The sequence below is a fragment of the Brassica napus genome, chromosome A3, assembly GCF_020379485.1.
Source record: "Brassica napus cultivar Da-Ae chromosome A3, Da-Ae, whole genome shotgun sequence".
Classification (NCBI taxonomy): Eukaryota; Viridiplantae; Streptophyta; class Magnoliopsida; order Brassicales; family Brassicaceae; genus Brassica; species Brassica napus.
The window spans coordinates 31,903,240-31,969,957 of record NC_063436.1 but is presented as its reverse complement, the minus strand read 5'-3'; the positions used below and the strand labels follow the sequence as shown (position 1 = coordinate 31,969,957).

The 66,718-nt window shown below is 31.9% G+C and overlaps 7 protein-coding genes and 3 long non-coding RNA genes across 18 annotated transcripts; 7 read left to right on the top strand and 3 right to left on the bottom strand.

The window, feature by feature from the left end:
- The first annotated feature begins 3,954 nt into the window (after positions 1 to 3,954).
- LOC106432672 (LOB domain-containing protein 39-like) lies at positions 3,955 to 5,418 on the top strand. Its single transcript, XM_013873518.3, has 2 exons — positions 3,955 to 4,534; positions 4,712 to 5,418. Exons 1-2 carry the CDS (start codon positions 4,351 to 4,353, stop codon positions 5,224 to 5,226), a joined length of 699 nt encoding a protein of 232 aa, XP_013728972.1. The 5' UTR covers positions 3,955 to 4,350; the 3' UTR covers positions 5,227 to 5,418.
- Positions 5,419 to 12,701: 7,283 nt separating this feature from the next.
- Positions 12,702 to 14,789, top strand: LOC106432673. 2 transcript variants are annotated; one of them, XR_001286450.3, is made up of 7 exons: positions 12,707 to 12,949; positions 13,024 to 13,201; positions 13,430 to 13,595; positions 13,671 to 13,797; positions 13,863 to 13,977; positions 14,067 to 14,254; positions 14,333 to 14,789. It is a non-coding gene; the product is annotated as an uncharacterized LOC106432673 (long non-coding RNA). The 2 variants fall into 2 exon arrangements; XR_002664078.2 differs by having other exon boundaries at positions 12,702 to 12,949; positions 13,024 to 13,595.
- Positions 14,790 to 19,547: 4,758 nt separating this feature from the next.
- Positions 19,548 to 21,837, top strand: LOC106432670. 7 transcript variants are annotated; one of them, XR_001286442.3, is made up of 5 exons: positions 19,559 to 20,352; positions 20,437 to 20,598; positions 20,754 to 20,804; positions 21,062 to 21,223; positions 21,314 to 21,837. It is a non-coding gene; the product is annotated as an uncharacterized LOC106432670 (long non-coding RNA). The 7 variants fall into 7 exon arrangements; XR_007328187.1 differs by having other exon boundaries at positions 19,548 to 20,352; positions 20,437 to 21,223; positions 21,314 to 21,577; positions 21,659 to 21,837; XR_007328185.1 differs by having other exon boundaries at positions 19,552 to 20,352; positions 20,754 to 21,223.
- Positions 21,838 to 22,030: 193 nt separating this feature from the next.
- On the bottom strand, positions 22,031 to 30,171 carry LOC106432668. The gene is made up of 4 exons (XR_001286437.3): positions 28,013 to 30,171; positions 27,486 to 27,535; positions 24,809 to 24,871; positions 22,031 to 24,646 (listed from the first exon to the last, which is right to left on the bottom strand). It is a non-coding gene; the product is annotated as an uncharacterized LOC106432668 (long non-coding RNA).
- A 6,776-nt stretch (positions 30,172 to 36,947) lies between these two features.
- LOC106432696 (peroxidase 50) lies at positions 36,948 to 38,937 on the bottom strand. Of its 2 annotated transcripts, none has more exons than XM_013873532.3 (4): positions 38,501 to 38,937; positions 38,219 to 38,419; positions 37,962 to 38,127; positions 36,948 to 37,551 (listed from the first exon to the last, which is right to left on the bottom strand). In XM_013873532.3, exons 1-4 carry the CDS (start codon positions 38,705 to 38,707, stop codon positions 37,145 to 37,147), a joined length of 981 nt encoding a protein of 326 aa, XP_013728986.1. In that variant the 5' UTR covers positions 38,708 to 38,937; the 3' UTR covers positions 36,948 to 37,144. The 2 variants fall into 2 exon arrangements, with proteins under 2 accessions (XP_013728986.1, XP_013728988.1); XM_013873534.3 differs by having other exon boundaries at positions 38,231 to 38,419; positions 38,501 to 38,917.
- A 14,708-nt stretch (positions 38,938 to 53,645) lies between these two features.
- On the bottom strand, positions 53,646 to 55,497 carry LOC106447986. The gene is made up of 6 exons (XM_013889926.1): positions 55,360 to 55,497; positions 55,032 to 55,272; positions 54,825 to 54,921; positions 53,936 to 54,060; positions 53,763 to 53,850; positions 53,646 to 53,667 (listed from the first exon to the last, which is right to left on the bottom strand). The coding sequence occupies exons 1-6, from the start codon at positions 55,495 to 55,497 to the stop codon at positions 53,646 to 53,648; spliced, it is 711 nt and encodes a 236-aa protein (XP_013745380.1).
- Positions 55,498 to 58,067: 2,570 nt separating this feature from the next.
- On the top strand, positions 58,068 to 59,553 carry LOC106432694 (probable esterase KAI2). Its single transcript, XM_022717119.2, has 2 exons — positions 58,068 to 58,644; positions 58,826 to 59,553. Exons 1-2 carry the CDS (start codon positions 58,271 to 58,273, stop codon positions 59,268 to 59,270), a joined length of 819 nt encoding a protein of 272 aa, XP_022572840.1. The 5' UTR covers positions 58,068 to 58,270; the 3' UTR covers positions 59,271 to 59,553.
- Positions 59,554 to 59,899: 346 nt separating this feature from the next.
- On the top strand, positions 59,900 to 61,667 carry LOC106432664. Its single transcript, XM_048777129.1, has 6 exons — positions 59,900 to 59,923; positions 60,236 to 60,501; positions 60,808 to 60,967; positions 61,044 to 61,124; positions 61,276 to 61,377; positions 61,470 to 61,667. The coding sequence occupies exons 1-6, from the start codon at positions 59,900 to 59,902 to the stop codon at positions 61,632 to 61,634; spliced, it is 798 nt and encodes a 265-aa protein (XP_048633086.1). The 3' UTR covers positions 61,635 to 61,667.
- Positions 61,668 to 62,001: 334 nt separating this feature from the next.
- Positions 62,002 to 63,001, top strand: LOC125592335 (suppressor of RPS4-RLD 1-like). Its single transcript, XM_048767282.1, has 2 exons — positions 62,002 to 62,333; positions 62,544 to 63,001. The coding sequence occupies exons 1-2, from the start codon at positions 62,242 to 62,244 to the stop codon at positions 62,830 to 62,832; spliced, it is 381 nt and encodes a 126-aa protein (XP_048623239.1). The 5' UTR covers positions 62,002 to 62,241; the 3' UTR covers positions 62,833 to 63,001.
- Positions 63,002 to 64,495: 1,494 nt separating this feature from the next.
- LOC106432657 (lysine-rich arabinogalactan protein 18) lies at positions 64,496 to 65,669 on the top strand. The gene is made up of 2 exons (XM_013873504.3): positions 64,496 to 65,117; positions 65,358 to 65,669. The coding sequence occupies exons 1-2, from the start codon at positions 64,596 to 64,598 to the stop codon at positions 65,442 to 65,444; spliced, it is 609 nt and encodes a 202-aa protein (XP_013728958.1). The 5' UTR covers positions 64,496 to 64,595; the 3' UTR covers positions 65,445 to 65,669.
- Positions 65,670 to 66,718: the final 1,049 nt, after the last annotated feature.

Here is a 66,718-nt window from a genome sequence, read left to right as displayed (position 1 = left end):
AAACTAATTAGTGTCATCGTGTACATATCTGTTGCACTATACATATGGTTCTTATTGATAATCATGGTGGACCTTAGTTTTTATCAAACTTTTGTGCCTAACGTTTAGTTTGTGTTTTACCATAAATCTAATGATGTAATATACGATTATTATCAATTTCAATAATAAGAATCAAGAATATACATGTGAAATGAGTTTTATGTTATTCAACATACATTCGAAGACAAGTCTGAACTCAATGATGCATGTACACTTTGAGGCAAATGTGAGGCAAAATGTACACATGTACACTATGAGGCAAATGTACACATGGACATCCTACTGAACGTTGTTGTAGAAAATTTAGAAATGAGTTTTGTTTAGATGGTTAAGAAACCGTTAACTATAGTTGGTCCAAGAATTCACTAATGTCATGATCCCTGTGAATGCAACAATTATTTTTGAAACGAGTCATCTCAAACTTTGAACTTCTCATGCAATTAAAAGTTTTTAAAAAGAAGAAGCAAAATGACATTTTGTTGGAACATCACAAAAACAGAAAATTGACCATGGAGTGTCCACTTGTATTTGTTTCTGAATCGAACAACAATGTAAACTGAAAATGTAATATATTAAAGTTACGTGTACACATGTACAATGGTTTTGATGTACACATTGATCAGTAACACTTGGCGGGTTGTGTACACTGTACATGAGCTCGTCTATAGACTTGGTTGATTCTCAATATTTCCCATCAAGAGGCCATAGGAAGATAGGAATCTTCTCTTCTACATGTTCATGTGGAGTTAACTAAATGGAAATAACAAAGGGAACAATGTCAATCTTTGTTCATACGCACGTCAACAACTTCTCTACCCATCCACGAAAACAAAACAAAAAATATCTATAATACACATATTTTTACAGACCAATTTGAAAAATCTCAAGAGTATCCAAACTTCTAACTTCCTCTCCACCTTAGCGACAATAACAAAATCTCGTCTTTATAAGGCTTACAAAATTTTTTAAAGTTGGATGAATAACGTTTGGTTCAAAATTAGAACAATGATTGGTTCAAAGTTTTAAAATTGACTATATGGAATACGTTGAGATTGCTAAGACTTTGTGAAATTTTCGTAGAGAAGAATCAGACTTTCAAGGAAACTTACAATGGGAAAAAGATGGTTCTTACCATATCAACTGCGGCAGCGTCAGAAGGATGGAGAGTGGTGGAGGAATATGGTGATAATCTGAGAAGCCGACGAAGGTGGGGGTTGGATCTGAAACAGAAAGCTATGTTATTGATGATTGATGTGGAGTAGATTCATTGCTGACCCAAAACAAATAAGAAATCACTCACTTTGCTTAGAGAGATCAATAGAAAGAGAGGATTTTGAATCTTATTCTAGGGTATAACGACTGACCCACTTCGCTGAGAATAGCGGTGGAGACGCCAGTGAAGAAAGGAGATGATGAAGAATGCCCATTACAATTTTCAGAAGAAATACGACGACAAAAAAAAGGAGATGATGAATGTGGCTGATTAATCTGAATCGTTAAAAGTTAAAGTACCAAAAGCAAATCCAGTGGCCAGGAAATGAAACAGAGATAAATCTTGTCAAAAGTATTAGATTTAATCTGAACCATTGAGTGGGAAGAGAGATGTGTGATGGAGGTTAATTCCCGCTAATATAATAGTTTGGTTACTCAGCTGGTTAGTTATGAAGTGACTAATCTATTTAGAAAGAAAGAAAGCAGTTAGAAGAAAGTGTCTTGGTAGAAGAAAGTGACTTATTGTGTTATAATAAACTTAAAACTGCCTTTGAGTGTAATTCTTTCTATATATAACCACACCACTTAAGCTGTTCTCTCTTCAGTTCTTTCTTTCTTTTGTCCTCTTGTGATTTACTTATTAGTTTCATTTTTTTTCTTTTGTATCAATAATGCTCTCCGAATAATTAAACCCTAAAAATATGTACTTACCACATAAAACATTTGAATCATCATATCAATTAACACACGATAACTTATAGTGAACAAATTCATTTTCTGAACTAACATCTAGTGAAAATACACCATAATTTCCCAAATCCAGGTGCACCTCATCGTCTCCTGACGAAGACATTTGCCTATTTCTTCAGTCAAGGAAAAAGGTTTATGTCTATTTCTTCTTTCTTTTAATCAAGTACAGGTTTGGCTCTTTTCTTTATAGTACTAAATGAATTAAAAAAGAAGAGAAGCACATCTTGAAGTGAGTATTTGATAAAATATTTTAAGAAAAGCGGGAAAAGTGCCAATTTCGACCATAACTATTTCAGTCGTGCCAAATACGACCCGAACAATTGATCAGTGCCAAATACGACCTCAACTCAATTATAATTCAAAAAAACTACCCGAACTTCTTAAAACGTGCCTAAATCTACATTGACTCTAACAGAAGTTAGTCAACCGTTAACAAGATAAAACGACGTCGTTTTGATATACGAGGAAAAGTGCCAATTTCGACCCCAACACTCTAAGTCGTGCCAAATAAGACCCGAACAAATGGTCAGTGCCAAAAATGACCTCAACTCAATTATAATTTAAGAAAAATTATCCAATTTTTCTAAAACGTGTCTAAATCTACATTAACTCTAACAGAAGTTAATCAACCTTTAACAAAGATAAGACGACGTTGTTTTGATATATGTATTTTTTTTTTAAAATATGTTCATTTCGGGACTCAAATCCGTGCTGGGATATCCTTTTAAAAGGGCACACTAACAACTAGACTAAAATAATTTTTTGAAATATTATTACAAATTGAAATTCTCCATTATATAAAATAATATTCTTCTTCATCTTATCCAATTTAAAACTTTGGTAATTGCTTTATATATTTTAGTTATTGTTTAATTTGTCTAATATTTTGTACAACATATCTTAGTGAAAGAAAGGTAAAAGGCCTCTTAACAGTTTTGAACAAAATATCAAAATATATAATATCAACTTTGGAAACTAAAAAAATTCCCACTTAATTTTAAAAATTAAAAATAATTTATATAAGAAAATTGTATAAATAAATTCAAAGTTTTAAGCATATTTAAGATCGTATAATAATAAATATTTTATTATTTATATTTTAGTAAGATATAATTTTATTAAAGATATGATAAATAAGAAAAACATGTTAATGTATTTATATAAATCAGAAAAAATTGTCACCAAAATTTTAAATTGGATAAGATGAAGAATAATAGTAGTTTATATAATTTCAAATTTGTAATAGTATTTAAAAAAATTACTTTTATCTAGTTGTTAGTGTGCCCATTTAAAAGGGTATCACAACATGGTTTGAGTTCCGGAATAAACATATTTTTTAAAAAAAAATAGATATATATATATATATGTATATATAAACGACGTCTTCTTATCTTGTTAACGGTTGACTAACTTCTGTTAGAGTCAATGTAGATTTATGCACCTTTTAAGAAGTTCAGGTAGTTTTTCTTAAATTATACTTAAGTTGAGGCCGGTTTTGGCACTGCCTATTTGTTCGGGTCCTATTTGGCACGACTGAGAGTGTTGGGGTCGAAATTGGCACTTTTCCTCGTATATCAAAACGACGTCGTTTTATCTTGTTAACGATTGACTAACTTTTGTTAGAGTCAATGTAGATTTAAGCACGTTTTAAGAAGTTCGGGTAGTTTTTTCGAATTATAATTGAGTTGAGATCGTATTTGGCACTGCTCAATTGTTCGGGTCGTATTTGGCACGACTGAAATAGTTGGGGTCGAAATTGGCACTTTTCCCTAAGAAAAGCAGAGAAAGTAACACGAGTCTGAGTCAGCGACAAGTGTTCGCGGAGAAACGGAAACGCTCTCTCTTCCCCAACGCCAATACCTTTGGAATCCTGACCCTCTCAAATGCTGTCCTTTCTTCTTATTTCGTTCCCACCTACTTTTTTAAAGTTATCTGTAAGAAAAATATTTAGATTATTTCATAACTGAGTTCTAAGTTATACAATTCCACTGGTTATTTGGATCATATCACCTGTTCTTGATCCACGTAAATACTTGAAGTTTTCAAAATTTTATTAAGTATACTCACTTTTTTTAGTGTCTTCTCTCTTTGCCATATACACAAAGGTTTACATTAAAATAGTGGGAAATAAAGGTTAAAGGAACAAAAAAGAAAACAAGTTGACACACTGTCTTTTAATTATTCACTGGCCTCTATAAATCCAGCCTAGCCTCTCTCCCCACTTCTTAAAACTCGTTTCTTCTTCTTCTATCAAATCAGATCAAACCCTATTTTCTTGCTCTCAAAATTTTGGATATATCTTCTCTTAAGTTCTGAAATTGTCTTTTTTTTTTTCTTGGGCCAAAAAAAATGAGTTGCAATGGATGTAGAGTTCTTCGAAAAGGTTGCAGCGAAACATGCATCCTTCGTCCTTGCTTCCAATGGATCGAATCCGCCGAGTCACAAGGCCACGCCACCTTGTTCGTCGCTAAATTCTTTGGCCGTGCCGGTCTCATGACTTTCATCTCCGCCGTACCTGAACTAAACCGCCCTGGTACTACTCTATATCTATATGTATTTTTTTCCCACGCACACTAACAAATTTAAATTTAGAATACAAACGTTCAACATCATTATTACAAACTGATTAGGGTGCAAGATCTTGTATTAGGTTTCAAGGGTTCGGTTCTTTAAACTTGAGATTGAGTTTTTGGTTTGTTTGTTTGGTCAGCTTTGTTTCAGTCCTTGTTGTTTGAAGCGTGTGGGAGGACGGTTAATCCGGTTAACGGAGCGGCTGGTCTGTTAGGGTCTGGAAACTGGCACGTGTGCCAAGCGGCGGTTGAAACTGTTCTTCGTGGTGGTACTTTAAGACCGATCTCAGATCTCCTCCCATCGCCCTCGTTGATCTCCTCCAATGACTCTACCGTGATCTGTACCGATATTGGCCGTTTCTCGACCTCAAGAACCAAGCTATCGACGTCGGATATGAAAGAACCTCCGGTTAACCGGAGACGGTCGAAGACCGAACGGTCTGAATCGGTTATAGATGTCCAGTTGAACCACAGGTTAGATCTAACCATTCCAGTTGTACCGGTTCCTTTACTTCCTCCAACGCCGTTTCGTAAGGTGGTCAACGGTGAACGTCCGGGAAGTCCATCGGAGGAGTCTGTAACGACGTCCTGCAGTGAAAATGGAATCATCGGCTATAACAAAAGAGAGAGAAAGTTGTTAAACCTTTTTGTTTAATTTAAAACCGACGACGCAAACTCTTCGCACTTAGTTTTTGAGGGTTCCTTTTAGGGTTTTATCGGTTGATTAATGATTTTCTATACCGAGAGAAATATGATAACTTTTTGGTGATACAGATGAGATGATAAATAATCTGCGGTTTGCTACTTTGTTTTTACACAGAAATATGATGATCCAACCTTATAAGTATGTTTTAGCCTTTTAGGTTTTTATTTTTACCAGCTAATTTGACAACATTTTGATATAATTAACAGGGGTATATTTTTGATGTTTTCTCCTTTTTATTTTAAAGTAGAACAACATTATATGAGAGAACAATAAGGAAACACGAGTTAATAAGACACAAATAACGATTTTTCTATGACACAATAACGATTTTTCTAAAAAAATAAAATATAAAAAAATAACTATTTTTCTACTATAGATTATAAATAGTGTATTAATTAAAGATTAATCTCAACTAATACATCATGCATAAATAAAGAAATTGAATTAATTTACATGCAACTACCTCCAAGGCTCCAACTTGCATTTCCAAAGTTTTGTGTACTCATTTATCATAGCATGAGGAGATGCTATTTCAAACCAGATAACCAATAAAATACTTCAAACAAAATATTTTTATTCTTATACATTATATCCCGTCCAACTTGGAAGTTTTTTAACAAAAAAAAAACTTGGAAGCTTTTTACCTTAAATTTTCACTATATGAGCCAGCTCATATGAAATATATATAAAGATTCTATACGACTAAAATCCTATGAAGAATGGACACTTGATTTGTAGAAGAAGCAAATCGGTATACGTGGTTTCCAGGGAATTCAAATTTCCAGGTGATACTACTTATTAGCAGGGGCGGATCTAGCAGTAAATTAAGATGGGGGCACATGACATTTTCACATTACATCTCACTTTCTAGATGGGGGCACTTTCATATTTCATACATATTACTAAAGGAAAAGTGAAATTTAGATGGGGGCACGTGACCCCGTTACGTTGGCCATGCGTCCGCCAATGCTAGTACAATGCTAGTTGCGAATAGTAAAAATATCAATAGATAGTTATCAGAGTTATTATTAAGTAAATGGTACAGCGAAAATTAGGTCTTCCCGGATAAGACGGCTTTTGGATATGCAAGGAGTCACTTCTCAGAAATAGATTAAAAAAAAGCTCTGTTTTTTTTTTCCCATCAAATTTTGATTTAATAAAAGGAAACGGGTCAAGCCCAACGGCCGAAGCCCAAGTACAAAAGTCCACTCTACTAATGGGCAACCAAAAATAAACAAAAGCCGAAGTCCAAATTAGCTACACCGGCCCAAAGCACAAACCCTCGAACCCAACACCGACAGGCTTTGGTACGCGTGCGTCGACGAGGCTGAAGCGAGAGACATGTGGAGATCCTGACCGTCAGTGCGCTACGCGTCGCTCTGCCTCGATCCAACCGTCTCCACCTCACCAAACCGCCGTACCCAACCGCTGAAACTCTCGTTTCGCCGGAGCTCTTAATCCCTTCAAGCTTCCACCGAAACCAAATCTCTTCTTCACCTTTCTGAAACTTTGTCGGAGAGCATCATCCTACTGTAGAGAGCTCATCCGACGGCGAAGCTACATAACCCTAGATATCACAAGTCGAGAACCTCTTCCGCTCCATGACCAGAGCCCATACTCGAGCAAACAATCAACCTCGAGAACCTGAAGCCAGCGACGTAAGGCTGACGGAGCCTTCACCTCCCGGGAACTTGAGCTGACGACGGCGAAGTGACTAAAACCGGCGGCGGCAGAGCTAACTTAGCCTCCAACTCCCGGAACCGAAGACACAAACATCTTCACCTCTCCGCTCCTTCCAAACCTCCGCGTTTTCACTCCAGTTACAGTAACACCACATTAGGTGGTTGGCCAGAGCTCAGGCAAGGTGGATGCCGTAAGAATCGAGGGTGAGACACAATCGGGAACTTTTCGCTGAAGGATGACGGTCTCCGGCGACAGCACGCACGCTCACGCGCCGGCCTTTCGCTGGAGATCTACTTTCTCTCTCTTTCTCTCTACTTTATCTCTAAAGTTGTGTTTTTGACATCCCGCTCTGTTTTTCTTTTTGCTCTGGTAAAAAGAATAGGCTATTTATTTCTTTACTGAAAATGATATATATGGCTTCGAATGTACCATATATCTATACGTTTTTATAACTGTTAAAACCGCACCGCAGTTGAACCGCTTGTCCCGCACCGTTCAATCCGCAGTTACCATTCAGAGCCTATATCTATCTATATGTTGTGAAATATTAGCTCATGATATAAATGATTATGTGTATACTTGTATTTATAGAGAAAGTAGAATCTATAATATAATGAGCCAGTTGAGTCTTTCCTCAGGTGACACATCAGCATTTTGGTAGGTCTTATTTTTAAAAGTGTATCATTGATGTATATGTAGATGACCTGAACATAATTGGAACTCAAAAGAAGGTTGATAATGCTCGAAGTCATATGAAAGAAGAGTTTGAAATGAAAGATCTCGGCAAGACAAAATTTTATCTTGGGCTCCAGATAGAGCATCTCCGAGAAAGAATAATTGTGCATCAATCAAATCATACGAAAAGGTTATTGAAACGCTTTCGTATAAATAAAGCAACTCTTTTGAGTACCCCAATGGTAAATAAATCTCTCGATGTTGAAAGAGATGTTTAAAAGATTCTGATACATCTCATTTCCTATTTATGGAAATTAGAATGGCGTCGAGAACATGTCAGTTCTCTCCAAGGTACGTATTGATTCAGAATTGGTGTATCCTAGAAACCCCAAGTTTGGTATGGTTTTGTAGATACATGCTATTTATAAAGTCAAATGTAAACCGGATATGCTTTTACAATTGGTAAAACCGCGATTACATAGAGTTTCGAGAAACAATCATGGGTTTCGACTTCTTCGAAGCATGTCGAGAATGTGTGTGGCTTAAGTCAACTAGTCAACACATACAATAAACAAACGAATAGCTAACCAGAAACGGCGACGAAAGTTTTTGAAGATAATTCGACGTGGGTCGCTCAACTCAAAGAAAGCCATAACTAGAGTGAAGTACATCCCTCCAAGATTTTTCTCATACATACGAGAACTCAAGAAAAATTAAGAAGTGGACATTGAGTATGTACGGTCATGCGACAATCCGGCTGACTTGTTCGCAAAATCTCTTCCGACTACAACATTCCAAAAACACGTTTATGGTATCGGAATGCGGTATTTGCGTGACAAGCCATATGACAATTTCTTTATAGAAACGCATGGACATATCACATTATTCATATATCCCTTTTTCAAGATATATTCACTTAAACAATTGTACCACGTGCGTCTGGATTGCTTTAATCCGTAAAGTGATCGCAGTAACTTGACCGAACAAATCTTCTTGGATTTTTCTTCCAATGCCCCTGGCATTTTCAATCACTCATGGAGTTTCATATATATATATATATCGTTATTCAACGATCCATATAAATATGCAGTCACAACGTCCATGAGATGCACCTCAAGATTTTTAGACGCCGTTAGGCTCATCAAAATTCTAAACATAATTGCATCCATTACCGGGGAATACGTTTTCTCAAAATCAATTCCCGGTCTCTGAGAAAATCTTTGGGCAACTACTCAGGTTTTATATCGTGTTACTTTTCTCACGAATACCCACTTATACTTAACAAGATTTATATTCTCAGGCGTTATGACTATAGGTCCAAAGATATTCCTTTTATTTAGGGAGAATAATTCAATTTGAATGGCCTTATGCCACTCTTTCCAATCATGTCTTTTTAACATTCCAAAATGGACCTTGGATCGGGATCATCACTTTTATGATCGATCTCTTTGGACAGAAAAGGAGAATTTTCTATCAACATCTTTTATCTTATAACTTTTCATCAAGGGTGTAGTTGATGGAAATCTCATACTTTTCTGTTTCCTTTTCGTCATCTGGATCATCTTTTTTTTTTTTTTTTTTCAGGGAGTATATCATGTCGCATCTGGATCATCTTTATTTGGTTCATCTTGACCTTTTTCATATATGCCTTCTTTCAGACACTTTTCAGTATCAAGTTCTTCTGGAACCTTTCCACTTATGCATTATTTCAGACATCTTATAATATCAGGTTCTTCTGGAACCTTACCATTTATGCCTTCTTTCAGACATCTTTCAGTATCAGGTTCTCTTTGAACCTTTCCACTTATGTCTTCTTTCAGATATTTTTCAGTATCAGGTTCTTCAGGAACCTTGCAACTTTTCTCAGCTAATTTCTTTTGGGGATTTTATCTCGAGAACCCGCTAGTCTCCCCTCTTTAACTGAACCCTAGGTTCATTTATTTTGTTACCATCACTTTGTTCTTTAGGAACATCAACTCTTGATCGAAGATTTCAGCGAGTATATCATGTCGTATCTGTGAACACATCTGGTATCTGGTTTGCAAATGCACAATTTTCTGAATTTCCAGCTCTCTTTGATCCGTAGGGGGATCAAGGTGTAACAACTACTATGTACACCATGTAATCTATTTAGGAATTTTTCAAATTCCTCCCCCTAATGCTGAAAATTCATCCTCATTAAAATGGTAATCGGCAAATCGTGCCGTAAACATATCACCAGTTACCAGTTCAAGATACCTTATACACGGTTTGTTCTAACTCTTCCAGAGTTTGATACATTCCCGAGAGCATCTTTAACTCTTCAGGGACTATTAAATATCAAGATGCAACTCAAGTCATTTTTGTCCTGCCACACATTTCAATATATTGCATCTATTTTAAATTTTCTCCAGTGACCTCGGAACAAGCCGTTTTTCATACCTCAAGGTCATCTTTCATTTCATTCTTTGGAGAACTATACCTTGGACTTTTGGTCCAAAAATCTCTCGTTTTTCTAACGAGCTTTATACCGAATTAATGGCCAATCAATTCACTCTACCGTCATACATAGAGGTAGATTCGTAATCCTTATTTATATAGCGCTTTTTTATTTTATCGTCGACAATCTATTTTCTCTTTGGTTCCATATTTTTATTCGTACTGATATGGTTAATCGAGATCTCTTTATCATCATCAATGATTTACCGAGGTACATGACTGTAATATTAACCATATCAACGGTCTCATCATGAAATTCATCCTCTATTCATATATTTGCTCTTTTTCGAGGATTTTTTGGAACCAAAATGGTCTATCACGTCTCAAGCGTGCCATAGACTCGTATATCATCCTTTTAGGACACATTTATATATCATCCTTTTAGGACACTTCTTATTGGAGCCTTTTCAGCTGGAAGATGAGATTTTATTATTTCATGCAAAATGTCTAGCAGACATTTTGTAAATAGATTATCCTACTTTTCATTGTAATCCATTTCACATATCTCATTCCATCAGCTTATCATATGTTTCTAGCAAACTTGCGAGCATATTTCTAATTATCCATATACTTATCCCTCTGGATTGTATATTTCTTTATTACATGCACAACTGCATGTTTATACCCGATCATGGGGATCATCTTACTTGAATTTAATTTATCAAGTTCTTTTTCAAGTGTGAACATAATTTTTCAATGTTCCACTCATTAGGATTCTTTAATTCTCCCCTCGAGATGATGACACTCGCAAGTTGCGATGGTTCTCAATGAAACTCCATTAACTGTGATGGTTGCGATGGTTCTCAATGGTGATGGTTTCGTTTTAAGATTAACCGTAGATGACGAAGTCAGATTGAATAAGACGATAAAACGCAGGTTGTGAGGAGAATACGTTGTTCAACTTTCTATGGGGGTATGCGAAGCCCAAAAAAAGGTAAATATAAAGGTCCATAATCAATATACATATAATATGAATATAAGCCCATCAGATTTTTCAGATAAACGAAGTGATGCGTTTTATACCGACAGACACGTGTCACGCCCACAATAAACGACTTTCCATGATGGATCCGACGTAGACGCATAGGAGTGAAGCAAACATCTTTATATATATATAGATACTAGTGGCATTCCGGCGCTACGCGCCGGGTTCATATATTTTATTTTTACATAAATTTACAATTTATTTTATGATCTTAGTAAATAGAATATATTCAAAATATAAAAATGAAACTATGTTGAAAGAGAATCATATTTTTTTTCGATCCATTTGATAGTGATTATCGACTATAGGGTATTAATTTATTTTAAAGTTGTTTAATTCAAAGTGGAATATCATAAGTGATTGTAACTAATTGATGCAATAAAAGTAGAATAAAAAACAGATGGTCGTAACAAAGTTAATTTAATTGAAATTTAAACATAAAATAAAGTTGATGTTTTATTTAGAGTACATATTTATATTGTTAAGTACCATGAACAGCATTTGAAATTTTATTTTATTTAAGTACCAAATAATACCTATGGGCGGGTGAGCAAATAATATAAAAATTATTTAAAGTTTAACAAACTTTTGAAATTTTAATTTATTTTAATTTAAAATAGTATTAATTTTTACTATTTGTTGTTTTCAAAAAAAAATTACTATCTATTTTATTATCCCATTTAGAGATTATATATTTGTTCGACCATTAATGCCTTTCATGAAAATGAATTTGCTTTAATTTTTTTTAATGTTTTTATATAATCTGACTATGATAATAAGAATAATATTTTGAAAAAAAAAACAATTGTAGTCGATTGTATTAGCTTATATTTTTTTATATGTTTGTTTTACCTTTATTTTATACATTTTTATTTAAACTGTTAGGGGGTGTTAGTGGGGATGAGATTTATAATGAGTCTAAATCTAGTGTTATTGGTTTATAGATTCTTATATTCTCATTAAAATCTATTGTTATTGGTTTGATGATTCTATAATTCTATACAAAATCATTTGTTATTCAAAAAGTTTAGATTTTAATGATTCTACAAATCTATTAAAGTAAGTGTTATTAGGAGTTGAATTCTTATCATTTTAACTCACAAATTAAGATTTTGAGAATACTACATGTTTACCTTGAATTCTTAGAATCATTACATTACTTTATTTTCATAGATTTTCACAATATACAAAATTCTCTACATCTCTTTCCAAATTTAACAAATCTCTCAACTTTTAAAATCAACAAACTCTATAAAAATCTAAGTCCCACTAACACCCCCTTAGTTTATATGATGTAACTGATTCATCAAAACTATACTAAAAGGAGCATATTAAACCCTCTAAAAGTGTCTACGTCGGACTGGAAATTCAGCCAGTAGGATTGTAGCATTCCTCCACGTCATTTAATAGTTACTTTGGTTTGGGCTTTTGTGATTTTCGGTCTGTAGTTTGGGCTTTTGTTATTTTCTGTCGGTAGGCTATAGCCCATATTTTGCAATTGATTTTGTTCTTCACCACGAACTGCTCTCTTCCACTTATCGTAACTTTTGGGATTTTATTTTTTATTAATGTCGAGATTCTTCTGATCCGTTAGGCTCTCTTTGTTATCCCCTGTCTTCCACTTTGTAACATACAGCTTCTCCACCATAAAGAAAGATAAATATCTTATTCAATTCAGAAACAACACTCAGACACTGCTCTTTTGTACTTCCCAAACTTTCTATATATTTTCCCAAAAACAAAACAAAGGGATGGCACGAATAATCTCAATCTTTTAAGAACTACTGAAGAAGTACATAGAAGCCAAAAAAGAATTCAAAGGAAACAGAGAAGCCAACGAAAACTCCAAAGGTCTTTTCCACTTTTAATTTGGTTTATAGTTTTTACTGTTACAGTAAACTCCAATCGGCCTCTTCCCCTTGCAGATTTTCCGATTGACACTGACGCCCAAGCTCCGACGTAGCCAAACCTCCCCAGCGACGACTATCTGTTCCGCCCACAGATGGGCCAATCATCTTAGACTTCAGTTTAACCACCGAGCCTGTACCGCCACTTTGTTTTCTTCGCCACCATCTGTTCCCATTGACATCAGTTTTTATCATGGTTTTGCTCAGTCCTTAACCAACATATATTCTCAGTTGTTTATCACTATGTAATCTGATTGTCCGAAATCTAAGAGGACCAGAATAGCATTTGAAGCTAGGGTCTCTAAACCACCCCAATTTGGTTAAAGAAGCTCTGAAGCTTTTGGCTAGAGCTTTGACTCGCTTCGAGATAGTTTTCCGAATTTGACTCTACCTCTCTTGGTTTGGTTTTGATTCTTTTTGGCAGGAGGAAGGATTGAGTCCCCTTGCACCAGATTTACGTGCTAAAATGGATGAGACCTTTGAAGCTTATGTCTTGGAGCTTCTTAGTTTTCTGTTCGGTTATGATCCCGCAAACTTATGTATCTCACCCTTGCAGAGCTCAACCAATGCTGTTGATATCTGATCCTCAGGTCAAATTCTCAACTATCTCAAGTTACCCTGTTAATTGTGTATTCTAATTGTTACGGTGCTCTTACTGATTACAGATAATTGAGTTTATATGTAAGGCAAAAGTAACTGGTATCCATGCATATAAAGGTTGGTGTTACATTGGTTGCTCTAGCGAGAGATTTCTTCTTTCACATTCATCGTATGTGATAAATCTGTCCTAAGGTAACAATCCTTAAGCTGGCTCTGCAATACTACAATACTTTCATGTGTCTATTCCTTGCCTATAGGTCTCATGTGGAGCTATGTGTATCAGACGAGCTGGATGAGGCTGTCTTTGTCGCTTTTGATATGGAGATGGAAAAGTTGGCAAACATTCAAGCTGCTGAAGCTGCACAAATTTTGGTTAAGATTTCCTATATTCTACCATATGCATCAAACAAATGCTCCAACTTATGTGTAGCTTTATTGAAAATATGTTTCTGTATATGCAGGGTGTAGGTGTGAATGCTCATGTGGACAACGAACTACCCCACTTTGTAGCCTGATATTATAGGCAAAACCTACACTTTTCCAGCTCAAGCTATGGGAGTTTAATTTCACTTCCAAACACCAAACCTTCACCGTTTCCCGTATAATTTCTTAGGAACAGCGTGCACCACTCCCAGAATTTGTCATACAAGTTGGTACCCTTATACTGATTTAACATATACAGCTTCATAAACTATATTTTCATGTTTAGTACTGCGATATAACCCAGGTTCTTATAAGGATTTGCCTGTAGAGAAACCAGTAGCACCATAGCGCTCAACTGGTGAGCAAAACACTGTTGTAGAGATATCACGTTGTGCGACAGCAAAAGTCCGAGAGACTACAAGTGACGACCCTCAACTATCCTCATCTGCTGTACCAGCAAGCGTTCGTCATGCAGAAGTACAAGTCGAAGCTTGATCCAAATGAGAGTGGAAAAAGAAGGCACACAAGACATAGCTCCACGTGACAAGGAAAGTCCACCTCTGTTTGCTTCAAATAATCTTATAGGGTCACTTTGAATTTTACATTATTAAACTAAATGTAGTGGTGGATCTTTGAGTTATTATTGCAAATTTATTTCCTCAAATGGCTTTCTCTTTGTTTTAAGACGTAGAGTCTAATAATGTAAAATAACGGTGGATCAAAATATTATTTTAGATATAAACCAGCTATATTATTCCTTATAAACAAACTATATTATTAAGTTTCCTTCAAGAATCTAACTCTTGCGATCAAGTACATAGAGGTATACTATCAAGCTTATACTAATAACTGCCAGCATCGTCACTCTGAGACAATGGAATGCTGTAGGAAATACAAATAAGATAGGGTTTAATATGAATGTTTAATATTTAAAAACACTATCGATCAAATCATTTCATGAGCATATCATATTTAAAGCTCAAACAGCTACGTATGAAATGTTACGCTAATGTACCAAAAAATAAAACTACATAAGAGCCTAACATTGTCAATACTACTTTATAAAAATACCGGATTTAAATTCTCCACACACATATATTTTTTTTTATTTTTAAATAATATTTAGAATGTAAAATAAGTTATAAAGGAATATATTTTATATTAATTTTAGTTTTTTTTAATAAATTTGTACTTTTTAACGACAATAAAGTTGTACTTTTCATATATTAACCATTTGTGTTGTTTCTTTGTTCAATAAATAATGTAACAGCATATTAAAAAGTTTGATTCTAAACATTAATTTTTATATGAATTATTACTAACTTTATCACAACTTTTGTTTGAAAATTTATATTTTCGAAATGTTGATATGTGACTAAATTAAATTAGTAAATTCTATATTTTGTTAACACGTATTTCAGTTTCGTTTAAATTTCTATATTCTATATTTTGTTAACTAATTGTTTTATTTATTATATTACCTTTTTTATTATTATTACCATAAGAATTGAACATAAAATCATGCAAAAAATTATTTTTTTCATATATAAAAAGTTTAATATAATATTTTTTTAACAGATTTGGGCTATGTTATTTCATTCCAAAACTAAATACCCAAAAAAAAAATAGAATCTGTTAGGGTTTGGATAGACATTTTTTCTCAATCTTTTATTTAGATATTAATATTATTTACATTTTTTCTAAAATTAATATATGAATAAATTTAGGTTAATTTGTTAAATTACTAACTAAATGGTCCAACTATAACTCTCTATAGTCATTTTTAGAGTTATTCTATTTGAATAGAGTAGATTAATCAGCTCGCTGAACAAGTTTAACACATTATCGAGTAGCTTTGGTGAACACAAACACAATGCGTGTGAGTGCCCTAAACATGTAAGGTTATTGACATCTGATGAAAGAAATATTTAAATTTTAATCAAGTTTTTTTACTAAACCTTCGTATGATTTAGGCTCTGCGTTAACACTAGCACATTTATATTCATTAAAACAGCTGCATGTTCTAAAAGCGTAACAAATACAAACTTAAGTGATTTGATTCTTTTGGATGTTTGCTTTGCAGGAGAAATTCACCATCAAGATGCTAATATGAATGAAATGGACTCAGCACCAGGTAGCTCACACACCCATCAGTTAGGTTTACCCATTTTCGTCTCAGTAAACACTTTAGGTCGTTTAAATGCAGGAGAAACCGCCACGTCTCGAGAAGATTATGAAACATAACCAACCATGGCTGCTCACCACATCACTAGCCAAAGCCGTATCACACTAGACGATCCTAATCAAGGTAGCATTAAAAAAGGTATTACCGCCACTTCAGCCTTTGTCATTAATCTGAACATACAACCACAAGTTCATCTTACAATATTTACATGTGAAAGAAGTGGACGCTAAGAATACTAGAGCTTTGCAGATGAAAAAAAGTAACCAAGAAAGAAATCCCAAAAATAAAGGTCTGTCTCTCAATTTAAACTCAATATATCACTCTTACAAACATATTGCACAACATATAACACATTAAAAGCAATAACTTGATCATAAAGTTACCTCATGGCATTTACAAAATCTTACTCTCGAGTTAAATTTGTTTGATATTTAAGCCAATAATAAAGCTAATAAGGCTTCATAAGGAATCTGCTTGCTTTATCAAATGAAAGCCCAACACGACCTTTTTCACACACATGCAATGGTCTTCCAAACAAATAATTAGACCAAATAACTGCTAAACTTCACACACAATTAATGTCTTTGCACCTACCCCACCAATAACTCACTATTCCCTACATGTTTAAAGCATTAGATAAGTACTACTAAACTAAACAAAAAGCCTCACCACCATTTTTTAACCAGAAATTGAACACGGCACAAGCAACTTCAAAAACACAATCAATAATTACCCGCGCTTAGCACGGACAAACCACTAGTTGTAATAAAAAAAACATTTCTTGACATTGATAACGGAGTAGTAATAGATTCTCGTAATTACGAGAATACGATTGAATGAAGTCTTTTTCATCGATAACAACATTCTGATTTAGCATATTTTACTAAAATATAACAATTTGATTATACTATTATATTAAATATATACTATAATTTATTTTTCTCTTTTGGTGATGGTTCTTCATTTATATAAATATGACATCATTCGTAACTTAATATACACACATATATATATATATATATATCTATATCTATATCTATAAAATAAAAGAGATGTCCTTTATCGTTTTAAAAAAAAGCTATGCATAAAGTAGAAGAGATATAATCACCTTTTTAACATTTGAACCATATAGACAATACATCAAATGCTCCATCAATAATCTTTTTAATAATCTTTTTTTTTGTTGTTACCTTTTTTTAGCCTAAACCTTTGGTAGTCAAAAAAAGAAAAACAATTGCTGAATTCCTTATTTTTCAAATATTTGTTGACGTGAGTTTGAAGAAACATCAACAACATAAATATATTTTCCAAATATAATAATACATAACAATATAACCTAACATATTATTTATAAATATTAAGCAGCCACAATTAATATCATATTTTTCTATTTTAAATTGGCTTTACTTTTTCTTATCTTTTAAATTATAAAATTTAACAAGAAATTTATTAAAATCCATTAAACTCAAGAAAATAAAATATTGTGAACAAAGCAAAATAGTTATATTTTTATGAATTGTTTTAATATAGTAACAAATGTATAATTTCTATAAAAATAGTAAAAATTTTAGTAAAAATAGTGAAAATTATGATTAAATTTAAATAAATATTTCATTAAAATTTAAAATATATTTATATTATTTTGTTCATTTGCTTACCCGACCCTAGTATCTTATTATATAAATCTTGGTTTTTCAAAGTTGCTAATTAACATGATCGCGACACATGTCAATTGTATATTTAGGATTGTGACATGTGTTAATTTACCTCATAATTAAAAATATGTATAATAAGATATTAACAAAAACAAATTCTATTAAAAAGTAATTATAAATATTATTTAATAGTAATTTTCCTTTTTTAAAATCCTGATCAAAAGATAATTGCAAATGATTATTTGATAACAATTTTCTTTCTAATATTGTGATATATTTAAATATATAATAATTAAAAATATACATAATAAGATAATAAAAACGAATTTTGAAAAAACTACATTTATATTCACACACATATATATATATATATATACTTAGGTTTAAGCTTCCACATATAATTTCTACAAAACACAATAGTATTTATATGAAAAGTATTACTTGAGATTTTCTTTTAATTTCTGGATGCAACATAATTTTTTAATTTTGATGTTGTTGTCTTACATGATTATGTGTGAATATGATGGATATGTGTTTGTATGTATAAGACAAAATAAATAAATAATTAAACATATTTTTTATATTAAAATTAAAATAGTTTTATAAAAATATAAAAGAAAAACTAATTAGAAAATAATTAATTTATTTTTAAAAGTATTAATAAAATAAAAATAGAAAAATAATCTTACTTTAGTTATAATTAAGTAATTTTACTTTCAATAATTTTGTGTTAAAAAAATAAAAACCAAAATTAACTTCAAATATTTCACCTGATATGATTGTGACATGTGTCAATTAAAAAATTAGATCGTGAATGTGTATAAAAAACTTCTTTTTTTCCTAAAATTCTACAAAAAAGAAATTTTTAAAAACAAATTTCTTTTCTAATCTTAACCAATTAAGATTTTTTTTCCTTTAAAAAAAATCATGATGAGAGAGAATATAAATTTTTATTTAATAGTATTTTTGATTTAAAACATTAATGATAAACATGATAGTAACAATTATTTAATTAACAAGAAAAATTGTAAAAATATTAATGATGTTTAAAACAATGAATTTTGAAAATGCAACTTTTTAAAATAGTTAATATTAACTGGAAATAATTATTTGATAGAAATTTTAATTTTCTAAATCCTCGACAAAATATAATTGTAAAAGATTATGTAATATAACTTCCTTTTTAAAATCCTTAAAAACTGGAAAATAATTTTTGATAGTTGTTTTCCTTTTTTATAAAAAAATCGTAAACAAAATAAATTTGTATCATATATTTAAATCCTAACCAAAAGAGAATTGTAAAAATTTATTTGATAATATTTTTAAGAGAGTATTTGGTGATGAACATGATACTAAAAAATTAGTAATTATACAAAAGAAGTGTAAAATTAGTATTGATACGAATAATAATTTTAAAATTAGTATCAATAAGTAAAATAACTATTTCATAGCAATTTATTTTTTTTTCTAAAATTCTAAAGAGAAGATAATTGTAATATGTTATATGACAGTAATTTTTGTTTTCCAAAATCTTAAACAAAATTCTAAAAGAGTATTTAATATTTTTTTTTATTTTTTAATTGTAAATAAAAAGGAGATTTATAAGATATAATGTTTTCCTTTTTTTAAAAAATCATAACAAAATAAAAATTTAAAGACTTATTTAATAAAATATTAAATTTTAGTACATAAGAACATGTATAATGTTGTCATTTACTCGATTGATGTATTTGACTTTCATATTTTTTTATTTTTTATTCAATTTCTTATTTCGGGCTGTGTTCAGTTTAAACGTGTAGGTATAGTATTTTCTCTAATCCTAAATACAAAGTTTACAACAATTAATCTACCCAAAATGATTATAAAATACAAATATTAACTTGAACTTATGTGTGAAAATGGTTTTTATTATAAAATAAATTTCAAACAACATATGTAAAAATAATCATAAAACTATAATAAAATTATTTATTATTTTATGGTTTTTATTAAATTAAAACATCAAACAAAGTCCGTTGCAACGGGCTCATATCTTGTATATCTATATATATAAAAGAGGGTTTGGATCCCTCCTAGGCTGTCCAAATAGGATTCAAGCTAGGAAATTCGTGTTTTGAGAGCGTGACACGTGTCAAGGACATTCAAAACACACCGTTTCATTTAAACTTCACTGTGATGGGCTTTATTCTGGGCCGACTAACAAACAAAAAAGCCTGTTTTCTCTACCCTCTTCTTCATGAATTTGATTCTTAGGATTCATCGTCGCTGCGTAAATTTTTTTGTGTGCCATCCATGGCGGTTCTGAAAAGGCGTGTGACTTCCTCTATAAACGTCAAGTCAGTGCCTGTTTATGTCGTTTCGGTCTCTCTTCTTAATCTCTGAACAGTTACAAATCTAAAAAGCTTGACTCTTCATGTCCACTACAACCACGATCGTGCATTCAATGATTCTTATCCTTCATCCAGGCGGTGATTGTATAAAAAGGTATGCCTTCTTCCCTTTAGCATCATCCTTACAGTTCTTAATATCGAGAGAAGTTTTATTTACAGTATTATGGTAATTCTTCAGTACTTCTCACCTCTCCCAGGACCAGAATGATTATCCCTGCCCGATGGATCTAAATCCATCCCTTAATGTCGTCGGGTTTGATTTGAGGACCGGCCGGTGTTCTTCCACGGTGGAGGTGCGGCTGCTCAGATTTGTCTGGCTTTGAGGTTTTTTGCTGTTGTGGTATCAAATATAATCTGTTTGGTTCTAATATTTTTTTTTTTTGGTAAAAAGTTTGGTTCTAATATGGTTTGTATGTAACTCAGTTTTCATATAATTGCTCTGACAAAATGTGTCATGAACTTATTGTTTTGAGCTACGTTTCTAATTATTTTTAGATCACCGAAGTAATTACGGAGCAATGGATTCAGGCTCAGCAGCTTGAACAGGTCTTTAGTTTTTGCTTTAAAGTTTGTCGTTCAATGAAATTGGATTTTGTGAGTTGTGATAAGTAGTGTTCAATGCAATTGGATTTTGTGAGTTGTGATAAGTAGTTCTAACCGTAGTACTCACTCGTTACCAAAGTTGATCATTTTGTTTTTCCCTACTGCACCTTGGAGAATTCAGCGGTCGTACTTAAAGTCTAAAAGCTTTTACTGTAGCTTAATCATCTTATAAGCCTCTCATTACGTATATCTCTATTTAGCTCATTAGTGACATCCAAGGAAAACATTTGCCCAAAGTTCAAGAAGCATTTGATGTTCATTGGGATGGAAAGAAAGCTTCTCTCTTTGTGCAATCATATCTCACATAAGCCCTGTCTCAGTAAAATATCTTCTGGGCTACTGTTACTAGACACCACCACCAGGTTTTGTTTCATAATCTTTACATCTCATCATGTCTATGATTTAGATCGTATATATAATGCGTAACTAAACTTTGCTTTGATTCTTTATAGTTGCAAGGGTTCATCAAACATGAGATGGGAAGAACCGAGATCACACATGGGTAAAATATCTTATATGTATTTTTTTTGGATAAAATGTAAATTATATTATCAGAAGTAAATGTTTGTTACAAGCTAGGTGCAGACAGCTTCGTTGGCAAAAAAAAGGAAGCTAAACGTGAAAATAAGTACGAGAAACTTGGATTAGCTATAAGTTAACCAGACTGCAAGGAGACTGGCACATCCTTTGTTGAACCTTTGTGAAGGATGTTCCGGGTGAGCCTGTCAATGTGAGCAAAGGTAGTACCATGAGGTTTAGCAACGCATGAGTGTAACCTGTTTTTCCTCTCTTTCCAGAGAAGATAAGAATGTTCCTTGAGTGACCAGTTTTCTTAGTAACAAACAAGATCACCCTTCTGTTGGAGAGAAGGGAGCCAAGCGGTCAATTTTCTCTAAAATTTGTTTAGTTAACATTATTGCGTTGAGAAAATAAGTTAACATTATTAATTCATATTATATGAATGAGATATTTTAAATTCCATCATAGCATATTTGAAAAAAAATCAAAATCTGCTGAAACATAACATTGTTTGAATCCATTTTCAATATTGATCAAATCATCCGAACAGCACTCAAAGCAAAAATAATGTTTTTCAGTCATCGATTGAATGTATGCCAAACATTCGTTTGAAAATCATTAGCACCATTATAAGACTTTATATAGTCACGTGAAAGTATTTCAATATCTTAATCTAAGGATTTTAGATCATGGATGAACTAAATATAACAAATATTTATCGTCCTAAATAATTTAAATATTATGTATAAATGAAATGAAACAACTATAAAAAGTTATTTCTAATTTTTATACCTAATTGTAAACGTATTTTCATAGCCAAGTAAAAAAAAAATATTAAAACATCAAATGTAGCCATTATCATTTTCATCGAATTATTTAAAATGATTAGAAAAAAATTCTCTAATAAAAATAACAAAACAAATAATTAAAGTGTATGTTATTTTAATTAATAATAGTTTATAGTTTCACATTTTCATTACAATTTAAGATACTTTTATATTATTCATTCATTCGCTGCTCGCCTGTAAGGCGGGTTTTCCCTAGTATTATTATGAAGAAGGGTTTGCTTCTTTTCTGTTGCGCCATGTCACCCGCCACGTCAGAAATTTGGCTTCTGATGGAATTACAGGTGTCCACTCTAACCTGTGCGCTGTCTTTCATTAACAAGTGTTGGGCTACGGTTGATTTAATGCAAGCCTGTAACTTGATAAAAAGCCCTAAACTTTTGACATTGTCGTCTCCCTTCATTGTATAGAGACTTTTCATCTTCGTTGTTATCGTATGTAGCACTGAAAAGCATCTGTTTCTTTTGTCTTCGTGGTTACTCTCCCTTAATTCAATCATCATGATCTAGCCTTGAATGCGTGCTTTGATTAGGAGTCGGTGAATCCAAGAGCATATTTAGGTGAACATTCTTTCTCTTACAGGCGACGGAAAAGGCTAAGTCTGCAGCAGAATCTGTCAGATTCATCAGCTTCTCCTTCTAGCATCATTAGAATCCTTAGTAACCCTCACACCAGGAATGGCTGTCCCAACGATTTTGCTCGCCGACTTCAAATCTGGGCGCTATTCCAACACCGCCGGAGTCCGATTACATAGATTATGGGAAGTCTGAAACCTTAAGAAAGGTGGTGAACTCATGGCCTATGTGTCTCATGGCTGTCGACATGCTCCTTGGTAATTCCGGTGTCATATAACTCCTTTTTTGTTTTGAAAAAAGTCATATAATCTTTCTTCCTGCTTTTACTGCCTTTTTTAATTCAATATGGAAAGTATAATTCCTTTTGATTTTGACCTATCACAGTCGACAATGATTCAAAGTTCTGTTAACGCACACTGGCTCAACACCTTCAGGCTCAATGTACTCTGTTACTGGGTTCGACATTACACGTAAGAACCCAAACTTCAAGCTGTCGGATTCCAAGCTCTCCATACGGTTCAATGATGAGACCGCCTTTGCTGAGATTACCGACTCGGTCAATCCGAGACGATTGGAGTTGTTTCTGCAATGAAGAGAATCTGCTTGCTTTGGCTAACACCAGTACTCATCTTCCTGGTTGGTCTTTAAGATTTTGGTTCTAAATCAGAGAATTCAAATTCCACGCTGATGTTATGATTATTTTTATATTTTGTTCAGACATCATTGGTCAGTTGACCGGGAGCAAATCAACCATTAAAATTCAAAGGTCAGCCTCATTCTCATTTCTAAAACTTTCTTTAGTGTCGTTTCTTCTCACATAAAAAAAAATGAAACTTTTAACATCAGTGCAAATTTTACACATGTACATGGATGTATCGGGTTGGCTTGGTACGTTCGATTCAATGACTGTTGCGTTTCTTGAAGATTACAGAGCTCCAGCCTAGACCCAAAGGTTATTGTGTCAGCCCAAAAATTGTTGGAGGTAGTTATACTTATGCTCTTTGATTGCTGGTTTTTCAGAGAAATGCTTATATGTTTTTATTTATTTAACTACATATCAAATAGTCTCTACAACTATGTGTAACTGATCTACAATTCATACGCATCTATCTTATTAAAACTGAAGTACAAAATGGGTTTGTTTGGAAACTTGATTAGTAATCTTAATGAAATGTGTTTGGACACATGTTTAATTAGATCCACTTTAGTAATTTTTAAAAAAAATGCTTTACAATCGAATTCAATACATTTGGTTTGGCCCATTTAAAAATTCTGATACGTAAGCCCAATTTTAAAAAAAATCGAATCTTGCTTCCTGTTTTGAACATTCTTTCTCTCCACGTATCCGCGCGTGATCATCTTAACGAAAATATTTTGCTAATCAACCAAATTATTCAGTTACCAAAAATTTGGGAGGAAGAGAATATCTTAATAGATCTAACAGATCGAGGAAGGGAATATATCTCAAAATATTCTATACTAATTTGTTACCATGTTTTGCGCAAACAATTTTAATAGTATCTAATAGTATCTAATATTGAATAAGATATATTTTCATATATACGATTTCGTTGAAAACAGAAATGAGCAAATCTCGGTTCTGTATCTATCCTAACCATAAATTAGGCTCTTATTAAATTTCTACACCCATATATATATACCTCTACTATAATATAACACCACCCATCGAAATCTCATAGCAAAATAGCAAAATATGTCAAACGATCAAAAAATGTGTCTTATTAAGGATCTAAAACCTTACCGAGATGAATGGCGTCTAACCCTCAAACTTCTTCATTCGTGGAAACAAAGCACCAGTTTTTCTGGTGATACTCTCGAGTGCGTCCTGGTAGATCAAACTGTAAGATATGTTTGCGCTGACTTTAAATATAGATATATTAATTCTCAACTAATACTGAATCATATTCTACTCTGTTTTCTGAAAAGGGAGCTAAAATCCAAGCATCATGCAAGAGATCGCAAATGAATCGTGTACAGCGTTACCTACCTGTTGGTGAATGGAAGGTCGTTGACACCGTCAAAATAACTGGGGCAGGAGGTCAATATCGACCTACAAAGCAACAGTACAAGATGACGATCTTAGGAGACACATCAATAACCCCTTCTGATTATCGTAATGATAATCAATTCCTTGATCTGGCTAACTACGAGGAGATTGTTAATGGAAAGCTAAAACCCAATTTCCTTATTGGTATGTATACAACTAGATTATTACTTTTTCTATGCGGTCTTACTCCTATGTCATTGTACATTTATAAAGTTTGTTATTGAATCAGATATCATGGGACAAGTAACTGATCTTGGAGCAGTAGCTACCGTCCAAGCTAAGGGGAATGACACAAAAAGAGTTCATTTCCGTTTACGTGATTTAAGGTAGTTTTATTGATATCTGTTATTTACTTTTTTATGGACTAAACAATATCTTACATTTTCTATTCAATTATAAATGTTCTTTCAGTGGTCAAGAGGTGTCGTGTTGCTTATGGGGAAAATATGCCGAGCAGATTGAAACACACATGGAAGAAGCTAATGATGAAACTTTTATATGCTTGATAAGATTTGCAAAAATCAGCGAGTTCAGAGGTACTCACTTAAGATCGATATATTATACTCCCTCCGTTTTTTAATATAAGTCGTTTTAGAATTATGCACGTAGATTAAGAAATCATTAATTTTTTAGATTTTTTAAACAAAAACCTCATTAACTATTTACCTAACCACAAATCAACCAATAATAAAATAGAAGGTATATTTACATTGGTCATATAACATTAAGTGTTAATAAAATTTACATAGAAAACCAAAAACGTCATATAATTTGGAACATAAAAATTCCTCTAAAATGACTTATATAAGAAAACGGAGGGAGTAAGTTTTATCTGCTACATACTATTTTACAAAGGTATCCATTAACCATAGTTCAATTTCAAAATATGCATTAACACTAATTTTTACAATATAGGAGATAAGCAAATCACCAACGCGTTTGATGCATCACTTGTGTGTCTCAACCCAACAATGGAGGAAGCTATTGATTTTAGACAGAAGTAAGTATAAAAAAATATATTATACTTGGTTTGTCATCGTTTGTAATTTAACAAATTTTGTTAAGCGCACCTCGGTTTGGTTTTTATCAGGATGTCGCGTGATTCTCTTGCCTTAGCTATTTGTGATCAAAGTAATGAAAAGAAGATAATCACCAAGGTTACGGCCAATTGGGATGATGTAGACGTGAGATGTATTTCTGAGATTTTGCAAAGTTTTGAGGTAATAATACAATCTGGTAACAAAATTTACTTTGCTTTCTTATTATAATAGTTCTAACTCCTGGTGCCTATAATCATATAGGTTGACAGTTGCAAGATCATTTGTTCAATTGAATCCATTGACACGGATTGGGGTTGGTTCTATTTTGGGTGTACTAGACACAATCGACGTCTTACTAAGATTGGAAGGAAATCTTCTGGTAATATGATTCAGTCTGAAAAGCCACAATTTTATTGTGATGTGTGTCGTGGTCCGTGTAACAATTACGAACCGAAGTAAGTAACAAACACTGACATTGTCTATAAACATATTAAGCGTGTCTAGATTTCTGATATGTCAATTTGACAGGTTCAAGCTTCATTTGATTGTCAAAGATGACACTGAGACATGCAGATTAATGCTTCTTGATACTGTTGGAAGAACGATTATTGGTAGCAAAGCTGTTGAACTTTGGGATGGTTCATTTGACGAGGTTATTTTTTTAGCCTAATAATTTATTGGTTAATACCATTGGCATATTACATTGTTTGAAATTGCTTTGTATGTGTAACAGATTGAAGACCCAGAAATACTGCCTCAGCCTATTCGAGATTTGGTTGGGAAATCTTTTTGTTTTGGTTTAGCCATAACCAGTGACAATGTAACAAACGGTTCAGACACATTTAAGGTCTCTGAGGTCTGGTCTGGAGATTATATTCAAAGAATCGAGTCACTCTCAGAACCAGTTTCATTAATTGAAACCATTTCGTCAACTCTATCTGGTGGAGAGGTAAGTGGTCTTATCATATTTAACTACTTTATCATGTTAGTCCTTTTCACATGATTTTGAAAAGCTTCAAAGTAAACTAAATCGTTTTTTCTTTGTTTTTTAGCTTCCTGGGATTGATCATATCAATGAGAACTCATCTGAAGATTTTTCCACCCCAAGTAACAAACGTAAGGAAGATGAGTGTGATCAAATGGACATGACATCTACTTCTAAGAAGTTATGCACTAAGATCGTAAAGAAGGAGAAAGAAAAGGACTGATTAGTGATTAGTGCTTAACCTAATAAAATGTTATTTTGCTTTGCTTTTGATTTTGGTGTTTTATGACTTTGGAGTTTTGGTTTTTTTTTTCCGTATGTTTTTTGGTTACATTTGAAATTCCCTCATCAATTTATTTAATTAAGTTTGCTTCTCTACTTATTCAATCACGTGAAGATTATGGCTAGACTTATTTGTGTTGCAAATTTTTATATCTGGTCTTTCCACAAGCAACCTAATATTATTTGACAATTCACTTATTCTAACAAACAACTTAAAAACAAGTGAATAATTGTTCCAAGAGCATCTATCTTATTATGTATTAAGAAATTCATGAGAAGAACTATATTACTATAAGAGTTGTGAATGTACCTTCAATGAATCGAGAGTGCAGCCAATATTGGTATATTTTTGACCTATATCTGCAAGTTATAGATACACGAATTGTAAGCTTTGAATCAATATATTAAAAAAATAAAATCAGTATCTATTTAAGAATGGGATTGTTATGATATTCTGTTGCCATAAAGTAATATAGAATTTAATAAAAATTTGGTTAAATTTACTGAGCATAAAATTACACTTTAACAGTACCATTAAAATCGAATCCTGACTTTAATGTTAAAGCTTTCGTTACAGTTTCGTTACAATTCTAAATTGTAACCATCCGACCATAGAAACGAAGACTGTGGTCCAGAAAACAAACAATTTAAAAAAGAAACTAATTTAACAATCTAAAACCTTTTGATGTTTTGTCGGAGACCTCATTCCAAATACAATAGATCAAACAAATTAAAAAACACGAAACCCATAATACAATAGATCGATGGTATTTAACAATATAAAATCTGGCAAACCCTTGCAATAAAATTAGAGCAAACAAATTTTAAAAGTCTAACCTGTAATACAATAGATCGATTGTATTTAATCCGGATTGAGAGTGAACATGAAATCAAAGTAGTTCAGAATCTGTTTTGAGTTGGGTGTTTGAAGGATTGAAGAACACGAAGAGTTAAGAAAGAGAGAGAGAGAGAGGCAGCGACAGATCGAGATAAGAAGAAGCAAAAAAAATGTTGTTTTAGTTTTTGCTTTCCCGGAATAATTTGCTGGGCTAATGGACATTGATTACAATTTTTATATGGGCCATATTTAAAGTAATGTGTAAATAATTTAGGAAGTTTATGTGTATGGCCCAATTTTGCAAATAATTGACATTTACATTTTTTATATAAAGAAAGTTAATGAATACTATATTTTATATAGCATCTTATGGTTGTTGTTTTTTTGTGAAAAAAATTAAAACTCCGTAAATGTAATTTTAAATATTAAAAAAACACTATTTTGTATATATATTATTATCTTAATTAGTTTAGTCCCATATAAATAGTTAGAGAATATAATTATCAGAAAACAAATTTATTATTAATAACATTTCATATAATTTATTTTTGAATTATAATTTTCAATATGTTCTAAAATTTAGAAAAAAATCATAACAAAACAAGTGGTACATATATTATTAGTCCAAATTCATATAAAACAAAAATTGCACAAGTTATACAATTTTGAAAACAAACTACACAAGTTATAAAAAATAATAAGAATAATCTAATAATAATGTTTCATTTGTGCCAAAAAAAAATATTTTGCTTACAAAATCAGATCGACAAGTACATCAGAATACCCGTTACAATACGATCCGTCTTTTTGGATATTATGTTTTTAGGGCTTTAGTACTGTTAAGATATTATAAATTTCTAGAATGGGAAAGAGTCAGACTATCCTATGTCCGTCAAAGATTGTAAAAACCAAAAACATGTAAATAAATTATACTTCTAAAAATATCGTTAAATAGTTTAAAAATATATTAAAAATAAATAAATACCCGCGCGGGCGCGCGGGTCAAAATCTAGTGTCGGTTTATTCCTGAACACATTTCTTTTCTTTTCACCTTTTCAGGCCAAGCTTGGAGAATTAGGAGTTGGACTTTCTGAAATCAATGCTAATAATGACAAGTTGCATCACTTTCACTATGAACTTGTGGAGTTTAAGCTCCTTCTTGACAAGGTAATATGTTATCATTTTACTCAGTCTTTGTAGATAATTCGCCTTATTATTACACAGAAAAAGTCTTGAAATGGTTTGTAACTAATTTTACAGCTTTGTGGTTCTATAAAATATACTTGATCTTTGTCAACACAATTAATGACTGTACATGACTCTACAGTGCGAATGACACATTTAAACTGTTATCTTAAATTGTTGGTATGTATTTCATGCATTCATGTCTCTGTTGTGCGTCTTTTTAGGCTGGTGATCTTTTTGCTTCAGCCAGAAGTCATACCGCTCGAGGCTCTTTTGCTGCAGAAAGTACGAAATCTTAGTTAACACTCAACTCACGACCATTTTGCAACTTAACACTGATATAAACGATTGCTTCTTCTACATGTTCGGGATAAGAAAATTACAGCTACACAATAAACTAAACCAGGCAAAAGTGATGTCACAAATAAAATGGCTTTCAATAATTATGCATGCTAATTTAAGAATAAATGAATTACATACTTCGTAAGTAATTTTGAATAAAAAATTATTTGATTGAGATTAAAAAAAAGTTTTTTCAAGCTGCCCTTTTTTAACATTAGCAGTCTGTTGATCCAACAAATCAAGTAAAGCTTGGATTTCTCATTGGGCTGGTTGAACGTCTGGTGTGGAGAAGGCTAGCTTCTTATTATCCACTCAGCTTCTCCTAGACATTAAAAGTGCGGCATTTTTCAATTGCATGAGTTTGCATGCTTTCTTAACGTATATTTTTTTGATGACTTTGTTTGAAACGCATATAACATGTTTTGTTATATATTTTTAAAAAAATACAAAATCACCCCTCAAATATATTTTCAGTCATAAAAAAAGGAAAATACAGAAGAACAAAATATTACAGAGATAAAACTGCTTATGAAATCTATACTATACTAAAAGGCAAATATAAGCCATGGAGAGGGTGTCCACGTAGGATAAAAAAATCAACCAATCAAAGAGCCTGAAATTGCCACGTCATTTCATTTATTTTTTCGTAAAAAATGAAAAACAATTCGAAGGAAAGGATCGAACCCGGGTTATTATGATATTAATATAGGACAGTTACCACTAAGCCATTGAAACTTTCTTGAACACATATACAAGAATCACTAAGTATGTAATCACAAACTCTTATGTACAATTACAATAATATGAATTCAACATTCAAGACTCCGATACTTTGTTTTGTAAAAAAAAATAAGTAAGTGACTAAGTTAATATATTCTTTGAAAGTGTGAGAACATTGAAAAATATGAAAAAGCATAGATTTTTTGTTTCGTGACAAAGTTAAGAATTTTGTAAAATTAAGTTTAACATATAAATTTCCGTGACAAATATGAAAAAGCATAGATTTTTGTACAATTTTGATAAAACAACTCAAAACATAGTTCTCTAATGTCTTAATAAAATATTATTTAAGGGTGCAATAATTAAATATATCAATTCAATAAATTTTGTAATTTATAGACAAAACAATAATACAACAAATTTTGAAACATTTGTTTAACGATTTATAAATATTTAATTACCATTTTATTCAATTTTGATTAATTTCAAATTGTAATAATGTATCTTTTTGAAGTTACAAAAAATAATGTTCTTTCTTTATTACACTAGCATTATATATAGATTCTATATACACAAATAAATATAATATAACAACATAAGATTGCTTTCTCCGATTCATATGAAAACTTTTTAAGTTATCCACCAAAGCAAATTAATTAAATCAATCAAATTGTTAGAATACAACAAATTAATATATAATTTTATTTTAAATTAAATTATTTAAAGGTGTATTTTCATTAAAAACAAAATAATAAATAAGTAAAAATGATTTGATGGTAATTTTTATGACATATATATCAATTCAGTGAAAGAAATAGAAACTTAATATGGAAAAAAATCTTAAATACAAAAAACTCTAAAAATTGACAAAAAAACTAACAAAAATTAAACTATGATATCACTTGAAAGCTTCTTAGACAATATTAATAAAATATTTTAGCGATAATTAGACAAATTTGATTTTTTTTGCCAGCCAAAATTTTATTATTAATTAGCATCAATTATTTTAAGATGTTTAAGAAAGGATGGACAAAAAATAGGATGGACATAAATGATATATGAACTATGAATAGTACTTTGTAAAGCTGACTTAGATAACACATATGCACATCTATTTCCAGTCCTTTTTGATGCCTAAATTCAATTACTTTAGAGTAGTTATTCCACAAAGAGATCGTATGAGATATTGTTTTGATATTCAGATTTGTTTCTTGACTTTTAAGAAGATTGATAACTGTAAAATGTCTTCTTCGAATATGATATGTCTATAACCGAGTCCCCAACATGAAACAAGGTTGTTTAAAAAGTAAATAATTTTATTTTTCTTATATTATATAATAAATATATATTATTTACTGATAATAAAAATATAGTTATTCATCTATCACATATATCTATGTAAATATGCGAATCAAGTACAACAATCAAACAACATAATAATTTTCACAAAGAAAATTAAAAAAATATTTATGTTATGTAGTCTTATTTTATACTATTCTTTAAATAATGTAATACAATATTATACATTATTTTTTTAGAATTGAGAAATACATATAATATCTTATCCGCGCGTAGCGCGGTTAAAAACTCTAGTGTTTATAATAGACAAACGTGGTGCGCTCTTCTCTTTCCAAATGGTTTTCTAGATATTCTATCAACCCTGGAATAGTGTAACTCAAAGCTTATCTCAAAACAACAAAACTTCGAAAGGGACCAAGCTTGTACTCAAAGCTTATCTCAAAACAACAAAGGTTCAAAGCTTATGAAATGTTTATAATTTACATCATTGCAGGATATTTAGAGTTGTGGTTCGATGGAAATCTGAAACCAAGTATAACTAAATGAGGATATGTTAAGACGTCCGACAATTGGTCCTGCTTTGTTTCTGTTGGAAACAAGTGGTGGTTCGTAATCTAAGGAAAAGCTAATATACTACAAATCTATAGTCCAAACAAAAATTATCCGTTTACAAATGATAGTTAGTACCAGTCTCATATTACATCAATATAATGACGTCATCTATTCATTTAATACAACTAGTGTGTCAAAATGATGGTTTACGTCATATGGGTTATATTGCAGATATTACAATGAAGGTAGTATCAGTAGCATAACACACATGGCTAATCAAAATTAATCACCCCAAACCTTCCATAATTATATAAACGGTATCCAATTAGTAATTACCCAAGTTTCATCACAATCTTCACAACACAAACTCTTTCACAATGACTAAACATCATAGAATTCTCCCCATAAGTCTGTAGCGTCATCCCACCGTCTCCCACAATTTATCTTCACACTTCTCGGTTTTCAGGCTCTCTTATTTTGTTTTTTTTTAGTTTGCTGCTATCATCGCATGAAATATTATTTTACTTTTTATAAGCAATGCAAGTTAACATTATTATCGAATCACTCCCATTGCATGTTAACAGACAATGATTATAAAATGAGAAAGTGATTACTCTTGCAATATCATAAGATAGACATGATGTTCCCAAAAAGATTAGAATGTCAAAATGCATTTAACAATATTCTACACTACTCAGCCAGTGACTGATTTAATAAAATTTTAGTATTAAATAGTTTAAATAAAAACTTTAAGTTCATATAAATGTAAATTTAGTACCAAACATCTTCATCATCTACATCCACATGTATGCTAAATCATTAAATATACAATTTAAATATTATATATATAAATATAATTTAGAAATATATAAATATAAAAATGTAAAAATATCTATATATATATATATATAATTGTTTGCCTCTCTCCTGTGAAGACACCTCAGCGCCACGTCAGAAAGTCGGCTTCGGTAGGCGCGACACCTATCCTCATTAATCAAAACGCAGTGCTCCATTGTGTTTCCGTACGGGCTTTTTTTTTTGTTTTCGGCAAAGTTGGCTTCGGTCCGTTCTTCTTGCGAACAACATCAGAAACTACCCTGCTAAACCTAATCGTTTCCTTTGGCTGTGAGAAGGACGATCGATCGTTCTGTTTCTCCCTGTAACGGAACTCGACTTTAATGGCATTATTACAGACGCCCAGTACGAGCCCTTTCATTCCGTCGGCGAGATCTCTGCTATAAATAGGTTGGTATTCTCCTTCTAGAGATCTTGCTCTCTTCATTTCTCTGTTACATATCTCTTTTATTCTCGATCTTCTACTCATCTCTCTTTTTTGGCCACTCTAGGGTGTTTTTTTCTGATTTGAAGACCGGGAAGTGTTCATCGGCTGTGGAGGCTAGGCACTATAGGGTTATTTATCCGGGCCGCGATCAGACTAAGCTGTTCTTCCTCTTCTCTAAGAATGAATCATGTAAGGATTGCTCTTGCTCTGCGTTTCGTATTTGAATATAATTTTTTTCCTGTAATGGCATCGCTTCAAGTTCTATATCCAGCTTTGATTTTGTTTCATGAGTCAATTTATATGGATTGAGAAGGGAAACACATGGATTTAATATGTTGGTTATTGATTGTTTAAATTAGTAATACAAACTGGCATTCTTTTCCATCTCCTATGCGCAGTACAAGAAATACCTTGGAGTCTCACAGTAACTTATCTTTCTCTCTTCTTCAGTTTTAGAGATAGGCTAAGTGGATGAGTTAAGCTGCAAACTAAAACATTGAATCAGAATGCACCAAAAATATTTACTTTTATCTTTGCTGTTCTTGATCTTTTCAGAAACTTTTACTTGCAGATACACTTAAGAGGATATTCTAGAAACGTATACCATGTGAAGGAGAAGATTCAGTAAATTGCAACTTTGTTAACTCTTTGAAAGAGGTCAGTGAAACTTTTATTTTTTTTTAATACTAATGTAACAATGCACATTGCCGAACAGGTAAAGATTTTGTTACCTTGCACAAGTGCTGATTTTTCTTTTCAAGTGTGTGGCTTTCTTCTGCATTTTAATGTATTATCATCTTGGGACAATACCGTTTACATCTCTGTCAGCCACCATTATCACGATTCCCTTAACTTAAGTTACGAGGGTTATATAATTCCATAAGCTGTGTTAGGTGTATAACTGATAATGATGGCGAATGATATTGTGACCAATTTGTTATTTTTTTCTGAAATTGATTGAAGAGCTTGCAGAAGCCAAAGGATGATTATCTTCGACTAAACTTATGTCTGCACCACTGGCATGTGTTTGCTAACAAGTTTATATAAAGGCAAAACGACAACTTTTGTAGTTGCAGATATTAGAGACTGATTACAGGTTAGAGTCCTAAGACGAGGAGCACCAAATCCCCACGAAAGATGTTTTCTCTACATAGTCGAATATGACAAAAACTTTGTACTTCTTCTCTTTCTTAATTTTCCAAATGAGCTATATATTTTCTGGGTTTGTTTGTTGTTCTAAATAGTTGTATCATTTCGTAAGAATTTTGGTGAAGAAGATTAACATTTATAGTATTTAAAACTTCAACTTTGACTCTTTTATCATATCTGGGCGGGTGTTTTTAAAAGAAATAAAAGAAGGCAAAGTCAAGTCATGAGATGGAGATCTCCATGAGCAAAAAATATTGATACGAGCTTATTCCCAATATGTTTATGATCAGTAGAACCTTTAGTTGAGTTTAATAGAATAAATTTTGGAGTCTCTAAAAATAAAGAATAACTAAGGTTACTGTCGTTTTAATTCAAACCAAACATATTTATTAAAAATAACAATATGATCTCGGAATTCTTTTCATCATTTGTTTGTCTATAATATCATTTTCTATAATGATTTTAAATGCTTCATAAATTTATATAAAATTATATAAAATAGTTTTTATTATAACTTTCCACCCGTAGTGCGGACCGACCCTAGTAAAATATAAAAATATATGGTAAACAGAAAAATAAATAATGGGTAATAACATTTGATAATATGGATAACTCCGTTTTAATATATAATCTATATATATGTATATATTAGTGGTGTTGGTTTTACGGTGACTTCCAAATGCCTACACTTATCGGCCACTACTCAATTTTCACACTTTCCAATTTAATATATATATTTATTTTGATTAGGCTTGCATTATTATCTTATTCTCATTTAAATAACATTCTACTTTTAATAAGAAATTTAACTTCAAATAATCACCACCTCAACTCCAATAGCATGTCGAAAGACTATGATCTCAATATAAAAATTAATATTTTTATATCATACACAAAAAATACCCACAACCCAATCCTTCTGAACCTAAATATTACAAACCACAAATAACACACCAAATACGAAATCAATTTTTTGTAAAAGGAAACAACATGAAAACCATTTGAAGTACTCACAGTATATCAATGTCACAACTCTTTAACAAAGAAACAACTATTGCAAACAAACAAAATATATTTTATTACGTATAATTCATTTTCACCTAAAACTTCTAAAAGACAACAAACAAAATAACATACATATTTCTCGTATAGTACACAATTTGTATCTTAATATACATCTGATGTTAATAGCTTTTGATATGGAAAGTATATATACAGGCGATGAGTTTGATATTTGGACAAAGGGAAAATTGCCACAAATACCACATTCATAGTACCACTTTTCATGTTTACACTAACCACTTTTACCCTCACTTTTAATGAAGAGTAAAATACAATTATACCCTTAGGGTTAACTAATCTAGACTTAGGGTTTAGAGTTGAGGGGTGGGGTAGGGTTTTTGGAATGTGAAATTTATGATTCTAATAAATATATAAATACTTAAAAAATATAAAAAAATTAAAAAAAATAGTTTCAAACATAATTTTCGTTTTTCAAAAAGAAATTTGAAAAAAATTAAAAAAAAAATTTGAAAAAAAAATTTGAAAAAAAAGTTTTATAAAAAAATTCGAATTTGAAAAAGTATATTTCAAAAAATAAAAAATAAAAATTTTATTTTTTATTTTTTATTTTTTTTATTTTTTATTTTTTATTTTTTATTTTTTATTTTTTATTTTTTATTTTTTATTTTTTATTTTTTATTTTTTATTTTTTTTTTTTTTTTTTTTTTTTTTATTTTTTATTTTTTTTTTTATTTTTTTTTTTATTTTTTTTTTTTTTTTTATTTTTTATTTTTTATTTAAATAATACTTTATTATATATATAAATAACAAGGACATAAGAGTCTTTTGTCACTTAATAAAGAAGGTATTTTTGAAAATGTATCATTAGTGATGGTAAAAATGAAAAGTGGTAGCATGAAAGTGGTAAACATGTAATTTCCCCTTGGACAAATGAAGTGTAGGTATTACTAGAAATCGGTGCAAAAGCGCATGCATTGACGAAAGTTGTCAATTAATCTGAAACACATTGTAATGAGCTTAACTCGCGAATTACGAATGTCGTTACACTATTTTAGCGAGAAATGTCTTAAAGAGATCCCATACTAATTGAACTAGCATGTATTTGCTATGTGCCTATGCATAACAAACCATTATTGTGCACATTCATAATCTTTTTCTCAAATCCCAGCCAGATTATGGATTTGTATCTTTTTGTACGTGTGTTAGTTCTTTTTGACAATATGTTTTGATAACTTCTTAATTACAATGCACTTTTTTGTCTCAACAGAAAATTGCACGTACTTACAAAACAAAGGATGATTGACACAAAATTTAAAGTCACGATCAAACTCATCACTTACGAAGTATTGTCACTGATCATGCGTGATGTATCCGTTCATAACTATGATAATTAATCAAATTTATTCAGACTCTTAGATTAACTTACAACGGCATACAACTTTAGGTGTGATTTTACTTTTAACAAACTGAAACCCAAAACCGAGATTTATTACATTTAAGCTCGACTAGCATCATGAGACCATTCTCAACCCTAATTCAAACTTAATGGACATAAAAATGATTCTATATATATATAAATTCAATTGAAAGCTCCACAATCACGACGGATGTTACCATTACGACCGGTTTTAACTCCAACTCTACCAAGCTTGATCATGGAGTTAACAAAATCTTGGTTAAACAGCTTTGCATTACTGGCCCATAAGTTAACGATTGGCTTTGACCGACTATCTGTGAACAAATCTTGATCTGACGTGAACAATCCTTTTCCTTGCTGCAAGTTTTGGTAGTAAACGTTGTCGAATTGTCTAGGTGTTGTTGGGTCCATGTTTATAGCCACGCTTGGATCTACATTTCTAGGACATGACCCTTGTAACGCTGCCACGTAATCTTTGTTAACTGTAGGGTCTACTTGAGTTGTGCTGTTGAAATTGTAAATCCTGTTGAACACTAGCTTGCAATGAGCGAATCCTAATGTGTGTGCTCCTGTTTTTAACCAAATTTATAACAGAACCGGAAGTTTTAATCCGGACCGATGTACCAAAAAAAAAGTTCGTATTATATTTTTAGTTTAAAAATATATATATATATGATACAGCTGAAATTAAAAATTGCAAAAAAAGAAAATATAACAAAAGTAAACCGAAAATAAGCCCTCAAACCCAAACCCATGCATACAACAAAAGTAAACTAATCTGATAAAGATTGGTACCCAAGTTTATGGAATGACGGGATCAAACAATGAATAGTATATATATATATATATACATATTAAAAATAATTATCTTCTTTATGATGAAATAACTTAATCTATTTTTTGTTAACCAAATCAAATCAAACCAAACCGAAATATTCACCACTACATGTAAGTTTGGTCCGAATGAACAATATCTTACCGGAGAGAGCGATCATGTCTTTACGGCTAAGGCCGTTTTTGGCAAAAAGTGAAGTGAGTTGGTTGACGTTGTCCGTCGGATGTGGCAGCTTACCTTCGACGCTATCCGCCGTAGACGATAGCCCATCACGCCTTCCTAATTCCACTTCATATCTTGGCCCACCCGCCTACGAATTTATATCATTTAACATCAAATCAAGATAGTGGTCTAAGTCGATATTGATGTAATTAATAATATGATAGTGATGAGTTTCGAACGAGATTAACAACATCACGAGTAGCAATCGTGAGAATATCAGCGCAAGAAACTTTGTTACGACAATTTGCAACGGCGTCGAGTGCTTGTTTAGCTTTAATGACGGTGTCGAATCCATCTCCGGCCAATGATAAATTATCAGGATGATCTTTCTCCGCCTTATTATTGTCCGTCGACGCTATCATCACCGAGGCATCACAACCCTACTCCAAGTCATTCACAAATTAGACCTACATTAAATTAAATGAAATAAAGGTAAGCAAGAAAAAGATAAAATGTTTTACATTGACGAAACAATCGTGGAAATATAGGCGGAGAGTAGCAGGGATGGTGGTGAAAGTTTGTTGGATCTTTTGTTGAACGGCGTTTCTGACGATTTGTTCGACGTTGGGACAACTTCCGGCGTAGAAGTTGCGGCTGAGTTGAGCGGTGACAAGGTTTAGGGTGAGAAAGAGAGATAAAAGAAGCAATAAGAGATTCTTCGTAGCCATTTCGTTGTTAACTTATTTTAACTCACTCTAATATTATATATATATATATATGTATGCTATCAAGTGTGTGACTATTTAATATTTATTTTATGATTACATGAATGGAGTGAAGGATCTTAATGTATATGCTTTTGTGTGGTGGGCACTAGTAGCACCGGCCAGCTTGCCTTATTTTTCTTTATAAGAAAAGAAAACTAAATACGATTATAAATCTTGGAATAATTTAAGGTTCTATGAATGAATGATATTAAATATTATAATTTTTGTTAATTTAAAGATTTGATTGATGAAAATTAAAACCTTTTCCTACGCAATTACCTCTTGTATTTTTATCGTTGTTAGGATGTGGATGTCATACTCTTTCTACATGTTGTGATGATCACAAGATTATCCATATTAGGAAATACAGAGTGGTGGGATCCAGGTTGATAACGATGCTTCACTTGACACTGCGAATTATTGTGTCATGGCCACCTTGAATCTTTCTCATATCTCAACTAATATACTCCTGAGTGTTATGCTTTTCCGAACCATATAGTAACTACGATAATCTTAATCTTGATATATTATTACTAACACAGAATGGTGACGGAATCTCATGGTCTCATTTTTTAAAACTAAACCATACAAATTTTTTAAATTGCACATTGTCTCTAGTCGTTTCATCATTTAGCTAAAGCATAATAGCATTTCATCATTCAGTAATTTGTTATTTTATTCCGCACACCTTTTTTAAAAATAATAATTCCATGATTCCTGCATCAGTCAGTACTTCCAATAGATTTTCTGTTAAAACACGGATTCATTTTAGATCGCTTGTCACCAAGTTAACCACGGACTTATGAGGCAAATTTTTAACCAATCATGCCTCTGAATACAAATCAACCTACTGCCTCAAATATACAATACCACTTGACATGATATCATTAATTAGGGATGTATTTATTTACGTTATTTCAAATGCTAATGTTTTTATTTTTATATAGCAACCTATGGTTAGGCGATTGTTGATAATATGTAGCTATTTTAGTTGACGTTTAAGAAAGAAACAAAAACTTTAGTTTCCATGTAATGCAAGTAAAGGCAATAACGCTTCTTGCTACATTATTTATCATTTTGGTTATATAGTTTTTCTAAGAAAACCATGTCCTTTTTCTAATAGACAACACAAGATATTAATTTCACCATACATGTTTTAGATAAAGTAAAATAAGAAAAATTGATGGCATCGGAGGTTTATCACGAGTCCTTAGCACAAAATCCTAAGTTAATATGAATACAATAATATTATAAAACCTAAGTTAGCTAAGAATTGGTCCTTAATTAAGGATTATAAGGATTTGGTCCTTAGAGACGTGGCATCGTGCCATTGGGTCGGTAGAAATTTTAATTTCACATATTTTAAAATTTAATATGTTATCTTTATATTTAATCATGTAATAAATAAAATTTTAATGGAGTTAAATCTATTTAGTATTCACCAAAATTTTAAAATTTAATATTTTATCTTTATATTTTATTGTATCTTTATATTTAATCATGTAATAAATAAAAATTTTAATTTCACATGTTTTAAAATTAAATATTTTTAATTCCTAAGAGCTCCAAATTAGAGAACACTATTGGACATACAATTTTGATTAGAGTCTTTAACTATTCACACAAAATTTTTTTTTTAAAAAATAGTTTAATAATGCTAAGGACTCTAATGGTAGTAACACCATTGGAGATACTCTTATGGTGAGATATTCTTCTTGTGTCTGTATTATCAAGAATCAAGATCACAATTTCCTTTATTTGAAATCCTTGTTCACGTCATTTGATATAAAAGACTCCACGAGTTGTACACGTTAAAAACAAAAGGTTGTATCGTCTTTCCTCGAAAATGCATTAATAAAAACAAGTAATCACTGCAGACAAGAGGAAGGGGCATCAGAAGGCAACAAATAAAAATATCTGTATATAGTTTTTAATAGAATTGACTTATGTATGTTATATAGTCGTGGAAAGGTCATTCGTCTTGAATATAGTATTCAGTTTGGATAGATTAGACAAGCCTAGACCATACATATTTGACTGATTGTTTTAATTCTTGAAAGGATTTGGCTGTGAATAGCAGTCGTGTCCAGAACGGTATTGAGTGTGAAATGAGAAATACTTATAGCCCTAACAAAACGATGACAATTTGAATAATGCGGATGTAGCCAGTGGCGGACGCAAGATAATTTTTTACTAGGGTCAGTTTGATAACAATTACATTTTACAAGGGTCAATAGTTTGGTTCTTTCGCATTTCATCAAATTGTAGAAGGAAAATATAAGTAATTTTTTTTTCATATGTCATTTGACAACCTTAATTACATGATGGCTCCGTTTTCATATGTCACTCTGCTATGGACAAAGTATGAAGCCTCCATGGTAACAAAGATCAAAAGAAAAAAAAAGGAGCAGGCATAATTTAAACTATATTAGTGCAGCTCAAACAAAGTTAACAATTCAAGAATCCGAGACCAAAAAAAACGAACTTAGACTCACTGCATTGTTAGGCTTTTAATGGGCTTTTTCAGGCCCATATTATTAACGGATCTCGTGAAATCTGCACCTTATCCATGGAACATTGCCACATTGCCATCTACTCGGAGGAGGTTCATGATCGGTATGAGCATAAGAGGAGACTTAAAAACCCGGCAACAACCGCTGTTCAACAAGCCATTCACAGCGTAGCTTACACCATCTACGGCAAACCTGATGTTCGACGGCTCATGTTTGAGGTTTTTGACTTCGAACAGATTCAACCTAAAGCTGTCTAAAAAGCTATGTCTAAAAAGGTATGTTGCATGAAAACGGTCCGTTTCGGAAACGTTTCAGAATTGGAATCTCTCAGAAACTCGCAGAAACTCATTGAAATTTCGTTTCTTAAAAATCTTAGTTTGAAAACGTAGTGAAAACTTGTGTTTCTATTTTAGAAACGCTAGAACTTTCCGACTTATTGTTATGATTTTTATTTTAGTTAAACTATTTAATATCTAAGTACTGAATTTTTTTTTTATTTTGAATTTTTAAGATGATTTTGATGTTTAATGATTACTTATTTTATTTTCGTATGATTAAATAGAATGACTATTTGTTTATTGTATTCTAAGATATACTAAACATAATAAAAATGAATGCAAATATTAATCAATTACATATATGTATATATAGACGTTTCTGAAATGTTTCCAAAGCAAAAAAAAAAAAATTCAAAAATCACGTTTCGAAACGTTTCGTATCCGTTTCTGTTTTCATGTAACCTTGCTAAAAGTCTCTCTCTTTTGTCTTCCTGTATTTTTAGTTTGCGTTTGGATTTTGATGTCTTTAGATTAATACTCCCTCGTTTCATGAAAATACAAATTTTACATTTTAAGAATAAATCTAGAATGTCAAAAATAACCCTTTTCATACTATACTAGATTTTGACCCGCGCTATAAAAAGCGCAGGATTAATTTTCTTTTAAATTCTACAAATTTTTTAATTATAAGACTTTTTTAATAGGAGAAATTTTACTATTACACTTTGTTTGATACCACTTTTCAATTTTACCACTAGTCTATGGACATTTTCATAAATACCATGTTCATATTAATGGGCAAAAGACAATAGTATCCTTCCCTTATCTTCTCTCAATCATCGTTTTCTTCCTCTCTCTCTCTCTTTTGGCGATCGATTTTAACAGGGTTGCAACAGAGAGCCTAACAGATAATTTATTTGAGACTTTTACCTTCATTACGGATAAGATCTTATTGTTACAAAACAGAACAAATCCACATGTTGTTTCCTTTCCAAGCCATCCAAAACACAACAAAACAGCAGGGACGCTCACTTCACTGAAACTGCTAGACCAAGTTCAGTGTTTTATGTTTTACCAAGCAAAATTCCCTCATGTATCTTACGTTTTGTGGGACACATTACAGAAACAATATTGGTAACCTTAGAAACACATGTTCTGTCATCAACCGCTTTGTCATCTTCCATAGCGTTTCTTTTTCTTGTAAAATGATGATTAATATTTCATAAATAATGTGTGTTTTTCTAGATAAGTTATCGATTGGTAAATGTTATGAAATAATCAGGAAATGTATGTTCTTCTTCCTAGAATCATCCTCTTGATGGCTCATGTGATGAAGATCAAGATATGTTTTGTTTTCATGTTAAAATGAAGTATGTGAAGACCATTGGACATATAGTATAACAGGGTTGAAACAGAGAGCCTAACAGATAAGTTATTTGAGACTTTTACCTTCATTACGGATAAGATCTTATTGTTACAAAACAGAACAAATCCACATGTTGTTTCATTTCCAAGCCATCCAAAACACAAAAAAACAGCAGGGATGCTCACTTCACTTCACTGTGGTTTCTTATACTATGATGGAAAACCAACAATCTCAACATAAATGCAATAGCTGATTCTTTCCAGAGATTTTCACACTTGTCTCTAGTCCTGCCTCACGTACCTATGATTACAAAAGTGGATATCTCTTTGGTAATATTAAGAAGCAAAAAGTAATTCAAAAATCAGTAATAATAGTTAACAAACTATTTCAAAGTCTATAAATCTATTTATAAGAATTTATAAAGCCAGTTACAAAAGTTTATGAGAGTTTATAAAATATTTTATAAATATACAAATGATTTTATAAGAGTTCATAAATCATTTTATAAGGTTAAGTAATAAGAACTTATAAAGAGATTATAAACCTTTTATAAAGGTTTATAAATATTTGTAGAAGCTTATAAAGGTTTCTAAAATGTTAATTAAGGGTCTATAACAAAGATTTATAAAAAAAATTATAAAGATATAATTTATAAAAGTTTATAAATATTTATAAAAATATTTATTCATAGTTTATAAACCATTTATAAGGGTTTATAAAAAAAAAATATAAAGGCTTTATAAGAATTTATCAAAGGTATATAAACGGTTTAGAGGCTCTTCTAGAGCTGTTAGAAAAATATATATATTCTGCTAGAAAAATATCAGAAAGGTTAAAAATCGGTGTATAACACTTATAACACTAAAATTAGTTAATAAAAATAATATATTATCTTAAAACCCCAAAAATCACCTTATAAACCATAAATCAGTTTATAAGACCTTAAGAATCAATTTATAAAATTTTATAAGTATATATAAACTGATATGTCTTTTGTAAGAATTTAAAGGGTTTTGTGTATCATTTGTAAACTCCTAAAAGCAAATGTACCCATTAATAATAGTTTATATTTATTTAAGTGTTTGTAAATTGGTTCAGAACAAATAATTTATAGAAACTATAGAAGAATAGATTTTAAAATTAGTTTATAATTTTTAAAAAAATTTCATAATTGGTATAAGAGCTATTTATTTATAAGAATTTATAAATAATCATTATACGAGTTTTTTTATATCATTTATAAAAGTCTTTATTTCATTTATAAAATTATTTAAACAAATTATAAGGTTTATAAGGGTTTATAAGTCATTTATAAGTGTTTATAAATGGTTTATAGATAATTGGACATGTGTATGCATCAATCTTGTAGCCTGAATTGATGATTAGCAATTGCTTTATGTGGTTTTGTAGAACAATAGTTGATTATGCGAAATCATAAATGAGTCATTTTGATAGTAAATCACTATTATTAATTTTAAGTATTAATAAATGGTTTATAAATTAATTTCTAAGGGTTTATAAATTAACTTATAAGGGATTATAAACTGATTTATCAGAGTTTATAAACTAGTTTTTGATTATAAAGGTTTATAAGTTAATTTATAAGAGTTTATGAACTGGTTTGTAAGGATTTCTAAGTTAATTTATTATAAATAATAATAAGTTGATTTATAGAATAGAGTTTTATAAGGGCTTATAAAATATTTATACAGGCTTATAATAAGTTGCCTTTGTTCAACATCACACAGCTCTCCCTGCAAAAATATTCAAACTCTATAGACAAATAAATATTTAGCAGGATCATGTTTACTTTTGGTGAAATTTTTTGACCTTCTGCCATTTGCAGCATCTGTGATCTCCACTCGAGTTGAAAGACCATTGACAAGTGATTTAAATAACCTGAGTCGCCAAAATCACCTGTACACTAGCAACTTTGCAAACATGTATAATCTTTTGTATATTATCTAGTCTCTCCCATCCACGTTCAACTGCAAGATCACCTCTAACTATCATAACTCCTAAAGTATTTGAACACTTCATCTCCAAAGAAGAGGTTCAGGTACATATCTTGCATTACTCTAAGAAATGATCTACTGCTGCTTCTTTTTATGGAAAACAGTTGTTTCCAATTTTCATGAGGCTTCATGTTCTGCAGGAAGACAAAGCATATCTCAATTAGATACTCTCTAATGTCAGGAAGTCGAAAAATCTACAAACCAGACGGATACACGCGCCCATTCCAAGATTAGGCTCTGAGGCATCAGCATCTGAAGTCAATATTCCACACTCCAAAGCAATAGCCCTGGCAGTTTGGACGTTGTCACCAGTAACCATACGGACAGCGTTATTAGCAGGCTAAGAAAGAGAATTTGTGCAATGGGCCTTTTTGGTAAAATCGAACAAAAGAAGCACCTTGACACCAGCTTCTTAGTCCACATTTGAAAATAATTTGATAAGAAACACTACAAAAATACTGCAGCCCATGATATGTGGGTTATTGTTCTAAAACTAAACAAATACGATGTATATATTTGACTAATGTGAAGATAAAAGTAAAAATGAACATAAATAAACAAAACTAATCCTCACCTTTATGCCTACTATAGATCGTAAAATAAGGCCGTTCTCTGGGAGAATCCAGTCTGAGAGTTCTTAGCCTGTTGGGACCTTTTCAAGCTCATAGGTTCTGAAGGCCAGTGCCACACATCGTAAGGTTCTTCTAGCCATCTCTTCGATACCATTTTTGAAATATTGTGCCTGGAAATATCAAAGTAATTCATTGGAAAAGTGTCATGAAAACCTAAGGTTGAGTTGCAGAATCATACAGAACAATAAGATCTGGTGGCTATAATCACCGGCGAGCCGATCAGGATCGGGATCAGGATCATGGGATTGGATTACGTCGCGTTAGGGATTTTCACGGACGACGAGTTGCCGAAGTACAAGGTGACGGTGGAGGACGGGATGAGGCTGACGAAGGAGTACAGTCCCATTCCAAGAATAGATTGGAAAAGAAAAGCGCTTCGTAGGCCATACCCGACCCTTCTTTACTCTCTCCTACATCAAATCTCATTAATTACTTCTACACCTTCCATTGCCTTGCAGGCTGCTGCAAGATCATCCAGACCAGAGTATATATACACCATTATAAATAACTTAGAAACCATTACAAATGATCTATAAATCTTCAGAATTATTTATAAACCTTTATAAATTATATATAATTCCTTACAAATAATTTATAAACCATTATAAATAATATAAACATCTTATAAACCATTATAACTAATATAAACATTTTATAAACCATTATAACTAATATATAAACATTTAATAAAGGTTTATAAAAATATTTAAAAGAGTTTATAAAACTATTTACAAGAACTTATAAGCTATTTATAAGAGTTTATACATTTATTTAAAAGTGTTTATAAATTAATTTACAAGGTTATATATCTATTTATAAACGTTTATAAATCTATTTATAACGGTTTATTCCAAAGACTATAAGAATTTAATAATCTTCATAACACAATTTTTTTTTTTTTGTCATCGACTTTTACAGACTCATATTGACTCTGTAAACCAAACTGGGTGATCTACATCCATATGAACAACATACGACAGCTGCATCCTAGCTTTACGGGCTAGGCTATCCATAACACAATTTATAAGAGTTTATAAAACAATTTATAAATCAGTTAAAAGAGTTTATAGATCATTTATAAATTCTTACAAAAATTATAAGTAAATCTTTATGAAAGTATTTATAAAGTTTCTCAATTTGCAGATGGCAAATCTTGTTGGTTATGTCATTGGACCATAGGTCTAAGAGCATCTCCAAAAGACACTCTATAACTTCAAATATGAAATTTTTTGATCTCCAAAGAGAAACTTCAAAACTTCAAATTTGAAGTTTTGATGAGTAAAACTCTATATTTGAAGTTTCACTTCTCAAAACTTCAAATTTGAAGTTTCATATTATTATTTGTATTTTGGTCTCTATAATTACACATTACATTTATAATTCATAAATATTTTCTTGTTTCTTATTTTAATCCTTATAAAAATTATATCTCATAAATATTTTAAGTTTTGTTTACAAAATTTAAGTTTACACATAAAATTAAATAAAATTTTAAAAGAAGATTTAAAATATTGAAAACTAGATTTAGATAACAAAAATATACAAAAGAAACTTAACAAAAAAACTTTAAAAAAATTACATTAAGACATAACTATTACACAAATTTAAATATTACAACAACACTAATAGTCAAGTAAGGTTGATCTGGAACCTTCAAAATTTCCAAATATTGTCCAATTTTTTGTGTGTAATTGAAGATGGTTGTTGTTGTTGATGATGTCTTTTCGTACAATTCTTTCTTGTTCATACTGAATATATTCACGAGTATTAATATCATCGATAAAAGTTAGTCTTTTAGTAATATTTTATGTTTCTCTTTTATTTTCTTGTTCTGATCTAATGTATTTACAAGTATTAATATCTCCCAATTTCAACAATTTTTTTATCTCTAATCTACAAATTAAAAATGAAGAGAGCTATTTTTACTTCGAAATGCACTAGTAGATCATATATGAATTACAAAAATCACTTTATGAAATAATATGATATTTTGCTTAAAGTTTAATATTAATTAAGTTATTTTGTTTAAAATTTTATATTTTAATTTAATATTTTATTAATTAATATTGTTTTAATATGTTTATATATGTGATAGTTATTTATAAAAAAATTTATGAAATCAAATTAGTTATGACAAATATAAAGACCGTATTATAAAATACAAATAGTTTTGAAGTTAAGTTTGAAATTTTGCTTTTGGAGAAGAACACATTTAAACTTCAAATATAGAGTTTTGAAAACTTCAAAATAGAGTTCTTTTTTGGAGATGCTCTAAGCATGTTTGTCTCCAGCTTTCTTAGGAGAGAAGGTATGAATGAAGCCCAACGGTTTTCAATTCTTGTTTACGTTCTTTGCGTTAATGTTTATTCATTTGATATCATAGTATTGCTTGTTTATGATGATGCTCCAGATACTGTTACATGTCTCATAGGCCGTCATCTTATTTGTGTCTAATTGGAACTTCTCAGACCATATCTAATGAATACTTTAATCAAGGATTCAAAACACTCAAGGAATGAGACTCGTGAAGTAAGGAGATGATGAAAAGAAAAAGGATACAGCCTGAGATCTTTGATGGATCATTAACGTCTTCTTCTGGTATAACCTTTGTGACACAAGCATACATAGAAGGATACAGCCTGATATCTTTGATGGATCATTAACGTCTGCTTCTGGTATAACGTTTGTGACACAAGCATACTTAGAAAGCTTCTTCCTGCAGATAAAAAGAGGAGTTGAGAAGCCCAATATCTTACCAAACATTCAGAAGAAGCTACTGCATCTTACTCAGCTCTCAAGTCGTCCGGTCTTTACTCTTTAAAGATTGCCTCTTTTCATCAACTGATGTCCACTGTGCATTCAGGTCTTTGAGTTCATCAGCAACGACTGTATTGACAGACAGAACAAAGACTTTTCTTGTCACTGAACCAAGGGACTAGAAACTAAAGTATATACACTTATCTAAGCTCATCATTTATCTTGCTTTCTAGTTCCATATCTTCATCAAGCTCTTTCTGAAGACGCTCAATGTCATCATCTCCTGCTGATTCATCTGAATAAGCTTCCTCTGTTTTCTTCTTGCAAGCTTCTAGCTTCTTCTTACAATCTGCATTTTTTTTTTTAAACAAAACAAAACAAATTGAACACTTTTATTGTTGATTCTTGTAAAGTATCAGTCTTTCGAAGTTTTCTAGAGACCCAAGTGAAGAAACAAACCTTTAATTGATTCCTGAATCTGATTGAAATCCTCATCGCAAGCCAAGTGGAGAGCTTTTGAGTGGTTGAAGCTTTGCGCGCGACATAACGTCAACTCCGTTCTTGGAGTTCAGTAAGTTGATTAAATCGTATCCGTAGGAGATTAGATCTTTAATATCGGAGCTCTCTCTCATTTCTGGTGCTCCGACTTGTACTTCTAGAGCAGAAAATTAAAATTAAAATCATTAGATCAAAACCAACAATAAAATGAAAGGTGTGAAAAAGGCTTACTATAGACCAAAAGCACCATTGGCGAAGAGAGCAGTCCAAGTCCCTCACTCATTGTTACCTAAAATGAAAGGCATACTCAATTGCGATTTCACAGTCATCGATCGGATCAGAGAGGATACCTCCGGCGAGAGAAACCTGACCGATATCTCCGGCGAGAGAAACCTGACCGATATCTCTGGCTAAAGACACATGTCGGGGGAGAGGAAAGAGAGTAATTTAGGTTTAATTATTTAAGGGTACAATGGTATTTTGACTATTAAAAATCTGGTGGTATAGTTGGTTAGTGTATAAATGAAAAGAGGTATTAGTGGCAATTCCCCTTTTTAAATTATAAGATTATGTGTTTTTTATATGATAACTATATACATTTAAAATTTATTGATTGTTTATGTCATAATTATAGATATTAGATATGCTTTACAAAAATTTATATTTATATTTATGAAATTATTTTTAAAGAAGTTATTTTGTTAGAAAAAATATTGTATTAATTTTAATTTATTCTAAAGTATTATATTTATATACTAAAGATAGTTTTTCATTACATAATTTAATATTTTTTGCACATTTTATTTTTAATGATAATATTTTATTAAATTATTTAGATGCATATATTTGTTCCAATTATATAAAAACACTACTATATAAGTTGGAAAAATTAAAGAAATTTCTCATTACATATTTTAATATTATTCTTTGCAGATTTTTTTTTCTTTACAGATTTTAACTTTTAGTGATTATTTATTTACTTATTTACTTATTTACTTAGATGCATATATTTATTTCAACCATATAAAATTCAACTATAAAAATTGTAAAAAGGAAATTTTATGATTTTGTTACGTAAATTACTCAATTTAATGAGTCCATTAAAGTATTCATTTAATTTATTCTAAAGTATTATATTTATATACTACAGATATTTTCTCATTACATAATTTTTTTTTTTGCACATTTTATTTTTAATGATAATATTTTATTAAATTATTTAGATGCATATATTTGTTCCAATTATATAAAAACACTACTGTATAAGTTGAAAAAATGAAAGATATTTCACAACCATATAAAACTCAACTATAAAAATTGTAAAAAGGAAATTTTATGATTTTGTTATTTCTGAGAATTAGGAAAATACACTACAAAAAAACACATCAATTCATTTATATCTCATAAATAAATTATATTAGTTTAATTTATTTATTACCCGCAAAATTAAGTATACTTCATATGATTAGAAATATCTAATTATTCAAAACAAAAAAAAAATCTTGTCGAAAAAAGAATTGTTATGTGTATGATAAAGTTTTACAGAAAGTAAATGCTAATAGTTAATTGGGAGTGAAATTTTGAACGAATTTTAAAATTTAGAGATTTCATTATTATTGAGAGTGAAATTTTGAAGGAATTTTAAAATTTAGAGATTTCATTGTTATTGGTTAATGAATTCTTAAAATCTTATTAGAATCCTTTGTTATTGGTTTGTGGACTCTTAAATTCTATGAAAATCCTATGTTATTCAAACAATTTAATTTTTATTGACTTTGTAATTCTTTTAAACTCTTTTGTTATTGGGCCATAAATTATCTATAGTTTTACTCATTACACTCAACTTTACAAATATCACATATAGTCATAGGATTCTCAAAATCTATGTACAAAAACACAAAAACAAAAATACACAAACACAACAAGATTTTTTTACATTTTTATTGTAAAGTCAAAGATAATTGTAAAAAGAAAACTAAAGATAAAAGAAATTATTAAAAATAACAATTTAAGAAAAAAATATTTCATGAAATATAACTATTTGATATTAAAATAAAATCATGAGAAAATTCATAGGTTGATCTTAAAAAAATTAAAACAAAAATCAAATAAGACAAATCAAAATGTCAAAATATTAAAAAACCAAAAATTTTATTTAATTTTCAAATAGTTCTATTTTATGAAAGAAATTCTTTTTAAAACAAAATAATAGAAAGATAAGTTTGGAAAGAAAAGTATATATGAAAATCTATAATAATCAATGACAATTTATACAATACATTGGGTAAGAATTCATCAAATCTACTTAACTTTTAAAAATCTATTAACTCTTAAAATTTTCAAACTCCACACAAATTATATTTCCAATTAGCATTTATGGTTTTGTTTTGGTTTGTAAAGAAATTTTATTTGTTACCATAAATACATAATATTTTTATTATTTTGTAAATATGATGAAAATCTAAGGGCAGAATTCTAAATTTTTAAAATAGAATCTTGTTTTAATAGTATAGATTTCAAAAAAGAAAAAATACTAAATGTCTTAGTTAATGTGGAAAAAATAATAAATAAATTTAAAAGTTGCATTGAAAATATAAATTTTTATATTTATGAAACATATATAGTAGCTGACGTCAAGTGCCAATTAAACCTGTAAATGGGGCAGTCTTCTCTCGCAAAGATCAGCACATGCAAACATGAGGATGTCCATGTGATTACGTGGTCGCATGCTCACGTTGGCCGTCCACGTAACAAGAATCATGCAGTTTCTGGTTATTAACCTACTTATTATTCGGTGGTGTTAAAAAAAAAAACGTAATTATTATTCGGCATATAAATAATCCAATATATACTGATTTTAAATGGTTATTTGACTGTAGTTTTATATCCATCTGGCTCCTGAATTATACTCTAGGTGTGTGGGTGGTGCTATTTACCGTTTACGCTTGTCAAAATATTTCATCACGATCTGCATAATGTTTTTGATAAATGTGTAGATTGACCTGGTTCTTGTACTTCTTATAATCAAAGGACTAGGTGATAATCCACGTCTTGCGCAAAATGAAATGATTAAATTTATAATTTGTGAGATAAAAAATATTAAATCTAATTAATTTGGATATTAGTTAGTTTTGGATTGATTGTTTCGGGTGTTAATAAGGAGGATATAGATTGACGATGTTAATATGGTTGAAGTTTTTGATTTTATGGTCATAACAGGAAGACTATATCTACTTATTTGGATTCATGTTATATGAAGTTTAGACAATACTGATGTTAAGCTTTCATATCATATTCAAATTTCTAAACAGATGCAAAATTAGATCAATTCAAGATAATTGTTGCCGAGAAAAGGAATTTAAAAAAATTCATTTCATTAAAAAAAATCGAAAGTTTTTATATAAAAAGGTCAAATTTAAAACCATATATTTTAAAATTATAAAAAAATAACTTTTATTTATATATCTATATATTAAAAGGTACAATGACATTTTGTCTTTTTAATAATTGAAATGATTCTTTTTTCTTTTTTCTTATTATACCATTAATTTCTTACCTTAAAAGTTAATAACAATCAATAGAATTTTATACACAAGTAATGAAAATCTATGTAAGAATATTGGATAAAATTTGTCAAATCTAGTTAACTTGTCAAATTTTCTCAACTATTGAAATCATCAAATTCCATTAAAATTCATGTCCCAATAACTCTCCCTAATAGTCAAATGAACCATTAAAATACTATTTTTTCGAAATTCCTATAGATTTAGAAAGCTCACTTACGGTGAACATATAACTGTATAGGTATTCACTTAAACTACACTTATATATATATATAGACACAAATATGTATATGTAAAAATAAAAAAGTGATTGATAAATATATAAACATACCATTAATTAATATAGAAACAACTGTTTTGGTCAATATAACAATCGAAAAGTTAATATGCTAACATAAAATTAATTAAAAATAAAATAGATTCGTCCTTTAAATTTTTTTTTCCATATACAGAAAATCTAATTGTATACATAAACAATAAAATGAATACATATACAAATTGAGCCTGATGAATTTATTCTTATATTATGTTATAAATTGGCCCAATCATTTTAGAAAAAATATTGTAATGGTACAACATATATTGTATAATATGGTCTGCTTCAAAACAAATAAAGCCTAACCTGTTTTAGTTTTTTTTGGGCTCAGATTCTTAAAAACATTTTCTAAATTATGGCCTATAACATGGAAGTGATGTACCGAAGCGAAAAGAAATACTACTGGTGTTAAAAACAAAAAATAATTCCGATTGAAACCATCGAGGGTTTCGTCCACACGCGATAAACGAAGGTACTTTGCAGTGTTCGATCTGTTCAGTTGCTCCTTCCGAATCACTCAATCCATCATTTTTTTGGTAAAGATGGTTCAAAAATTCAATCTCATCAGTTATTCAAACCAGATCCATTGGCGATTTTTCTTCCTGTGATCGGTGCATGTATTTCAGTCGAGATATGATTCGTGTTACTAACTATTGGAATCACAGACAACGGTGTATTAATGTAAGTGTTCTAGATTCGTTTAACTTTTTTGCTTACGATTCAGTAGTATCCAATTATGAAAGTCTTCAATATGATCAGAAATAGTGATTGTGTGTAGAAATTATATAAGTAGTACAAAGAAGTCAGTAAGATAAAGAAATCTATTTAAAATCAAAAACCTCAATTCCCTTATAATAAGTATGCATATCTCATTCTTTCAAATACAAAGAATGGTCTAAATATAAATAGGTATTGTAAACACAAATTCAAATGAAATATAAGATTGACTAACTTCGAGACTTCAGAGATCGATGCTTGGAATCCTGGAATAAAAGAATTTCAATATATTAGGAATAACCTATCTTTTTCTTATATATATTACTCATATCTAATAACAAACTTAGAATACTATGCTTACTGAGATTTGAAGAACTGAATTTCTGGGATGTCAGAATCAAACAAAATATCAGAACCACCTTCCATGTTTGTAACATAATTGAAACCACCTATAAAGTAATATAGACAATAAGTACACAAAACAAAAAAATTCTGAACAGAAATTTAAAGATTGCAAATAAATATAAGGGATACCTTCTCCCCACTCAATTCGCCATAACCTTAAAACACATACTACAACATCTGCAGTATTAGAACGCCAGAATGCATTTAAACGATGGGCTAGAGCTCCATAAGCAACACACTGTATATGAGTGTACCTGATAATATCGGGAAAGTTATAAGTCAATATAACTTCTACACCCATGGTCGTATTTAAAATTAACATGTATCAAATAAAAAGTTTAAACGCGAGATTTATTAAGGAGAACTCCAACGAATACATTATAGAGTTGTAAATGTTGGCAGGTTGAGCTAGCTTAGTAGCTATAAAATCTCCTACACGCACCAATGCTCCACAAAGATCTACATAACAGAATTTATTTTTCCGATTTTAGTACCATTAGGTAACAATCTAAGAAAGAGTACATGATAGTTAACATACCAATGCAGTACATAGGATGATAAAGGCCCTTCTTTATACCACGAAATTTTGCACATCATAGAAAGTTAGAACCGTTCACTGGTTGTATCTTCCTAAACAAACTCGATTCATTGAACTTGATTGTGTATTTGTGCTTTGTCGTTCTATGCAACTCAAAAACATATCTTATGTCGAAATTGAGAATCTCAACCCAGTCATCTGACAACACATTGGAAGCCTCCTAATATTTCCAATATTCTCAATCTCAGCTCATTGCAAGGACAATTTAGTATCTGCATTGCAATAGCATCGAATAGGAGGAATTTTGAATTCCCGGTATTGTCTAGCACCACCAAATGCAACTTGTATCTAAAATTTTGAAACCAATAAGATGATACTAAGAATTGCATGGCCCTCCACAGAACGACAACATGATTTAATCTTAACATACTTTAAATCATGACATATGAATACATAAGAATATATAAAGAGGCGTCATACTTTTCATTACGAAGCTCGACAGTCAATTTATGAGTTTCTTTCCCATTAGCTGATACTACTTCAATTGGGGTCAACTCAACAATCTGACCAATTACATCTGCAAACGCAAATCTATGAGTTATATGTACAATTGAAATATAAACTCCTATTAGTAAAAAATTACATATTTAGATAACTTACCCACCAAATAGTCCGTATTGAGTGTACCATCTAGAATGTCCATGTAGTTGACTGGTTCAAAGCCAGTTAGGGCATCAGGCAAATCATCACAACTCCTCACACGTGTTGTCGACAGAAAACCAATTTTGTATGGATTTATAGTTGTTCGGTATGAACCGCAAGAGGGGTTGAGTGAAAAGTTAATGAGAATCTTTGAACTTCCTTGTGAAAGGAAGGAATCAAATTGATTAACCAGATCTTTTTTTACAGAAGTGTTAATCTTAACACCCTAAAAACAAATAAAATTTTGAACTTTTAGACAATGACACAGTAAGCCAACTCAATATTACTAACATGAACAGTATAGGATGCTTACGTTAGAGTCGATTAACACCATCTCAATGGTTAGGCCACCGGACGCCGAATACTGCTTCCACAAACGAATGATCTTAACTCTAATCTTCCACATAGTCTTGAACGGTTTCAAATCAGACACAGCAGTTATCGCAGCCATTATAGAAGAATGAGGGAAGAGTATTTAGGTTTTACGTGATTGAGATGAGTATGAATGGTTGCGTACGTCTGTCTTATATAAGAGTAAAACCCTAAGGCTTGTAACTTAGTTTCCCCGTTAAAATCGAATTGTTATGAAATATTTTTGCCTTGGCCAGCACATTGAGATTTAATTATATTCCCATATCTGGTTATGTTAGTTGATTATCATATATTTTTGCCTTGGCCAGCAACCAACGATTTGGTTATGTTCAGAGATTGCAATATAATTTCCAATTCGGAACCGACAGGTTCGGTTCGGTAAACCCAAAATCAAAAGTTACAACTTCTCCGTTATGTTTGCCTTCTGAAGTTACGGAGTCCTCAAGGTTTACTGCCATAATATTTCTGAGTTCTCACGTAAAAAACTAATGGTACGTTGAATAACAGAGAACTCATGTAACGTTGTCCTCTTATAACTTCAGAAGTCTTTATCTCTTCTGAATTTACGGAGTTCTCATGTACTGTTGTCCTCTTCAGTACTCTTTATCTCTTCTTGGGACGTCATCATCTTATCTTTTCTTATCTCTTCTTCGGACTCTCTATACTCTTCTAAACTCTTTATAGTTCAAGCATGTTCATAGTTTGACACAGTAAAGAACAAAGTTATGTGAGAAGAAGAAGTCACGTTCAAGAACAACGTTACAGAGTAATCATACTCTTTATAGTTCAAGCATGCTCATAGACTAGCTTATTCTTGTCACGAGTCTAAGTGTCACTATGACCAAGCTTCGGAGTGTATTATGTTTTCGTATCTCTTCTTGGACTCTCTATACTCTTATATACTCTTTATAGTTCAATCATGATCATAGTTTGACACATTGAAGACCAAATTTCAACAGAAAAGAAGAAGAAGAAATGTTCAAGAACAATGTTAGACAGAGTAATCATTACTAACACAGAGGCAGAAAAGAAGAAGAAGAAACGTTCAAGAACAACGTTAGACAGAGTAATCAAACTCGAAACTGTAAAACCAAAGCTTGAGACAGAGCTCGATACCTCTAAGTATCACTATGACCAAGCAACATGACATTAGTTTGAAATTCATATAACATGAAATCGTTTTTGCCAAAATCAGCTATGTGAAAGTTTAGGAGCCATCTATTGATCGAATGCTTATTTGCAAAGGTCCATGCAATTAAACACTCATAAAAATACTACTCAAACCATCATTTGAAATAAAACATATAAAACTTGGAGTGAAATAATTAACATGTGTATTATATTTTTAAGGGACATGTGTATCAAAAAAAATGGCTTGCACATGTGCGTAATCAAGTAAAGAATCTATAATGGCTGTGAACTTCTGTAGACTCAGGTATGGATCTCGTGCGATATCAGCCAAGTACGCATCCATGATCCTTCCCACTTTCAGCAACGAACCATTGTGATGACCATGGTGATATCTTTAAATACTCTAGCAATCAAAACTCGAGACAGTATCTCCCCTTCTCTGACGCATTACTCTCGAGAATCACGATATCGGATGACGGTGTGTCAATATATCAATTGTAATTCTGATCTTTAACATTCCAAAGAGGAAACTGAGAGGGATGATTGATCCTCTCTCGTCACTCAGCAGAAGAATTACAATGACTTCAACGATCTCCCTCTGCTCCTGACAGTTCAATCAACAAAACATGGTAGTGATTCTCGAGAGTAATGCGTCAGGGAAGCAATGATACTCTCGGACCGGACACCTGTTCTCACTATCACGTACATAACTCTTGCGTAGTTATCAATACCATGAGCAGAGAGTAGTTTGATCCACCAGTCGAGACAGTATCTCCCCTTCAGCCCCTCTGATAAATATTACACTAACTGCTCCCTACATGCATTCATAGCAATAGCCTCCACGCAACCTTCCAAATATCGACACACCGTCATCCAATATCGTTCTCCACCCGTAATGTCGTGGGGAGCTTCGAACCTTAGCGTTCCCGTGGATTATATTGTTGGTCACGTACTGGGTCTTCGTTTCCAGAGACGTACACCACGTTGTTTTCCGAAGGTTTCTTTTATAACAGTGGATTTGAAGTTAAAGGTGTGTAAGAAGGAAGAAGAGAGAACTCGGTCTCATTAGCTTTACGTGAGAATTTATAGCAAAATTTCTTGAAAAAAACATTAAATAGAAACGGTAAATAAGATAATTTATTTGTAAGAGTGTCTCTCCAATTGACACGTGTCCAAGTTGGTGTGAAAGCATTAACTACAATGCTCCTTTTTTTAATATATAAGGGAATCGGTAGAAGTAATTAGTTAACGAAGATCTTTATATCATTTACCCCAAAAAAAAAGAAAAAAAAATCTTTATATCTATATGTTAAGTACTCAAGTTAGTTGGCAGAAAATAAAAATATATTTAACATTTACACCAAAAGAAAAAAAATATGTGGCTTATAGACGTTACATTTGTTGCAGTACTTATACATGCCAGATGTAAGAAACTAAGAACTGATAGTTATATCTTTTTAAATGAGCGATATTATTATTTTCATATATTAGTTTACCGCCTGATAAAATCAGCATGCACAATTTAAAAAAAAAAAAAATTAGCAACATATATATGCCTGTGAATATGCTGACAAAAAAATACATGCCTCTGATTTAATACGCATTAAAATAATCGTCATATATTATAAAGTGTGCTAAACCAAAGTAACAACGGCTTTAAAACGAATTTTTAAAAGGTTGAGAAGATTTTCTAGCGTCTAGAGAGAGAGAGAGAGAGAGAGATGGGGGGTGTAGTAGAGGAAGCTCACAACGTGAAGGTGATTGGCTCAGGAAATCAAGGGACGATAGTATTAGGTCACGGGTTCGGTACGGACCAGTCAGTATGGAAACACCTGGTTCCACATCTGGTCGAGGATTACCGCCTCGTGCTCTACGACAACATGGGAGCCGGCACGACCAACCCGGAATATTTCGACTTCGATCGTTACTCAACTCTTGAAGGTTTCTCTTTTGATTTGATTGCAATCTTAGAAGATTTTCAAGTTGAGTCTTGTATCTTTGTTGGCCACTCTGTTTCCGCCATGATTGGTGTCTTGGCTTCTCTTAACCGACCTGACCTCTTCTCCAAAATCGTCATGATTTCTGCTTCCCCACGGTATATATATAAATATTTTATTATTATTATTATTATTACATCTCTGTTTCGGACATAACGATATCCATGTTCCTTCTCTTGTGACTTATCCCATATTTCTCAAAAAATTCATTAAATCATTACAGTTTTTATTTGTTAATTTAATTGATTTTTTTGGGTGTGATTCTTGTGGGCGTTTTAGATACGTGAACGATGCTGATTACCAAGGTGGATTTGAGGAAGAAGACCTAAACCAGCTTTTCGAAGCGATGCGAAGCAACTACAAAGCGTGGTGTTTAGGTTTCGCTCCACTAGCGGTAGGTGGCGACTTAGACTCAGTAGCCGTTCAAGAATTCAGCAGGACGCTCTTCAACATGCGTCCAGACATAGCACTCTCCTTAGCTCAGACCATTTTCCATAGCGACATGAGACAAATCTTACCATTTGTCTCTGTCCCTTGTCACATAGTCCAAAGCGTTAAGGATTTAGCCGTACCGGTCGCCGTTTCCGAGTATCTACACAACAATCTCGGATCAGAATCCGTGGTCGAGGTTATGTCTTCAGATGGTCATCTTCCTCAGCTTAGCTCGCCGGATTCTGTTATTCCCGTTCTCCTCCGTCACATCCGCAACGACATTGCTGTCTGATGATGAAATGGTGTTAATTAAGTTTAGCGATATTAAATGTATGATGTGATATGTCTGGGTAAGTTAGTATATCGTTTCGTTGTCGTTTGGTTCTGCTTCGTTTGTCTTGGATTCTGTATTTGATCAGTTTGTTGTTGTTCTTATCTTTGCTTCACGAAAAGTCTTGGTCTCTTGTATCCAGCTTTGCTCGACCTTTTCTGCACTCATATAAATGTAGCAATAGCGATGTTCGTGATTGGTGGTCCATCCATAGTGAATTATTTAAAGTGTCGTTGTTGAGCTATTATGTGTGTGAACTGTGAACAGAAGTTGAAATTCCAAAGATAGTTATCAAATTTTTAAATTTTATGTCAACGTTTCGATACCTATAAATGATGAAAACATGCATTATTTAGAGATTTTATTTTGTTCAAAGTATAAATTCCAGATCTTAGGTACATAATTGATCTCAGACTTGGAATCAAATTTCAGATATTCTTATATAAAAAATAACAAACCATTCATATCAAAAGTAGTTTAAAAACCAATGCACAAAAAATCAACCCTCTTATGAAACCCCTAAGTCACTAATCCGTAAATATTTACACTATTTAGGGGATTTACAATGAACTTGCCACTACTCCGACTATATGCTGTTTTTCAGGATATCGAAAGTATCTCTTCGCACTGCTAATATTGTCTAACAAGACTTTAGTTAGATTGTAACTTTGAAATTTAGTTTGTGACTTTTGTTGTTATAACTGTATATTTTTCTTTTGTGATAAAATCCTACAACCTTTATACTGAATGACTGTAGGATTGGAAAAAAATGCTGTCAAAATAAAGCAAGTGCTGTAAAACATTATATAGTTTATACTTCATGTTGAAAAAAGGTTAGTTGAAAATAAAATAAAGGTTATATAAAACCGAACCGTAAAGATCTGGTCCAATCTAATTCGTTTTTTTTTTCTTTTGGTTTACCATAGTTCATTGCGCTAGCCCATTTAATAACGGCAAGAGTAAGTGGGCTGGGCCATTTATGTAATAAAAACGATGGACAAAGGCACGAAACGGGAAACTCTACACGTGTTGTGCCATCATCGCATGCTCTCTCTCTCTCTCTCTCTCTCTCTCTCTCTCTCTCTTCTCCGTTATTGTACTTTTTTCCCCGTTTCAATTCACCCTCCTCCACAGTTAATTCCCGTTTTACCCCTTCGTTCCTACTATTCAAGCTTATCTACTCTACTCAAAGGTTAGTTTGATTAGTGCTTTAGAGTATCACTTTGGGATTGAGTATGATTCTTGCAATAGCTTCGGAACTAAAACTAGGAAGACACTTAGTTCAATCTCTTTTTTTTTTTTTTTTTTTTCTGGAAGTGCTCTTTTTGAAGCAGTTACTTGAATTAGATGAACTACTCAAAGCTTCAAGACGAGATATTGATCATGCTGCCTCTAGCATCATGTGCTAGTAGTGATGAGAAAATTGGCAACCAAATCAATGGTTCTTATGAATCTTGTAATGTTGATGATAATTTATCTGAAAGTTCTGTGCGGTTAGGGGATCTGTCGTTAGTTGGAAACAAGTTAAGTTAGGTAGCAAACTGAGCCTTAAAGCTGAGGCACGTTGCGGAGTTTGCGGTGAAACCAAGACCATAGCAAGAATATCAGAAACCCAATCTATAAGTGTGGATTTTCCACTTTCTAGAGGCATTGCACAGGTATAGCAATACAGCAAACATATATATATATATATAAGAAAGTGTATTGTATCTTACTGGTGGTAAGGTGGTGTAGCTGCTTCCAAAACTCTTAAATCACTGGGCTCTTTTTGTGAACGAAGGAAACTACATGAAAGCTATATCGATTTTTGATAAGGTGATTTTTTTCATGTACTCTATCTTTGGTGATGTTTTTATCTCTGGCGAGTATCTTTTGCTTTTAGTTTCTCTGTTTTACCTTCTTTTTTGGAGGTTTTTTTGACAGAAAAGAATGTGTCAAATTTTTAACCATTTAGTTTTTCTGTCAGGTGCTGAAAGAAGAACCGACTTATCCTGAGGCACTTATAGGAAGAGGGACGGCTTATGCATCCCAACGAGAGCTTGAAAATGCTATAGCTGATTTTACTAAGGTATTCGTATTTGACAGGAATTGTTACCACAGTGGATTAAAAGCTCACCAGTTATGCTCCTATTTGTTACGCCATTCCATCTAACCGACCAGCTTGTGAGGCCTGGAAGAGGAGAGGACAGGCTCGTGCTGCTCTTGGGGAATTTGCTGTGGTTCCAAGTCTTCTCCGCTTCTCTTCTTTCTTTAATTAGAGCTAAAAGTATGAACAATAAATATATTTTATGGGACTCTGTTCGCCCCTGCACATTTATTAATTGATGATAAGTATCCAGTAATTGGATAAGCCTCTTATTGATGTTGTGTTTAAGCCTGTTTAGTGCTTGCATTTATGGTTAAAATCCAGAAACGTTCCTCGTTCACACATTTTTAAGCTACTCTTTGGTGATAGGCGGTTGAAGATTTGACTCAAGCACTGGTTTTGGAGCTGTTCAGGACCAGACTTAAACCCTAAACCCAAAAGATGTATGTGAAAAGGTTTACAGACAACCTCCCCTACGTGAATCCCTTAAGAAGAGTAAACTGAAAAAGCAAGATGTTTCAATAACCAAACCGAAGGCAAATCTTCTTTGTTTCACTGATTTTATCGGCAAGAAAATCCAATATGACTGCCAGGTGACTTTTACTCAAATATGGATATAATGTTTGTTTTTTAGTGCCTCTCCTTGCCAAATTATCGTAACTATATTCTATTGATCCTATGTGTTTTCATGACTCCCCAGCATCGTATGGCAGGATTAGCTGCGCTAGAAAAGAGAATCAACATGCTTAGCCAGAACAGAGGTGGTGCTGGGTGTAGTACTAGCACTTCCAGTGAAACGTCAACTGGGTATGCCTCACTAGAAGATCGATCATCTGGCCGCTCTCTATGCTGTCTTGGCAAGAAGTTTATTCCTCTGCTGTCAGATGGAGACAAATTTCAGAGCCTTGTGACCCAGTTGTGTGGGGTAACAAACTAAGGTACATGTTCCATTTCCTATATCTTATGACTCAAGACATTATATGATTCTTTGTTTTTCTTCTGAGAAAACAAAACTCTGAATCCACAGGCTTTATGCAATGTATATTGTCGAGACGCTATCTTGCGCATGACATATTACTGGTAAATACATAACTTGTAATGAATGATATTTGGTGTATCTGATTTTCAAGCATGGCGATTTTTTTTAGGTACAATTTTATGCCGTTAGCTCGAGGGACTGCGGTAACAGGATTTGTAGTGTTACTAGGACTTCTGCTAGCTGCTAACATGGAGTTTACTGAGAGTATCCCAAAAGGGTTACAGATATATTGGGAAGCTATACTTAATGTTGAACCGGGTTCCTTCGTTGGTTCGGTTAAGTCTTGGTTGTACCCGTCCTTGAAAATCAACACGTCGTGGAGAGATCGCCCGGAAGTTTCCTCGGCTTTTTCAACAACCCGGTCGGTTGTGGCCGCGCTTAGCACTTGCAATGATTGAGTTACAAAATTTTGACAATTTGTCATTAGAGTTGAAGAAAAGCTAATTAACCGACACATCAAGATAACTTGTGTTTCAGTCATAGAATCTTCGTGCTTGTGATATATGTCTATGTATTTGAAAATAAACAAACATACAAAAACTTTGATAGGGTTTTGATATTCTGAAATTGATCTTGGTCACATTTGTCAAATTTTTTAAGAAAGTCAACGAACGACCACTCGGTTGGGTTTTCTCGACCACCGACACGACACGCCGCTCCCGAAGTTTCTATCTTCTTTTTTACTTTGGCACACGTTTTTTGTTAAAGGTTTTGGAACACTTGTAAATAAACAATGCTAACGTTACTCTTAAGAATAGCAAGACCGAAACGTGTCTTGTTTAACCTATGCCGGGAAAAACAAATTAGAGAAAACGTTGTGAATATATTTTTTAATATTCCAAATTAGAGCCATCAGAGCACGTATGGAACAAAGTGAAAAAAGAAATCAAAATCTTAACTTCTAAGCAATACATTCCGTTATTAGTTCGACCGTTTGATTCTATTTCCACTACTGCATGCCTAGGTTCCGATGTATTGAGTACTACTACTCATGGTGGATGATGAGAATTTCTTAAGGTCTTAAAAGAGAGTGAATGAATGGGAGTGTTAGTTGTTATAGCAGTCATAGTGAGCTGTAAAAATTTTAGTATTCAGGAAAAAAAAAATTTTAGACCAGAAAAAATAAGAAGATAAGACAATTTACAAAAGTGTTATATTTAGTGAAGTCCTCGTTGATTGCGCAGGAAATCAACAAAATTACAGCTAAGGTAGATATGTATCCGTGTGGGCACCAATCCAAATTCAATCAATCAATCAACCAGTTGTCTCTCATTCTGTATCCTTCCAAACAAAGATTCTTTTCCTTTTACGTATCATTTTACTTTGCATTCGAATTTATATATTTTTTTATTATTGACATTATAATTCATTCAACTATAATCCCACATGTGATGATGTTTCCACATTATACTAATTCAATGCATCCAACTATTTGTAATCTCAACTAAAATGTACATTAAAATTCATTGAACTATAATAATCTCATATCTTTCCACACCATACTAATCCAATGCATCTAACACTCAATCTCAGCTACAATATACAATACAATTTATTAGTTTATAATCTCATATGTGACGATATTTTCACAAAACTAAATCAAATGCATCCATAATTTTAATCTCAGCTATAATGTATTTTCTTTCTGTTCTCTAAACTTATAGTTTATAGAAACAAAAAAAAATGATATATGGAATTTTTTTTTTGGTCACAGATATTTGGAAATTTATAAACTATCATACAGTCTACAATACAAATGTAGAGAAAATCAAACAATTATAAACTAGATGAGCAGACTCACTTCATTTTGACTACCATCTGCACATAAATTTATGCAATAACAAAACAGATAAAACCAATAGAGATGTTTTAAAAATATTATTTTTATCAAAACAAATAAAGTAAAAATAATAATAAGAAAAACTATAAAACAAAGCTAGTGAACCCTACATTAATTGATATAGAATATCATGTTCTGTTCTCAACGGCTACATCTGTCTGTGACCTATTCTTTTAATCAACGGTCTAGATTTCTTCTCATAGTCTATATATTAAACACACACAAATTATCTTTCACTAACACAACAATATTGGTTAAAAATCTCCACTCATTCATTTTGATATCTCTCTCTCTTTTAAATCAAAACTCCAAAAAAAAACTATGGAACGTAACTCCCTCTTAACGGTTGCATTGCTCTGCATTGTCGTCGCCGGTGTCGGTGGCCAGTCTCCTGCCTCCTCTCCAACTAGATCTCCCGCCGCTCCTTCTGCTCCAACTACTTCCCCTGCCAACCCTCCCGCCGCTACTCCTTCCTCTCCCATGGCTAAAACGCCTGCTTCTTCACCCGTGGAAGCACCTAAGTCTCCGGCTCCTGTAGTATCCTCTCCACCGCCGACACCAGTTCCCGAGAGCTCTCCACCGTCTCCTTCACCCAAGGCTTCCGCTCCGGTGAGCTCTCCACCGGCTCCAACACCAGAAGCAGTTACTCCTCCTGCTCCAGTAGCCGCTCCAGCCGCTGATGTACCGGCTCCGGCTCCAAAAAAGCATAAGAAGTCCAAGAAGCATCAAGCACCGGCCCCGGCTCCTGAACTTGACAGTCCACCTGCACCACCGACAGAAGCTCCCGGCCCTAGCTCCGAAGACGCAAGCTCTCCCGGTCCAGCCACATCCGCCGACGATCAGGTACATTAGCTTCAAACTAAATTCTTTTTTTTTTTTATCAAACTTCAAACTAAATTCGAGAACCAAAGTTCGAGTATATACAATGTTGATAATAACAAAGAATATTTAAAGTCTTGTTTGGTTTATAATCTACAGTTAGATAATAACAATGGTAAATACATTTATTTTTAATTTAATTCAAACATTTTTTTCAGTTTTCGCTAATATTTGTTTTTTATTTATATGAAATTATTAATGCAGAGCGGAGCAGAGAGCACAAGGGTGTTGCGGAATGTAGCGGTGGGCGCGGCTGCAACCGCCTGGGCCGTTCTCGTTATGGCCTTTTAAGTTATTTGTATTTATTTTTTCGCCCTTAGTTCTTTAGTTTTGTTCTTTTAACTCTACGATTGTCTCTTTCTTTTTTCACATTTGAGTAATGAGTATTATTTCATTGATTATACCGTTTGTTTTTGTTTTTATTTGTGTGGAAATAATAATTTTTATTTACTGAGAAGAAAATAAAATTCAGATCTGTCAGTGATGAATCTGATGATACTGTTACTTGTTATGACAGATTGATTGTTCTTGTTTTAACAGACAATGGTCTTTAGTGATGGGTCCTATTTCTTCACTAAAAAGGACACATACACAGTTTGATTCAAGATTCATAATATTGAATTGTGATTTGTGAACTTGCCCTTTCAGTCTCCGAATTAATGTTAACGTCTATGAAAAACAAGCGAACCAGTACCACTGGATAATAACCCTACCAATAAATGTTAGTATGGGCGTTTATCTAGTATCTTTTTTTTTGTTAAAGAGCTTATACTATGTGATATAAAACACAGATTGTTAATTTTATTGGTTTTGGCATATGTGTAACATGCAGTAGATGAAAACGGGATTCTAAAAATCTATTGTATTTACCAAGGTTACAAACAGTTTGCCTGCTACTATTAGTTATGTGGACGCAGGGACAGATCTAGTAAGGAAGGTGTCGGTTCTTGACTTCATTCACTTGCCTCCATTAACGTATTACTAAGTGTAAATCTGTTAAGCAAATTTCGAATGATTGCAGAGATTAAATGTAAATTTCCTTTTTTGTTCCCATTAACTTAATAAATTGATCAGATTTCAAGATGCCTCCATTCATTAAAGTTTTTTTTTCAATCAAATTATTGTTTTCATATACGTATAAACGCACGATTTGGTTTACACGCTAATGTTTTGGTTAGTTTTTCTGATGGACAATTTATTAAACCAATTAATCTCAAATTTACGATTACTTACCTCTTTAAACTTTCAAAATGGATTAACAGTTGGAGGTACAATTTATGAGAAAATGAAATTGTCAGCTACTAAGTTGGATCTTATGTTTTACTTTAAGGTATAGTTGGTAATATTAATTTGATCCACACCTCATACCTGTCAAGTAATTAACTTGATTGGCCAAGTTGCTATAAATGAATTTTTTTTTGGCCAATTTAGGAGAATATACATAAATAGAGTGGTAATTAGGTAGATGGTTACTTTTCAAAAGTATTTGCAGAATCATGCAAGGAAGGAGTGTGAAATTACATAAAACTCCACAACAATGTAAGAGGTAATAATTTTGGAAAAAA

Excerpts from the sequence above, each read along its gene's own strand:
- LOC106447986 (XM_013889926.1), bottom strand. The coding sequence starts at position 55,497 with ATGGCTGCGATAACTGCTGTGTCTGATTTGAAACCGTTCAAGACTATG. Across the intron at positions 54,922-55,031 it reads CTACATGGACATTCTAGATG|ATGTAATTGGTCAGATTGTT; the intron begins GTACACTCAATA and ends TTGCGTTTGCAG. Across the intron at positions 53,851-53,935 it reads GCGAATTGAGTGGGGAGAAG|GTGGTTTCAATTATGTTACA; the intron begins GTATCCCTTATA and ends ATTACTTTATAG.
- LOC125592335 (XM_048767282.1), top strand. The coding sequence starts at position 62,242 with ATGCTGTCTTGGCAAGAAGTTTATTCCTCTGCTGTCAGATGGAGACAA. Across the intron at positions 62,334-62,543 it reads GTGTGGGGTAACAAACTAAG|GTACAATTTTATGCCGTTAG; the intron begins GTACATGTTCCA and ends GATTTTTTTTAG.
- LOC106432672 (XM_013873518.3), top strand. The coding sequence starts at position 4,351 with ATGAGTTGCAATGGATGTAGAGTTCTTCGAAAAGGTTGCAGCGAAACA. Across the intron at positions 4,535-4,711 it reads ACCTGAACTAAACCGCCCTG|CTTTGTTTCAGTCCTTGTTG; the intron begins GTACTACTCTAT and ends TTGTTTGGTCAG.
- LOC106432694 (XM_022717119.2), top strand. The coding sequence starts at position 58,271 with ATGGGGGGTGTAGTAGAGGAAGCTCACAACGTGAAGGTGATTGGCTCA. Across the intron at positions 58,645-58,825 it reads ATGATTTCTGCTTCCCCACG|ATACGTGAACGATGCTGATT; the intron begins GTATATATATAA and ends TGGGCGTTTTAG.
- LOC106432657 (XM_013873504.3), top strand. The coding sequence starts at position 64,596 with ATGGAACGTAACTCCCTCTTAACGGTTGCATTGCTCTGCATTGTCGTC. Across the intron at positions 65,118-65,357 it reads CCACATCCGCCGACGATCAG|AGCGGAGCAGAGAGCACAAG; the intron begins GTACATTAGCTT and ends TTATTAATGCAG.
- LOC106432664 (XM_048777129.1), top strand. The coding sequence starts at position 59,900 with ATGCTGTTTTTCAGGATATCGAAA. Across the intron at positions 59,924-60,235 it reads TGTTTTTCAGGATATCGAAA|TTCATTGCGCTAGCCCATTT; the intron begins GTATCTCTTCGC and ends GGTTTACCATAG. Across the intron at positions 61,125-61,275 it reads CTATATCGATTTTTGATAAG|GTGCTGAAAGAAGAACCGAC; the intron begins GTGATTTTTTTC and ends TTTTTCTGTCAG.
- LOC106432696 (XM_013873532.3), bottom strand. The coding sequence starts at position 38,707 with ATGGCTACGAAGAATCTCTTATTGCTTCTTTTATCTCTCTTTCTCACC. Across the intron at positions 38,420-38,500 it reads TCCACGATTGTTTCGTCAAT|GGTTGTGATGCCTCGGTGAT; the intron begins GTAAAACATTTT and ends GACTTGGAGTAG. Across the intron at positions 38,128-38,218 it reads CTCGTGATGTTGTTAATCTC|GCGGGTGGGCCAAGATATGA; the intron begins GTTCGAAACTCA and ends ATAAATTCGTAG.